At 49.7% G+C, this 70,148-nt stretch overlaps 1 protein-coding gene across 1 annotated transcript; it reads left to right on the forward strand.

The window, feature by feature from the left end:
- The first annotated feature begins 17,830 nt into the window (after window positions 1-17,830).
- On the forward strand, window positions 17,831-29,266 carry LOC108928302 (rho-related GTP-binding protein RhoE-like). The gene is made up of 5 exons (XM_018742191.2): window positions 17,831-18,696; window positions 19,305-19,392; window positions 25,908-26,017; window positions 26,528-26,662; window positions 27,563-29,266. The coding sequence occupies exons 1-5, from the start codon at window positions 18,490-18,492 to the stop codon at window positions 27,809-27,811; spliced, it is 789 nt and encodes a 262-aa protein (XP_018597707.2). The 5' UTR covers window positions 17,831-18,489; the 3' UTR covers window positions 27,812-29,266.
- The last annotated feature ends 40,882 nt before the right edge of the window (window positions 29,267-70,148 follow it).

The following is a 70,148-nucleotide window of genomic DNA, read 5'->3' on the forward strand; positions in this document are numbered from 1 at the left end:
TGAGCAAGGTACTTACCCTGAACAGTTAAAAACTGCCCAGCTTCATAAATGGGTAAAGCAGTGTAAGCAGCTTAGTGTACAGTGTAAGTCACTCGGGAGAAAAGTGTCAGCGGAACATACGTGTAAACGTGGCGGGTTTTTCCAACTTACCGTGGTGTAGAAAAAGGGGGGACTGGTCGCAGCGGGGTCGGGATGGGTTCTGGATGGGTTCTGGACACAATGTACAGTGTTCCTCCAGATCCCCGAAGCTCATTTACTCCCCCGCGTCGCTCCGTCTGTGGCCCGAGGCTGCAGAGCTCCGCCCACAGGGTGGCGACAAATGAGTAGAAACACTGTTTTTACACTAATTATTTAGCTCAGTGTTACTTTTGTGAAACAACGGGACTCGATAAAAATGCCTTTTCTATAATGATGAGAATCAGTCATTCCGAGTCCCTGCTGAGCGGACAGTTAGTAACATATTGGTTTGAGTCGCTGATTTAGACCTGAACATCGCAGGTTTGAATCCCACCCTTGGCTATAATACCCTTGAGCGAGGTACTTACCCTACAGTTGCTCCAGTAAATTACCCAGCTGTATAAATGGGTAAATAATTGTAAGTAGCTGAACACTGTAAGTCACTTTAGGGAAAACTGTCAGATAAATAACGTGAAATCACCCTCCTTACCCTAGTACACTTAGCACCCAAGAATGTACTGTAATGGCTGCAGTGGTTTAAGTGATATTCCCAACCTGCTCCTCCAAACAGATTAAATGGCTTACAGTTCTTCGAGAGAAACATTGAGAGGGATTCAGCAGTTGTGAGGAACAGAGGGAAGTCATTCCCCCACACTGGAGCCAGAACCAAAAACCTTCGAGCTGCTAATTTTAAACTTCTTGTGTGTGGGACCACCAAGTGATCAGAATTGGAGGAGAGCAGCAGTCGGGTTGGGGTCCAGCCAGTGACAGGTCCTGTCGGTATCGAGGAGCAGATCCATTTATGGCCCTGTAGGTCAGAACCAGAGAGAAATGCGGAGCGGAGACACGTGGGAATGTTTACAACGTTAAGCTACTGACAATGTTTTACCCATTTGAATAGAGGGGTAATTTTTTACTGTATCAGAGTAAGCAGCTTGATCAAGGGTAGGAGCAACAGGAGGTGGGCTTCAGATCAGGGCCACCGATCTATGACCCTCAGTGTAACACGTTATATAGTCTTGGCCGGGTTCTGACCCACCTGTTCACGATCCAGTCCCGATCTGCATATGCGAATGGGTCGAGGGTGGGAGGAAACCCACAGCGCCGGGGCGGAGAACCTCACTGGCACCGAGGGGCCCGACGGTGCGCTAATAGGTGCGGCAATTTCGCTCTGGGGGAATGCAGTGAAACTTGCGCCCCCCCGAAGAGCGGACTCGTTTCGCAGGCAGCGTGTGAGCCGTAAATAGCTGCTCCGGACGCCTGTGAGAATGAATTTCTTTTTGATCAATTGCGCAGTTTAAAATAGCTGCGTCTCGGCCCTAAACTGACAGGGCGAAGATGGGGTCCCCCCCCGACAAGCCGCTGCCCCCCCCGCATCCCATCTCAGTGATTACTGGGATTCACCGACGCGCTGCTGTGAAAAGACACATTTGTGCCCGTAGGGCTGTAAATTCCCGCAGATGTGCGGAACACATTTATTGTACCGCGTAGCAGGAAAGACAAGTGCTTCTTTTTTTACACGTTCCTTTGTTTGTTCGAACTTGTTTTCCTTTTCTGTTTCCGGCACCAATGATCCTTCTGGGCAGATAGACCGTTTTTCTGCCAACCAAGCAGAAGCTGATCACCTCTGGCTGCTTGCTGATCAGTTTTGCTCTGATGTAGTGGAACAGGCACCTGTTGCCCCTCAGAGCTGCTGAATCCCTCCTTACATTGAAGAAAGGTCTCAAACCCAACTTGTTCAGAGCCACTTCTCTCCTGATAGCTCCATAAATGTGTCCAGTACCATCCGCTAAGATTGTCTATGTATATGCTATTTGATTATCAGTCCTATAGAAGCCACTTGAGGGATGTGAACCAACAACATGGTGGTATCAAATGCACAGGCTGTGTCCGTAATCCTGTGTCTGTGTCTATAGCTTTTTGCTGTCCATGTTCTTTTGTTTGCTCTGAGCTGTTTGACACTTTACAGAGAAAAGTGTCTGTCAAATGTGTGAATGTAGTGAAATGTAGCATAATCCTTATTATTATTGTTGTTGTTATTATTATTATTATTAGCTATAACAGCAAAAGCAGTGCAATAATACAACGGAGCATCTTGTGTCAGACGTCCCATTATGACATATTTGTCCCAAATTGTCTCCTCGCGGTGATGACGGTGATGATGGTTTTCCTCGGCGACTGACACGTCTTTGTTGTCCCGCGTCTCTCTGCTCAGCGTCAGGCTGCGAAACGGGAGCCAAAAGGCGTCAAAACAAGCGAGGCCCTTTTCATGCCCCCCAACCCCCCCACAAAAGATGTGACGTGTCCCACTGCGGTATTTCACTCGGCCTGATTTTGCCCCCTCCCTCGTGATGGGACACTTGTGGTGGCACCGCGGCACCGTTCCCGGCCAGCGAAGACGTGGTGGGTCGGCACACGGTACGAATCACACAAATACCTACATGAATCTGTTACTATGGTAACCACCCCCCAATTGGCTCAGAAATGGCGTGCAAGTAACAAACACCCCCCTGATCAGAGACAATGAAAATAGCTTCCATACAAGGCTGTGCTGAGAAGTTTCAGGAAGAAGTGTATGGACAGCAGGTGGTGTGGTGGTTGGAGCTGTCAACTTACACCAGAAGGACTTGAGTTCAAGTCCCACCTCCTCTTGCTACACCATTGCTCGAGGTACTCGATACGGTTCGAAGTACCCTGACGTACCACTGGGCAAATGTAGTTCAGACTACAAACTTTGGAGAAAAGCTTCAGATAAATGAAGAAATGTCAATATATACCGTAAGTCATTAAACACCATGGTAACTGAGCGCGGGTTCGGCTCTAAAGAGATGCGTTCACAGCCGTAACGTGCCTGCGGTGCATTATCGGCTCCTCTGTGCGACGAGGGACCGTATGCGCAAACATTTCCACGCGCCCACCCCGGTCAGCCTCGGTTCCGCGAGTCCGGCCCCGTACGGACTTGGGTTCGAGATCCTGCGGCTGGAGCCTCCTCGCAAGTCTGGGTTTTGTCTGAAACCTGCTTTGCATATTCTGCGGCTGCAAGGAGCTGCAAGATGTGACCTCGTCGAACGTAAGCTGAACGTTCCTTCTCCACGCTTACCTTTGCGGCACACGCCAACACGCCAACGTGCGCGCGACACACTGTCGACGTGGAGTGCGTTCGCTGCGTTTCCAGAGCGCGTGCCTGTTAAGCGTGTGGAGTCGCGCGGGTCCAGCCGGAGCTTCAGAATCTGGAATTCTCAGGTCGTGTAAATCGCTGTCGGAAAAGCCATCGGAGCCGGAGAAACGGTCGTGTGTGATTTTCACGCTCCGCGTGGTTTATTATCCCTTCATCGGGGGGGACGTGAAGGCGCCGCTGGGGCCGAATTTCACGGCGTTCCTCCAGGAGCATCGCACCTCCCTGTCGTTCGTACGGTCCGCGTGATGAGCTGCCTCATTACCTCGCTGCGGCGCCGCAAACTTCTACTCGGTGTTTTCGGACGCGGCATTAAGTCGGCAGCGACATCCAAGGCCCCTGAAGGCAGCGGGTCCAGGTGGAACACGGCCGACGCTTTCCGCATCTCGCGGTGCCTTCCATCAACTATTGGCCGAATCGTGTGCTAATTGTCTGAAATTTATGGCTGGAAGATCAATGTAGAATGTGGAGAGATGGGGGGGTCAGCTGTTGATAGATAGATAGATAGATAGATATACTTATTAGACCTGTTTCCACCTGACACCCCACTGTCAGTCACCATCATGATCACCACGATTTTACCTCAGCAGTGTGTACGAATAACTCTCCCAAATAATTATGCAGCGATCAGCACTAATGTCCACATATACACTATTAATAGGGCAGACACTCCTCTCCAAAAGGATCTCCAAACCAGAGTACGAAAAAGTGCATCAACAACTGCTGAAGCGCTGTAGACTGTGCACTGTCTCGCACCACCATGTTGCTGGTTCACATCCCTCAAATACGGAAGAGATTCAAATAGCAAATAGATGGATAATCAAAGCAGGTGGTGTCGGAATCATTTGCGAAGCTGTTGGGAGATCGGGCAAAAAGAGAAAGAAAGGGGTTGGAGACCCATCTTACATGACAGCTGGTAGCGTAGTGGTTAGAGCTCCTGCCTTTTGTTCTAAAGGTCACAGGTTCAATTGCCATGTCTGGCTGTAGTACCTTTGAGCAAGGTACTTACCCTAAAAATTGCTCCAGTAAAATTACTCTGATATATAAATGGGTAAATAATAATAAGCTTGTGATAACTGTAACCTAAACATTGTAAGTAGCTTTGGAGAAAAGTGCCAGTTTAATGGATAATGTAGTGTGGGAGGGATTCAGCAGCTCTGAGGGATGGAGGGGGAGCTTGAATGGAGCAGACTGAAAAAATAGAGCACGTTCCATGCGCCGCAATGGTTGCCAACGCTGATCTGTCGGCACCCAGATGGAGACCAGAAGCCGGAAGCTGGAGGGCGACCGGATTTAACGGTACCGCTAGGAACTCAGGGTGCTGCGCTCCACTGCTTCCTCGCTCTCCCCGTCCAGGTGAGGAATGTCTCGATCGTTCCTCCAGGGCTCTTTAAAGACTTTTAAACTCCTCTCGCCACCTTCACTGAGACTCCAGCAAAAAAAAAAATCACATGTGACTTCACATAGAGAATGCGAATATTAGAATATTGGCGCATTAAAGGCGCACAGGTGCATTAGAGCCCTTTACCACGAGGCAGTCGGCTGTGCTCCGTTCCCCAGAGAGGCGTTTTAACACATCCTGTCATTTCCACAGCACCCCACGCAATTTACATATAATAATCCATACAGCAGATTCAGCACCGCTGACGTGACGGAAATCGTGCGAGGGACGATTTTAAAACGCTAAATTGCAAACATCCATCTGCACAATGGTGCCGAGAGACGGTCCAAAGGAGCCTTTTATCCTTCTCCGCGATAACGGTGTGAAAAGTGGTCGAGGTGCTTCGGCTGCGGTGGATCCACCGGGCTCTGAGCTCCTGTTGTCATTCCAAGTGCGTTCCTCCCCTCCGCAGTTTGTGTTCTGCCATTAGTAGATGGCGCTTTGCCTTAACTACGTTTCCGTATTCAGGGAGCAGAGCGTTAATAAATAAGTGATGTATCTGCATTCCAACATATCTCTGCGTACAGATCTCAGTCTGGAGTTTTCTGTTACGACTTCAACTGGTTTCTCTCACATTTGGGCCGCACGGTGGCACAGCGAGCAGCGCTGCTGTCTTCCAGCACCTGGGTGGTACAAGAGGACATGGGTTTGAGCCCCACTCACTTTGTGTGACGTTTGCATGTTCTCCCTGTGTCTGTGTGGGTTTCCCCTGGGTGCTCTGGTTTCCTACCACAGTCCAAAGACATGCTGTTCAGGTTCCCCCATAGTGTGTGAGTGACAGAGAGAGAGAGAGAGTGTGTGTGTTCCACTGATGTATGGATGAGTGACCCAGTGTAAGTAGTGTATCTAGCAGTGTAAGTCACCACGGTGAATAAGGTGTGTGGGCTCATAACATTGGAAGTCTGTTGGGCTCTTCATTGGAAGTCTGCTAAGTAAAAAAAATGTAATTTGATGTCATTATTATTATTATAAACTGTTAATTTACCTGTCACCTCAGGGTGAGTACCTTGATGCAGGGCACAACGACAGGACCAGAGGTTCGAAGTGGGCCGTTTGGCTCATAGATGGCAGGTCTAACCGTGACGCCCCCTGGTGGCCGGCTGTTTGCCTGCACTAACCGAGCGCGAGAGCAGAGGCCACCAGGCAGGTTCCTTTAAAAAGGCGCCGTGTTCCAAGTGTGGTATTTTCGCAGTTTATTTCAAATGCCCAGGGAAGTTTTTAACTTTTTAACCGGGCGCTGCAATGAGGAGACGAACCGCAAGGTTCTTGGGACAGAGGGAAATTAACTCAGTATTTTTGTATTTTATGCACTTTATTCTGGAACTCTCCGCACAGGACAAACAGTAATGGGTGGGGTGTGGAGACGAGCAAAGTGGGAGCAGTTCACACAGCACACACCGCACACACCGCGCGCTGCGGGCACTCACCCGCTGGGGGTGCGAGATCCTCTCCTGTTTGCAATAATAGCTAAACGGGGCTCTTTTCTAATGACCTTTTAATTAGTGTCTCAGCCAGCGAAGGAGAAGTAACGCAGGGATCGGTCGCAGCCCCTCCCTTCTTTGTTTGTCCGCCGATGCTGAGAGACGTGCTGCCGACGGCCGTGATGATCCCCCCCGTCGCGCGGACTGGCCGCGGGAGCGATGAAGGACCCCCTCGGACAGACCATCGGGCCTTTCGTTTGCACATGATCCGTCTCTCACTAAATCAGGCGCGCGGGTACGAACGCTGCACTTGGAGCTCTTGATGCCACGGTAACTGCTCACGAATATTACTCATTATCATCAGAGCCTTTCCACTGTGACACGTCCTTATGCTGTCGCTTAACTCGCTTCTTTTTCCTCTGTATCAGATTATACTGAACCGACAACATTTAATATTCACTGCAATGCACATGTTGTCCATCATACTTTCGAAGCTGTGCGTTGTGTCTTGCGGAACGGGAGTGGGATCACAACAGGACTCTGTGGGGTATCTTCCACTGCTCCAATTCTTGAGAGGGAGCGGATTAGCGCGCCGGCTGGAAGGGGCTGCCGGGATGCGGGTGTGCGGGGGTTTGCGGGCAGCCTGCGCAGTCTGGCACTGCGGCCGACAGCTAACCGGAGCCGCTACGGAGCGAAATGTCAAGCAGCTGCCGGGAGGCATGTCTGTCCCCTCTGGGGCATCCGGTAACCCCAGGCTCGGGGAGGGGGAGCCGGAGTGGCCTGCGGGCCGCACCTGTCCACCACACCACTCCACCCTCCCCCAGTCCTTGATACGCTCTGTGTGTGTGTGTGTGTGTGTGTGTGTGTGTGTGTGTGTTGCCACTGATCTCAGAACAGCTCCCCTTCTGGCAGACTGTCCTGCAGATCTCCTGTGGGCACCGCATCCGAACCCTCATACAGTGCTGCTCGAAAGTGCGTGAACCAAAATGGGATGGTCATTATTCTTATATAAAATGTTAAAATAAACTTATAGAATCTAAATCTTAAATCTCAAAATAAGTTTATAAATCCATCTATAAAAACACATTTATGTATAAAAATGATCTATCTATCTAGCTGGTACCTTCTCCTTATAGGGTTAAATAAATAAATCACATTTCCTTCTAAAACCCCCATGTATACAGATATTTTTACTGAACAAATGCGGTAAAGCGATTCCAACTTTTTTTTTTACAAACCCAAATTCTCAGATGCTCTGTTACCCTCTACTAACGCATTTCCATCAGTCTTTACGTCTTCCATCGCAAGCTGATACGAGGGTTCATACTGGCTCAGCTCTGCTGTGAAAAAAAATCTGTGTCGCTTGACCCCCGTGGCCCTGAGGAAACATTGATGTGCAGCAAGGGCTGTAATTCAGACAGATTACCGATAATCCACAAAAAAAAAAAAAAAAAAAAACAGCAATAATTTTGTTTTCAGTTGCTTGGTATTTTAAGAGGCCTTCATGCGCTTGCAGATCTCCAAGCGCCAATTCATTGTGTCTGTGGATGCGTTCCTTCCTGGGCCACATCTCTCCCATTGTCTTTGCCCGCAAAGCCTCTGGTTCTCCGGAGGCGCCGGTGTTGGACGCCCCCAAAGCCGACGTTTAAAACCGGGGCGGATCATTTTGAACTACCGAGTCGATCTCTCTTCATTGTACTTTCTTCGTGCCGCTTGTGACGGCTCCTTCCCGCGCGTGACTCACGTCCCACGGCCGCGTGAGGCGGACAGATCGGGGGCCAACGCGTTTGGACGCCACCCACGGCGCGAGCTGCGTTGTCGCGAGCGCTTTGCTCCCTCGGTGGCGGCAGATGAGCCGTGGTCGGCGTCTCCAGAAACGTGTTCCGACGGAGCTGCTGCCGTCAGATAGACCACCGTTACGATTCCCTATCTTCCCGGTACGTGTCGCCTTGCAGCACCGCACACATTAGTCGGTTCAGATATCCAATTAGACTGGTGGCCCATAGAGCCCTAATGGAGGGAAATTCATCAACAGCTGCCTTCCCCCTTGTTCATTTTATACGCACGTGTGTGTGTGTGTGTGTGTGTGTATTATTAATGACTTCACTTGGGTCCAGATAAGACCGCGGTCGCCAGAGGAACCCAACTCGCATCGTGCATCAGCTGGAACACATGCGTTGTTTCCAACGGCGATTTCCATGGCAAAGATCCGGCACCTTTTCGGTGGGCGCCGCGAAAGAATTCCTTTCCATTCTGAGGTGGTTGGGAAGTCATACAAATTGGAAATACATAAATAGGTAAAACATAAAAGGACCAGAACTCCTTGGAAACGCAAACAGAGGTCTGTAATGGGAGCCATGTGCAGTCGCTCCCGGGACCCTTAACGGCGCCGCCATCCAACGAAGGGCCACATTCCTCCCGATTTTGTCCCAAGGAGCCACGCTCGCACTATCGGGGGGGCCGCTGAGCCGCCTGCTGAGCTGACACTTCAGCTAACAAGGGCAGAAGACGGAGTGACCGCCAGTCCCTGCAGGGATTTTCCAAGGTTAAATAACGCCCCCGTGCCCTCGGCACGCCTCCTGCACGCCTTTGATGGATTCCTCCCCTCGTACCCCAATCTATCAGCTCTCCTTAGAACCATCTGGTTGTATCTGAAGGGCCACGTCGTTCCAGAGAGGGGGGGTTACAGTAAATGTGAGCGATCACCTCCCTGTGTGGTGGAAGAGGGCAGATAAATGCAATATTTTCAACTTATATAAATACAATCTTCTGAGAGTAAACTGAGCGCATGGCAACAGTCCTCAGATAACCTGTTTTAAAATCAAACCTATCACGCTGGCAAATTTATTGCTTGAAATTATATGGATGTTGACGAAAATGACCGTTTCGCTGAGTGACGGTAGCTACACCAATGGGGAGGCACGTGGGTTGCATCACTTTCTTTTGAAGCAGGGGATTCTGGGTATCGGGGCTGTACCAAAGGCCTTAAGAGGCCTCTTGGAGTCGGCACAGAGATGCACCCAGTCTCCGCTATGTTCCTCTACATCATTTTTGAGGCTACGGCGTGACGTCATGATTTACGGTGACTCACAATGAGAATTGTCCATGAGCAGTTTGCAGTGATTTGTGGAGTGACTGAAATGCTCTCCTTCCTAACCCACAGCGTTCAATCCCAGCTGTCTCTAGTTGCTCCTTATTCATTCTGATTAATAAGAAGCAGATGTTTGACCAACAGTATCCCACACACTCTCCTGCCATCAGACCAGAACAAGTGTGTGTGTGCAACAGGGGCTGGGAGACATACAGTATGTCACTCCACCAGTGCTCTATGGTACGTAACTCCTTTCAACACGGAAAGTAAGCGTTTCGTGTGGAGATGGTTCATCCTCAAATATGGAAAAACTAAGGAGGAGCTGATGGAGTCACCTGTCTTAGGAGCCAGCAGCAGTTTGATTTGTGACCTGATGATGCAGTAGGACTAGGGGCGGGATTGTAACGTGGCCAAGCCCATGTGAGCGTTCTTCATCCTTTGTGTTGGAGCCCATGGCTTCAACATGCTGAGGCTACAGCTTCGCAGGACTACATTGTAATAATGTCACACCTACTCATGCTTTGAGTGTACAGTCCTTTTCTTGGCTAAATGCTCCTCTTACATGTATTTATCAGACACTTTTTTCCCCAAAGTGACTTCCAATGAACTCTAGTGTTATCAGCCCACACACCTCATTCACTGTGGTGACTTACACTGCTAGATACACTACTTACACTGGGTCACTCATCCATACATCAGTGGAAACCACACACTCTGCCACTTGCACACTATGGGGGAACCTGAACAGCATGTGTTTGGAGTGTGGGAGGAAACCAGAGCACCTGGAGGAAACCCACACAGACATAGGGAGAACATGCAAACTCCACACAGACTGAGCAGGGATCAAACCCATGTCCTCTCACACCACCCAGGCACTCTGAGACAGCAGCGCTACTCACTGTGCCACCATGCCGCCCCTTTTGAACACACCTGACAAGTACTCTGCTTTGCAGAAGGATATCTAGGTCATACCTGTGAAGTGTGTTAGCCCCTATTCCAGAGTGTTCTTTCTGAGTACCCAGTACCTGCAGTACTCATTCTAATTACCGGTACGGGTGGTTTTGTCACAGAGCCGTCTATTCTTGCTGTTAATTACTGCTGATAATGAAATGTGCTCAAAACAGGGCAAAACAACAGCGGATGCGCCAGCAGGGTAAGAACTACTGCCATTGTTTACTGTTGTTCTTTATATTTTATTTGATTACTGTAAATATCCAAGGCAATTTAAAATTTTTCTTATTTCAATGTTTTTGTTTTTATCAATTGAAGAGAAATAACCAATTTCCTTGGTGAATCAGTATTAATGAATTCACTCTATGGCTTGGAGATACGGCAGCATTTAATATGTGCTTTTGCATTGTTGTTTTTTTTTTTAAATAAATGCATGGCTTATTTTCAAATTATTTCTCTGGATGCTCTGCTAGCTCTGTATCATTAATTTTCATAACTGGAGCAGCAAAAGGAATCTGCTTAATCAAAGCTGGAGATTCCCCCCAAGGCAGGGGCGCTAACCAGCCCGAACGGAGCACTGCTCTAATGTGGCTGGCCAGACACTCGGTCCACCCTGCGGACGCCATCGTTAACCTCGTTTTCTCTCTATTAACGGAAGGCCGCCTTCATATAGGATTATTCTCAAGGCTGCAACATGTAAATGCTGTTTGTTTGTGTTTACATCTCCCTGGGATGTTTACTGTTTTACTGTTGCACGCGTAAGAAGCCGAAGAATTATCTGCCTCCACACCCCCTGTCCGCCCCCGAAACTTACTATATTTCAACTGTTGCCTTAAACATGTAACAAAGTACTATGCCAGTGGCAAATTCCCAATGTGTGCGTTATCAAGCTTCGCAAATTCCTTTTTCTTACTTCATATATAAGAAATTGCTGTGTATCATGGAGAGCACCAAAATCCATTTGACGCACTGTCAGTCAGCTTAGGAGCACATTTAATGCCAGTGGAATGAGCTTTTTTCAAAATTTCAAACCGTTGCCCTGTTTAAAAAAAAATAAATAAATAAAATCACTGATTACTTCCAGCTGGAGAAATACATATACACACATTCTGGCTGGAGGTGCAGTGGGGGCACACAGATGAAGTGTCACAAACACTTTAGGTAATTTATGTTGCTGCCTGAATGTTTCCATTGAGCCATGATGTTTCGCATTTTTATTTAATCTCCCTCATTCGCTGTTTTTTACTCGCCGGCTCTGCTGCTTCACGGCGTGGCCTTTTGACGGGTGACGAGCAGCATGCGCTGCGTGGAAAAAGTCCGGCCCAGAGAGCCACGTACGGCCTCGTCTCCAGCAGTGACGCGGGAAAGGGTCCCGAGCCTGGCGCTGGTTCATCATCAGGAGAAAGTACATGAACTCAGCAGAACATTTATTCATTTATCAGACACTTTTCTCCAAGCTCGCTTGCACAGCCGAGTTTAAACACCAGGCTAATTACACTGATTTACCCATTTATACAGCTGAGTCATTTTTGCTGTTCCAATTCATCAGGGCAACTATTTTAATCAGGGTACTACAGCAGAAGCAGGGATTTGAACCCAGATCCCTTGCTGGGAAGGTGAAAGGTAGGAGGCTGAAATTTCATGATAAAATTTATACCGTGAAAGGATTTATGGTTTTGCTCCAAGCTCAGTGTCAGATGAGTCTGGGACTGTGTCTCAGAACCTGGTTCTCCAGGAGGCCACCCAGCCCGTCCAGAACCTCAAAAGGGTTTTTCTTCCAGTGGAGCCTCTGCCAAAGTCCCCCATGTGAGTCATGCTGCCAGGATGCCAAGATGTTTAGCTGAATTAAAAGCTAAGCTGCACAGCAGTGATTTATCTTTGGACGAGGGTTTGATATGGTTTTAAATGACGGCGTTTCTAGATACACCGTAGATCTCCTCATTTTACAGAAGCGTGTGGGATCTTTACAAGTGCGGGGAATTGACAGACAAGCTCCAAGTTTTCAAGGAAATCCTGGTAATTTATTGCTGTACTCTGAGAGCCTCCACTGGGCTGTAATGGGAATAGAGATGTGACCCAGCAGACTCAACCAGACTGTTCTTTTTTTTTTTTTCTTCATAAAACTGGACCGAGGTACTAAAATCAAGAAAGAAAGAGCATTCTGGAAACTCCTCTGCCCATCTCACAGCCCCCCCACACACACACACACACACACACACGCGCACATGCACACCATCACACTGCATCAAGATTCACCAAGCTCACATAAGAAGGACGACGACGTAAAGCCAGCTTGAAATATCGACATTTGCTACCGGGGGGAATGAATTATATTTGTGTGGCAAGTCTTCGTATTGTTAAGATTTTTTTCAAGTCGTTTTATATCCCACGAAGCAGAGCCCAGGCAGCTATTAATGCACCCGGCATCAGCTGTGTTTAAGATTCCCCTTTATGTCTCTCAGTGAGGGATAAAGGTTCTGTGTAATTACACCTCCTCCCTACCCCCCCACCCTGGACAGAAGCGCTTATTCTCATTCTGGGGTTACTGCTGGCCTGCAGTAAATATGACCTTCAGTGAATCACCTGCAATGGCACTGGTTCATTTCATGCAGATTATTATTATTATTATTATTATTATTATTACCCAGACTCTGGACCCCCTGTCACCTTGACCAGGGCAAGCGGTTAATGAAAATGGAACGATGGATAGATTTTTCTAGCACTCCAGTACTAAGCTGCATACTACTACCCCACAGGGTAATTTTTACTGGAACGATTCAAAGTAATTACCTTGGTCACAGGCACTGCGACAGGAGGTGGGATTCGAACCCTTTTGACAGTAGTCTGGTAAGCAGCAAAGCTCAAAAACTGTTGCCAAGGGTGTTACCCTAGTAAAGAAGTCTAGTTTGGCCTTCAGCCATAGTCTATTGAAGGCTGTTACTCCCGCTGGTCTCTGTTTACCTGACGGCGGTTACTGGGCGACACCCCGGGCGGCTCTACATCACGCTAATGCGTTCATAACCATGTGGCGTGTTCTGCCTAATTAGCCAATATGGTGCTCTGGCGTCTAACAAATTAAGTTTAAACTAAACAAAGGCATCGGCAGTCCGTCTCCCCGCCGCCATCGCCGTCGGCGGCAGATGGGCGGGAGGTCGGCGATGGATGGCATCGTTAGGACCACAGACCTAGAGACAGCAGAGCCCCGATGACCATGCCATCCATCTCACGCGTTTCTGCTTTTTGTTTACAGCCGGTGGGAGGGGGTTCCGGCCGAGTTGCTCGGCATCTGCATTAATAAAGGTCCTTATTTTTCCCTTCTTTCACTTCGGCAGATGGCTCTTTTATGTGGCGCATCCAGCTTCTCTCGAAAACAGCCTTCAGATTTCCCAGTAATTCCATCAGATGACCTACGCGAACCACATGGTGTTTCATCCAGCGGGTCTGGAGTGAAGGATGTCCCTGGCTACTGACCGCTGACCGCCGAGCATGGCCGGCGCAGTCGTTCCAACTTTCTGCCAAACTGCTCTTATTTTCTCGAGCAAAATGTCTCATTTGTTGTTGTTCTTCTGCGCCAGGGAACTGTGGGGCAGCTACTGCTTCGGCCCAAATCGTTGGAGAACGTCTGCGTGGATGTGGACGCGGACGGACCTCGCGGAGAGGGACGTGCACGTCCCGCAAACGCAAAGGAAATTGGTATCTGTCTGAAAGAATTTTCGTCGGCACTCGTCGGCATCTCGAGAATGAAACCAGACACTGGATTCTTGCTGAAATCGGGAAACTCCCAGCTGCTGTTGTTGGTGTTATTCAGCTGTGACGTTGGATGTATTTTACCGCACCGGTTTGCCAGATGACCTCGCTGTTTGGCTTCCATTACTGCATTTTCCCCCGGTTTATAGCTGTGCGCAACATTCCAAAGTAATACATTCACCATTTAACATTTACCTTGTTTGTAGAATTGGAGCAGCATGGTGGCACAGTGGGTAGCGCTGGTGCCTCTCAGGACCTGGGCTGTGCGTTCAGACATGGGTTTGCACCACACTTAGTCTGTGTGCAGTTTACAAGTTCTCCCTGTGTCTGTTTCCTCCAGGTGCTCTGGTTTCCACCCACACTCCACAGACATGCTCCTCAGGTGAACTGGTGACTCCCAATTGTGTGGAAAGTTGCTTTGTCTTGTTTACAGGTGAATATTGTAAGTAACTAAGTGTAGTGTATCTGGAATTGTAATAATAGTTATTATTAATATTATTATTATGGGTTATAATAGTGCAGTAATTGAGAAGTGTGTATGCTGGGAAGTGTGGCTTTTCCCTGACAAACTGTAGATGTGTGCATCTCACACTTAATGTAACACACATTCCACAACTATGAAACCTCCCACGTTTAAATATGGGAGTCGTGGCAACTAGATGTTTGTTTACTGTAACTAGGTATATCAGTTAGAGAGACACGGTAACCGGCATGGTAAACAGGTGCAGCTGTTGGTGTGGGGACCGTTGGTGTGGCAACATTGTACGTGTGGCATCACATCTGCGCGACTGGCATGTGTGAGTGGCCGCATATGATGTGTGTGTGGTTACATTACATCTCCCAATGGGTGGCCCACTAATGAAGATGGGGAGCGGGGGTGGGGGTGGGTGTCTTTCTAGCTTGTCAGAGCTGCGATGCCAGGAGAGCTGTGCTCAGCTGCTGATGCCGAGTACCCGCTGCGGTGTCCGTTCTGTCCAGCGTGCCCTGGAGCTCGACGGTCACGTGACCGAAAGCGCCCAGACCTGCTGATTCGGCTTAATTGGCCACATGTGGTTCGCGGCCCCCTGGGGTGTGGCAGAGCCTCAGATGTTCACGCGTCCTCCCCGTCTCTCTCTCCCCATCTCTCTTCCTGGCAGGACAGCATGTGTAGGCAGAACGAGGCCAAACGCTGGCGGACGCCCGGAATCACGACCGTTGCGTTCCATCGCCATGACAACACCACCAGGGGCGGCCTACAGCTGAGTCCCCCGCGTAGCCTCGCTTCTCGTCGTGTGGCCTCTGGACCGACGAGATGAGATGCTCATCACAGAATGCCCCACAACCAGGGCAATTACGCTGTAATAACACGTTATAACACATTAACTCGTGAAGCGTGAAAATACGAGGCCTCGCACACAAATGAGCTTTCGGAGCCTGTCTGCCTCGCGGTTTAATCCCCTTGACCGCGTGAAGTACTAAGCAGTTGTGACGGCTGTGCTTGCGACGCAACTGTGGGACGTGACCCCATCCCCTCCCAATCAGACTGTGATGAACGTTTTTATCGCTGGACACGGATACGCAGGAGACCCCAAACTGGATCCCTTCCGTATGGACATGGAATGGGGCATCAGGGACAGGGACTCGCCAAATCAGGGCATTTTCACTTTCATTATGGTACCTCACTATGTTACGGACAGCAGGTGGCATAGTGGTTAGAGCTGTCATCTTCCAGTTAAAGGAACTAGGTTTGAATCCCAATTCTTGAGCAAGTCACTTATCCTGAACTGATTCAGTAAAAATGTCCCTGTTGTATAAATGGGTAAACCGGTGTAAACAGCTTTGGAGGAAAAAAAGATGAATAAGTAAATGTATTTTTTCATTTGCGTCCGGAGAAAACAATGTGAAACGTGTACAAACCTCATGCTGTAAGACGCCTTGGAGAGAAGCGTCAGCTGAATGAATTAATAACTTCACAAAAGACTTTTCTGACGCCTTCCTGCCTTTGCTGTTTCACCGGGTTCAGTTAGATGTGTTTTACCATGAAATGTGTGACCTTTTCAAGGGGGTGCGGTGGCGCAGTGGGTTGGACCACAGTCCTGCTCTCCGGTGGGTCTGCGGTTTGAGTCCCGCTTGGGGTGCCTTGCGATGGACTGGCGTCCCGTCCTGGGTGTGTCCCCTCCCCCTCCGGCCTTACGCCCTGTGTTACCGGGTTGGCTCTGGTTCCCCGCGACCCCGTATGGGACAAGCGGTTCTGAAGGTGTGTGCGTGTGTGTGCGTGTGTGTGTGCGTGCGTGCGTGACCTTTTCAAATGCTCTTACCTCTGTATCATGTCATTTTACCCCCCCCCCCCCCCCCCCGCCATTTTTCAGTACACTTATCATGTAAAATAATTTTCCATTGTGCTGCAGTGGCTCTGTACTTCACTGCATCATTTCCATATTCATGACAGATATGGAATATGATCAAATAAGTGAACAAAATGGAGCTTTAAAGCCAAACACTGGAGCTTCTGTGAATGAGTGGGAAAGAGCGGTAAACGCTGGGCTACTGGTTCCGGACGCGTCTGAAGCAGAGCGTTTCTCGCTTGTTTCAACATGATGCTGCGCAGTGTGTAATTAGCAGCGGGACGGTGTCAGGGATCTCACACGACTCAGTTATTAGTGCTCCTCTCGCTGCACGTCCTTTCACAACACCAGGAGCACCTTGAAGAGCTCGGCGTGGAGCGGCCCCTGGCTAATCTGCACCCCTTCACCCCAAAACACAATCGTAGTCTGAAGGTTACGTTTTTTACACTCTGCTTCTTAATTGTGAACAAGCACTGCCCTCAGTTGAAGCCTCCTTTTTTTTTTTTACTCAGTTGTGTGTTGTAATATCTATGGCAACCTGTGACTGTGTTTTCTTTAATTAACAGAATTCTGGGTTATAATGAAAACCTGAAGACTGTATATGATTGGACATCCAAAATAAAGAGCCCTGTGAGTCCATCTGTCCAAACTTATGTTCTTTTAATACACATACATATTAAAATATACAGATAATACGCAGGAGAATAATGACTGCTCAGGTACTTGTGTGTATGCGTAGATGTGTCTACGGAGAAGCATTTCGGTTCTGTAAACCATCCTGAGTTTTGGGTCGGAAAACTCATTTCACTATTTAAATTATGCACCCAGTAGGCCAGCAATATTTAATGTTTCATGTGTATTTCCATAAGATTATGTACATTGTGCCTCTCCTTTAGATGTGGTTTCACATTGCCGGCCATACTGCAGAGCAAGTGTGAAGCGGTGAAGATTGGTTTCCAGGGATTGTTATTCCAAAACGACACGCAGCAGGTCCTCCTTTAGTAAAATGATGTCATCCGAAGCGTCTTGCACACAAATATGTTTAGCCGCTGAATGTTTTTATGCTCTGTTTGCTATGGGGAGCGCTCTACCACTGGCTCCGTGTCGGGCTTGGATGAAGTATTGATTTTCTTTGTTGCGCAGCTGGGACTTCGATAAAGCCTTTAAAAAGGTGCATTTTTATGCTTAGAAGAGTAGAGGGTCTCGCTGATAAAAAGCAGAACTAAAGCCATAATCATGTTATTGTTTATAATCGGACATGCGGGGAGAGCGGGGAGGCCCTGTGCTCTCTCATTGCACTATTTCATTTGAGGAAACAAGAGACATGCATGGGGGAGAAAGACATGACAGGAAGAGCAGGACTTGGATGCCACTGTGGGGAAGGGTACATTTCTCATTTGTCCCAGTCCAGACACCCCTCCCTCCAACCCACCCAAATAAAATGAAACAGAGACAAATTAAATAAAAGGCTGTACCCTCAAGCCCTCAAATCACACATTCTCCTTTTGTTGGGGAGCTACCTTGGAAACAATGGGAAGAGGGTTGGACTGCGTTTTGTCAAAGGCTTTGAAGGACTTCCATGCGCTTGTTTGCCTGTTTTTTACGCAAAGCAAGTAATGAAGCAAAAAAAGGGCGGGGGGGCGGAGGGTCCTCTGAGATACGCGGAGACGCCAAAGCCCGGTGCGCGTAAGACGCGACTGCGCTGTAACTCGCCGTACCTGCGGGCTCTCTGGGGGGTCCGACTTGAAACAAACTCTAAAATTAAAATTAAAATTAATAACGCACCGATTCCTGAGTACACGGGGGAGGGGGGGGCTGGGCTTTTAATTTTTTAATAACTCATTCATTATGAGTGCGCTTTCCCGTGAAATCCGACAGGGGGCTCTGTGTTTAAAGTTTACGAGCTAGACTCTAGAGGTTGCGTCCGTGGAATGGAGGGAGAGAGAGAGAGAGAGAGAGAGAGAAAAGAGGGCGGTGGGGGGACCGGTATATAAGCGCGCGAGCGCAGCACACACTCAGCGCGCGGAGCGCAGTCAGGACTGGGAGGTGCGGGCGCGCGCGGTTGGGTGCGAAGACGCGCTCCGCCGTGTCCCTGTGTCTCTGTGTCTCTGTCTGTGTATGTGTGCGCGTCCGTATCCGTATCCGCACCCGCGCGTGTGTGTATGTGTCTCTGTGTGTGTTCCTGCCGAGCGCCACCTCCTGCGACAGAGAACTCGATGAAGGAGCGGAGGGGTCCGCAGCAGCAGGCAGCAGCGCACGGCGGCATGGACGCGGGTCCGAGTGTCAAGTGTAAGATCGTGGTGGTGGGAGACAGCGAGTGCGGCAAGACCGCGCTGCTGCACGTCTTCGCCAAGGACTGCTTCCCCGAGGTACGACCGTCGCGCGCGGACACACACACACACACACAGCAAGCACTCGCCGTGTAACCGAGACTAATTGGAGCCGTGGACGCGCAGCGACTGTTACGCGCGGCCATCGGTGTGTGTGTGTGTGTGTGTGTGTGTGTGTGTGTGGTGTTGCTGGAAAGGCGTGCGTGCGCGCGCGAGTGTGTGTTCCGTATCGACTTGTCTTTTGTCTGTTTCCCGGCACACTTGTCTAGACAGAGTGAAACACACATTTTCCTTTGTCCGGTTACAAGCGCTTCGGATCTATCGTGTGAAGAATCACACACCCGCAGAAGGCAGTGTCTCCTGCTGCATTTATCTTTCTCTTTCGTACACAATCCAGTGTGTGTGTGCGAGAGAGAGATAGGAAGTGCCCCAATTGTAATCCTGTACTTTTTTTATAGAACGAGGCGCGCGCACTTTGCGATACATTGTAACTTTGCTGCGTCTTTTACGTGCCGACAATCAATGTTTGATCTGAACGTCGCCTCTTTATTTCTAAATACATTTTTCCACGTGCAGAACTAAGTGTCCACGAACAGCGTTTGATACGCTGGACTCATCCTTGTTTTCGTGTGTGTTTCTTGGAACAGAACTATGTGCCCACGGTCTTTGAGAATTACACGGCCAGTTTTGAAATCGACACACAGAGGATTGAGCTCAGTCTGTGGGACACTTCAGGTGAGTCCCTCCGTCCATCCATTCACCTGTGCTGCAGCGCGGCCCCGCCGTTCTGGACAGGAATCCACCGGTGTCCAACGTAGTGCTGGTGGCCCACGGGGGTTCCGGAAAGGCCCTAAAGACAAGTGCCTTTGGTGAAACGTGGGGCCGATGACATCGCTTTCCTACTCTCCTGATGATGCCGTGAGGTGGTGGTGGTGGTGATGATGACGACGACCCCGCACAGATGCTCAGCTTGGCTTTGTGTGTTTGCCGGCCCGAACAGGACTGGTGATGTTACCACCATATTAGGCAGAGATTCACGTCCAAGACGAAGACCAGACATGTTCTTGTTGGGACTCATCCCCAAGTTGGGGTCCCACCCAATCTGTATAGGGCAGCTCCAGTCCCTCTCAAATATGTACTGAAAGGGCGACGACAGTTGTTTTTATGTTCATGCTATTGTGTCCACACGGGCGACGGTGACGGAAGCGAGCGAACGAACGAACGCAGGGACACACGACGGGGGGGCCTTCAGCTGAAGGTGCTTTGAAAGCCATTTTCAGATGGTGTCCATGGGGCATTTCTCCTATTGGAAGATGATTGTTGTTTCCCTTGAATCTGTAATTTAATATCTAAATACAAATGATCCCCTTGAATTTTTTTGTTCTGAAAGTTTGTGTGTGTGGCTGTTTAAACAGTCCCAGTGGTTCAGTTATCTGGTTTCAAGCCCAGTTCCTTCATTGTTTTTCCTGGAAGTGATTAGTAATCTGTGACAAAGCACCCCTCACCCCCACCCCAAACTCCCTGACTCTGGGTCTCTCTCTCTGTGTGTGTGTGTGTGTGTGTGTGTGTGTGTGTGTGTGTGTGTGTGTGTGTGTGTGGTGCTGAGGGTTTCCTGACCGCAAGAGATGTGTGTTTGTGTGCGTGGCTGGCAGCTGATGGCCGCATGTCCAGGAATGAGGGTGGGGGGGCCTGTTGTGCAACTTGTGCTGGATGCCGTTGTCAGCAGAGCAGTGTCCGTCATCGTCCTGGGGCAGGATGCTGAGGTACTGCGAGACTTGGTTGGCTGGATGACCCAGAACATTCTTCACCCGGGGTGTGTGTGTGTGTGTGTGTGTGTGTGTGTGGTGGGGGTGGGGGGGGGTCTTTGGAAGACTCGCGTTTGTATGCAAAACAAATGATAAGAATGCAATATGACTGTGTGTGTGTGGTGGCCAAATTTCCACCTCAAACCCCTGAGGTATTCAAAGGAAGGAGGTTGTGCTGCAGCTGTTGGTTCTGTGCAGGTGAGGATGTTTCACAGCGAAGGATGTTGACAGGTCCGTGTTGCGCACACAGATCGGTGGGTCGTGATGAGGGGCCCACCTTAGAACCCCAGGGGGTGGGGGTCCAACGCTGCAGCCTTTTCATCATAAATCCACTTCGGAACCAGTCCAAGTTCTGACAGACTTTGTGCAAACTGCAACATGGAAATGTTTGTCGAGGAAGGTCAAACAGCAGCTGGTTTAGAGGTTACAGCTGTTGCCTTACGGTCAACAATTGACCTGGGTGTGAATCCCACCTCCTGCTGTTGTATCCTTGATCAAGGTATTTACATTTACATTTATTTAGCAGATGCTTTTCTCCAAAGTGACTGGCAATGAACTCTATGTAGTGTTGTCAGCCCACACACCTTATCCACCATGGTGACTTACAGTGCTAGATACACAGTACTGACACTGGGTCACTCATCCATACATCAGTGGAACACGCTACTGGGGAACCTGAACAGCATGTCTTTGGAGTGTGGGAGGAAACCAGAGCACCTGGAGGAAACCTACACAGACACAAGGAGAACATGCAAACTCCACACAGAGCGGGGATCAAACCCACATTCTCACACACCGCGCAGGTGCTGTGAGATGACAGCCCTACTCGCTGTGCCACCCACTTACCCTAAATTGGCACAGTAAAAATTGCTCAGATGTGTATAAAGGTATAAATCAGTGTCAGTAGCTAAGCTTACAAACCTCACATTGGAGAGTAACTGGAAGTAGCAGTGACTGGTGGTTTAGTAGTTAGAGCTGCTGCTATTGGATCCTGAGATAAGAGGTTCAAATCCCACTCCCTGCTGTAGTTTACTGGAGTAAGGTATTTACCCTACAAGTGCTGCAGTGAAAAGTTACCAGGCTGGGTAAATAATTGTAAGCAACTTTAATGGTGTGTGTCACTTTGGAGAAAAGTGTCAGATAAATATAAAATATTGAACACTTTCTATCCTGGTTTAGACTGCTGGGGTCCAGTAGCTGCTACCAAGTGAGATGGTTCCTACTTGGGGTCACAAGAGGGGAAGGTGGGCTGATGGTGGGTTTGTCAGGGTGTGAGGCTGATGAGTGTTTAGATGTAATGTACATGATTGACAGGTGGGTGTGGCCACCGATGTCCTAACAGTTCCTTCCCTCCAAAAAGTGTTTTCAAGACTCCAGTAACAAGTTTGGTCTGTCGTCTCTCCTGCTCAATGCAGGTGTGTTAATGAACAAATATTGAATGAGGTTCGTTCTTGTGCTCTTAAGGAGACCACAGCTGCCCCCCCCCCCCCCCCCCCCCCCCATAACATCTGCATAATCAACACTAATCCCCCGCAGGGCAACAGCTGCTGACCCCCCCCCCCCCCTTTTTGTAATCAACTGTACACCCCCTCCCCTTCCGTTTCTCCTAATCGATAATCCCCCCCCCCCCCCCGAACTTATTCCTGGGGAGGTGCTGGACCGAGGGGCTCCCCTTTGTACTCCTGTTATCTGTGAAGGAGTTAATGAGCTTGGGCAGTCGAGCGGAGCGTTGTGGGGGTGGTGGCAGGTGGAGCTGCACCTATGTTGCTGCCGCCCCCTGGAAACCGAGGGATGCCTTGGGCCTTGGGTGGGGGGGTGCATGTGTTCTGGACTCGTACAGGAGGAAATGGACCAGTGAGGGTTGCAGTTTGTGTGGGCGAATTGATGTTGTCATTCTCGTGTGTGTGTGTGTGTGTGTGTGTGGATTCTCCACGCCTGGTGTATAGAAACAGTCCGGCTGCACAGCTGAATGATGCCAGACCCCCACTCAGCCATACTGTGCATCGCAGACCCCTATTCCCCCGCTAAACACACTGGGTACTTCTCGTTGGCTGTCGTCAGCTTTTGTCGGTGGGGCCGCGTGTCTGTGCCGTGTGAATCGAACCCGCGCGGCTCGCATTTCTGGGAGGGAAGGTTGGAACGCTTTCCATACAAAGGGTCCATTGTGGCCTCTTTCCAAAAGCTCCACCGAAACTGGGATTAATGCACCTTTGAATAAAGTAATCCCTGTTCTGCTTCTTACTGGTGGAAATGAAATGGAAGTGTTCTTGGGTTCCTGGAACAAGAAGCTGTGTGTGTGTGTGTGTGTGTGTGTGTGTGTGTGTGTGTGTGTGTGTGTTGCATCCTCGCGGAGGGGTGTACCATATATCAGCTCTTTTGCGTTTAGCTGGAGCCATGGTTTATGGACAGGTCGTTTATCGGTGTCATGTTATTACTGCTGTATCGCCATGACGACTGTCATTCAGATGGAGTTGCGTTCCTCCTGCATTAATTGTGTGGCAGAAGAGGGAGAGGAGGATGCTGCGGGGAAGCAAATATACATTGTAAATTGTATTTGCACACACACACACACACACACACACACACACACACACACTGGCCTCACAATAGAGCGGGAATCCCCCCCCAGGTGGCATTGGTCATCCTACTGGAGCTGGACTGGGTTGAACCCCCAGCCCTCAGTGCTCATACTCCCACGGGCTGAGCTGGTGTCCATCGTACTGGAGAGCAGGGACCCCGCTGGCTAAGGACCGCTAGGTGTCCATGTCCAGCTCACCTCCTCCTGCACTCTTACCAGCTTTAAATGTGAATGTTGAACACACAACTCGGTTTCGGTCCTTCTGGAAGGGGAGGTGGTGGCTTATATGGGGGGGGTGAAGGCATTCTTTGTGGGACCCGGGTTCACACCCCGTTTCCCCCGACAGACCAAGGAACGTGCCTTTGCAAGTGATCCCTCCCTTTCATCTGGATTTGCCCCAAGGGATGTGTTTCCTGGGCTGGGGGAGCATCAGCGGGTGTTGGACAGAGGGAAATGCCTTTGGGGGGAGGAGGAGGAGGAGGAGGGGGGGGGAGCTCAGTTGACAGTAAACAGAACATTGTCTGAATGGATCTCCTCTCACACTGTGTGTGTGTGTGTGTGGGGAAATACTGCTGTGGTGGTGTTCACATGGGGTTAAAGTGGAACTGCTTTAACCACACAGAAACACACACACACACGCATGCGCGCACGCACACACACACTGGACACGTTCACGGCTGACTAATGACATTTAAGCAAACCTTGGAAACACTCCGTAGTAGAAAATCAATTTAGCGGTAGAAAGCGATAAGGCCGCTAAACCGCCGCAGAGCCGCAGCGCTGACGTGGACCCTGGGGGTGAGGCATGGGGGGGGGCTTCAGCACTCTGTTTGTTTTTACAAATGAAATGCTACTCAGCAGACCTGAAAATATTTCATCTTTGTTTACATCTGTTAACACCCCCCCTCCCCTCTGCCAAGGCTGGGGTGGCGTGTTCTCGGCTGCACGGCAGGCTGGGAAGGTTTCTGCTCGGTCTCTGCGGGGGAGGGGAGGGGTTGGCACACATTTTTATGTGTTGGGTGCTGGGGGGGGCTTGCATGTAAACGTTGTTTTGTTTTGAAGAGACATTGAGTCAATGCCGGCTCTTACTGACTGGAAAATTCCGGGCCCCACTCGTGTCCTTAGCGCTGAAGAGTGCCTGTCTGTGTCCCTTGTCCCGTGCCTGAGTGCGTCCGTCTGGCAGCCGCCCGTCCCCCTCTCCTCTTCTGACACAATCCAGTTTTCCGAAGTATGGTCGTCTCATCGTTTTACGCTGCTGGAATTTCCCGTGGACCCCCCGTGTTCTGTGGGTTTCCTCCGGGTGCTCTGGTTTCCTCCCACAATCCAAAGAGACACTTCAGGGGCACTGGTGACTCTAAACTGCCTATTCTGTATGTGTGCGTGAGAGTGATGGAGTGTGAGTGTATGGTGGCCCTGCATTGTCCAATCCCGACTCCACTCTCCCTCTTGCCCTGTACTTCCAGGGTAGACCTTGGACCACTTCAGCGGCACACGGTGCTGACGGATGGACAGATGGATAGATGGGTGGAAATCGGAGAAACGCGCTGTCTATCCTTTCAGTTTTCACTGTTTAAAAGACACCGTTTGGAGAACCCCTCTGACGTCCAGTAAGGACACGCGCTCGTATGTTTGTGGTCCCCCACCCCAGAAAGGATGGAGCTGCTGGAGCCAAACGGAGAATTCGGAGAGGATGAAACGGCCTGTCGAGGAGTAGAGTCGTCCAGACAGTTGAGACAAACCGGGCGGAGGGGGGGGGTGCGGATGTTGGGTGGGGGGGCCGGGGGGCTGCCTCACTTTCGGAGCAGCGCTGAGTTTGCAGAGAATCTCTCTCTCGAGGGTCACTTTATACTCGGAAAACAAAATTCCACGGATTCCTGCGTGCGGCTCAGCATTGTGTGCGGGAAGCTCGGATTTTCCGGCGACGCGAACGAGGCCTGCTCACCTTGATCCGACGTGACGCGCCGTCGTTTTAGGCCCGGGGACCGGTTTAGGTTTCCAGTCGTTGAACTTTAGCGCCATGTAACAATCCTGGATGGGCTTCGATCACTCAGCAAGCGGGATGTAATGTTTTATCTTTTGCCTCTTTACTCTGTTTCCATCTCAGCTTTTTGGTGGAGGTCTTTACCTCCCATCTGGTGTTCATTTTGGTCCTGGCGCGCACGCACGCACGCACACACACACACACACTGCATTCCAGGGTGGTTTTACCGCAAGGCAAAGCCCTTTGTGTTGCTCTTTCTCCAGATTTATGGTTGTAACAGAAACTTGCAGCGTCTGTGCCGGACGCCCCGTCCGCACACACCGTGCGAACTTGGTGGTGTGTCGGCAGCAATTAGAAGTAAACGTTGGAGGACGTGGAGAAAGGGTGCTGTCATCGGCACCCGGGATGATCCATCTTGCCTCCCCGAAGAGTGTGTGTGCGTGCGTGCGTGTGAGAGAGTGCAGTTGGCACTGCGACACTGATTGTTTTCCTTGAGAAAAAGAGCTCTTTGAATGAGCAGAATAATGGTAAACCTTCTCTGAGCTCCATTCTTTGAAAAACTGCCCCCCCCCCCCCACCCTCACCCTCCAGCTTTCTGGTCATGAATCGAACCCATGTCCTCTGTGGCAGAGGGGGCCCCGCAGCTCACATGCCTCAGCGGATTTGTGCTCATGCGGAAGTGGCTAGTTAATGGAGGGTCAGCAGCCAGACCCCCCACGCGGGGGAACTGTCTCTGGGTTCAAACGCGAGGAGGATGTCTGGGGTTGGACTCGTCCGCGTCGTCCCTCGGCTCTCCTTCCTGCTCCGGGTTCCACGCGCCGACACGGCAGTTTGGCGTCGCTACATGCGGAGCGTGAACCGATCGGTCTCTGCTCCGCTCTTGCAGGGTCGCCGTACTACGACAACGTGAGGCCGCTCTCGTACCCGGACTCCGACGCCGTCCTCATCTGCTTTGACATCAGCCGGCCGGAGACACTGGACAGCGTCCTGAAAAAGGTGGGTGTCCATGTGTTCGGCGTGCGTGCGTTAGCTCGTTTTTCCGGAAATCTGACACTTCTGAGGATGTCGTTTTACCCCCCCCCCCCCAATTTCAGCTGGAAGGAAGTGAATTGTGGGCTTTGTTTCGATGGCATTTTGGTCACTTGACCTGCACTGGAATGGCTTTTCTTTGTATTACTGGGTCAAGTGACTTGAGAAAAGCCGAGACTCATGGGAAGAAAAGCAGATCGTACTAAGTGGGAGCCGGGGTGGGGTGGAGCGGGGGAGCGCTTTCCTGCACAGACTCGGAAGCACGATGGTCCTGACCTCCCGACCAGCCTATAGCTCATTGTGCCCTTTGACCCCTGACCCCAAATGCTGAGACGAGTGTTGAACCTGCGAACGAGTCGAGGGGGCGTCACCCTGCAGCGGAAATTGGAGTTTAACTCGACGCATCGATCACAGTTAATGGGGCCGTCGGGGGGGTGGGGGGCACGTGCGTGGTGGTCACGGTTCTCTTTCTCACAGTGGAAGGGGGAGATCCAGGAGTTCTGCCCCAACACCAAGATGCTTCTGGTGGGCTGCAAGTCAGACCTGCGCACAGACCTCACCACGCTGGTGGAGCTCTCCAATCACAGGCAGACGCCAGTGTCATATGACCAGGTAAGTGCTGACCTTACCTCCCCCACCGCCCCCTCCCCCCAACCCTAATATTACCCTACCTGTGCGGTAGTGGAAAAACCTAAAGAAGCAGAACAACTCTTCATCAAACTCCACATTAGTTTTTTGGGGACTTGTTCATCTAGTGGCTTTAGTGTGATGGCCCATCCTGGTTTAGCCATCTTCTAAATCATCAATAGTGTCTTCTAGTACAGGTTCAGGCTTTAAGACGCGACATACGGCTTGGGCTACGGTGCACACCGGCCTTGATCTGTGTCCGAAACTGGTGGTTAAATGAGCTCCGGACCCATTAGTCTTCGTCCGTGTCATTCGTGGCATTTGAAGTGCTTGAGAAGGTCAGTGTGTATCTCCGGGAATTTGTGTGGTGTTACGATATTTAAATAACTCCCCATTTGCTGGCTGTCATCGATTCGTGGACTGATATTCCGAGATGCGCTCAGCTGGTTTTGGGAGCAGCTTCATCCGTCCGTCCATCCATCATCGGTAACCGCTTATCCGAGTCAGAGTCGAGTGGTCCGGAGCTCATCCTGACAGTAAATGAAAGTGCGGGGCGGGGTACGTCACAAGGCAGTCGCGTGCAAAAAGTAATTCAAGAGGTCTGATCCTCAGGCTGTGGGAGGAAACCAGAGCACCCCGGGGAAACCCACACAAACGCGGATAGAACGTGTAAGCTGCACGCAGACTGGCACCAGCGCTACCCTCTGCGCCATAGCACCGTGTCACCTTAGACCTTTACGGTAAACCACGGGTCAAGTTGTATACTCAGCGGGACGCTCGCCAATCTGCGCGGTCATCCGTTCACTCGCGTTACGGGTCCGACCAGCCGCTCCCGCTTCTGGTGTCTTCGGGGACGGACCGTCCTCACCGTCTCTTCTCTTCCAGGGCTCCAGCATGGCCAAGCAACTGGCCGCACCCTACATCGAGTGCTCGGCCCTGCAGTCGGAGAACAGCGTGCGGGACATCTTCCACGTGGCCACCCTGGCCTGCGTCAACAAGGGCAACAAGCACATGAAGCGCGGTAAAGCCGCGCGGGCCCCCAAGCGCATCTCCCACGTGGCCGGCCGCTCCGACCTGGCGGCCGTGTCGCCCGACCTGCGCAAGGACAAGGCCAAGAGCTGCACGGTCATGTGACGGCCGGTGAAGGCAGAGCGGGGTGTAAGGCCGACCGCCCCTCCCCTTCCTCGTGCACCCCACCCCGCCCCCGCCGACATGCGCACGCAAACGTGGTGGCAGGTGGCGTGGCGGCTCTTCCTGCACTTTAAATCGTCTTCTTCCTCCCGGAGTCGGCGGCCGGTCCTCGCGCGGCTGGAATATGCGGTGCCGTGGGGGGGGACTCCGGCGGACGCACGTCCGACGAGATGCATTTATCCAAGCTGCCCCGCCCCCACCCCCACCCCCACCCCAGGATGCAACACCCCAAGAAGAAGCTGCGTTGGCTCCTGTTGACTTGTCGACTCACCCTTTTCCCACCCCTGTAATTTGCATATCGGGGGTTGAGGGCAAAGAGGTCGTGGCCTCACCGGATCTCGAGACGAGCGAGGGAGGAGGCGTCGGCAACTTCCTTTTTACGATTTTCTTTCTTTTTGTATAAAAAAAAAAAGTGAAACAATGGCGCGAGACGATTCCGACAGACAGCTTGCTCCTCAGGGCCGAGAGGCCGCTCCTTCGCCCTCGGACGGCCCGAACAAAGAAACCCGTTTTCTCGCACGAGTCTTCGGGCCGCGACCGTGAGACGGAGGGGATCGTTGACGCGAAACGACGGCGAATCACTGTGGTTTAGATCAACTTTTCTGGGATTCATCCTGTTTTTTTTTTTTTTTTTTTTTTTTTTCCTTGTATGTCCCGTCCCCCCCCAGCTTTCGTTGACACCACCGATGGATGAAACCTTAACCGCGTCTCTTCCATTAGAGCTCCAATTGTGTTGAGCACCATCGTTCACCCGAGATCTCTTCTGCTCGCGTTCACACCTCCAAGGACATTGTGCCCTGATGGTTTCTAACCAAAGATGTTGAGTGTGTTGAAATCCCCGGAGCTGCCCTGTGTGTTTTTGTCATTTAAGTCAGCAAAGCCTTGACCGGTCCCCATAGTAACAGGGTATTGTATGATAAACGGTGGGAGTGTTTGCATGCGTCACCAGCGCCGGTGCTGCAGTGCGGCCGACGGGCTCCTCGCCGTGCCGTGACCGTAAAGCCCGCTCTCCGCTTTGTTTGTTCGCCGGGTGTCCTCGTCCTCGACTATGCAATACGTTCGTTTTTCAGATCCATCTTCATGATCAGCGCACACACTCGCGCGCGCACACACACACACACACTCAGTGGTTCTGGCTGAAGGTCACACTTAAGGTTTGTTTGACGGGGGGTTTCTGTTCTATGGAAACAGCTTTTTTTTTTTCTTTTTTCCCCTTTTCTTTTTAAAGCGTTTTGAGTCTCAAACGTGCTAGAAACCCTGCTGCACTTCTGTTTGTCTTCGCAAACATGGCGAAAGGCGTTCCGCACAACCGGAGACGTTTCCAAAGGGCCCAGCACTTCCCTCAAAGGCAGTATTATCAGTTAGCCTGCATACGCTTTCTCTATTTAAGTGTTTATTAAAAAAAAAAGACATAAGTTATGGAAATGTGTCAACTGTAGATCATCACCCCTTTTCTCTGAATGTCCATTTGTAAGTCTGTTCCATTGACGTTTTGCCAGTATTTATTGTAGTATATATTTTTCCCCGCCTTTGAAATAAAATGCAGAAGACATGTAGAGTATGTGTGTGATTAATTGTAATTGTATTAAAATTTCACATCGGTATGCAGAGGCCGTTTGCGCCATGAGGAGCAGGGGCTGTGACAGTATTTCGAGCAAAACATATCTTAAAAAACACATGCAGTACAAAACATGGTGTCATATCATGATCTTGCACTCCCCACGTCCTGCTGTAGTACCTTCAGTCGGGGTACTTGCCCTGAACCGAGAGAGTAAAAAGGACCAATCTGTCTAGATGGGTAAATCACTGGAAGCAGCTTAACATTGTAAGTCGCCTTAGAGGAAAGAGTTAGTTGCATGAATTAGTGTAATATTGTAAATCATTTTGGAGAAAAGTGTCAAATGGACAAATTAATTTAACTGTACGTACAGTGCATTCAGAAAGTATTCAGACCCCGTCACTTTTTTACGTTGCAGCCTCATGCTCAAATTTGCTCAAATTTTTTGCCCTCATCAAACTACATTCAATACTCCATAATGACAAAGCAAAAAGAGGACTTCAGAAATTTTTGCAAATTAAAAATGGAAATAACACACCGATAAGTATTCAGACCCTTTTCTGTGACACTCAAGAATTTTGCTCAGCTGGATCCCATTTCTATTACATCTTGGAGATATTTCAACACCTCCTTTGGAGTCCCACCTCTGGTAAATTGGAAAGGTGTGCGCACACACCCACACACCTACCTGTTCATATAAGGTCCCACAGGTACCCGTGTGTGTATGCGTGCGCACGCACTCTTCTGGGCAGTCACACGGAGCACTGTGTCTTTGACTCCGGGGGGAGTGACTATGACATGTATTTGGTTGTGTGCAACTGCTAATTGGTCAGATTGTTTTGTTTCATGTTTAAGTACAGATGGAGGAAGTGGGTCACGAAGTCAGAGGTTTGTCATCTGACTTGGGGAGAAGAGCCCTCAAAGAGTCTTTGACCTTCATGATTTGACCACTTGAAATGAGCAGTGATGCAGTGTTTTTTGGGGGGAGGGTGCAGTGGGTTTGGCTGGGTCCTGCCCTCCGGTGGGTCTGGGGTTTGAGTCCTCCTTGGGGTGCCTTGCAATGGACTGGTGTCCTGTCCTGGGTGTGTCCCCTCCCCCTCCAGCCTAGCGGCCCATGTTGCTGGATTAGGCTCTGGCTTGCCATGACCTTGCTTGTGTGTGTGTAAGACCAATAGAACTTGTTGGCATGTCTGATGTGCTCATGTGAGGTGTTTGCTCTGTATTGGGGGGGGTACAAGCTGTTGGGAAAACAGTTATTACATTGTTAGCATCTTAACTTTTTTGGCCTTTCCAATGGCAGCACCTAGAGCAGGATCCCCACGTGCAACTGGGCGAGGCCATTCCTCTGTTCCTTAACCGCTCCGGCAGCAAGCTTGCGGTTTGGCTTATTGCAAATGTACTTTGTGCTCTCGGTGCCAGCGGTTCCTCTGGAGTCCAAGTCCGTCTGTGTGCGCGACACCCGTTGGCGTGTTGTGTTCCCACAACTCCACAATCTGACGCAATTCCTTTTGGCGTTATCTTCAAATCCCTCTCTCCCCTATTCCGGGTCAGAGCGACGTAAGGGGCCTGTTCCAAAAACCCCTCCTGATTTAGTGATTGAACTCCTCAAAAAACTGAGGTTCATGCTGCGGAACTGGTGTCTCTACAGCCCGTTTTTGTGTTCCTGCTCCTAGGAAACAGCAGGTGCACCTGATGCATTGTGATTTAGGGCTAAATTCCAAACTGAGGTGTGATCTGCCTGATCAGAACTGATTTTCTTACGAGTTGCTGAAGTCTCATTTACTCAATTGATTTCACCATGTTGACTTAGAAGGTGAGCTCTGTACCCTGAGCTACGGACAGCGATTTACCTCTTTGTACAGGTTAAGGTAATTTTTACTGCATCGCTTCAGAGTAAGTGCCTCTAGGGGACCACAGTAGGAAGATGGATTCCAAACCCTTCCACTGCCAGCTCAAACCACTACATCACCATCTCGGTCTAATGTCAAGCCACCCGGGCAACGTGTTCCGGGGGATGTTGGATGCGCGTCCTCGCCGAAAGTGTGCCGATGCGTCTCCCTGCAGCGCCGCGTGAAATGGAAGCGCCTGTGAGTCTCACCTACAGCGTTTCCAGCAGTTCTTGTAAACTCGCACCGTCCTCTGGGTCCCGTTTCGTCTATAGCGTGGCTTTCAGTGGAGTGCGCTTTGGCACAACCGCACAACAAAGGTAGACCAGATTGGGGGGGTTCGTATGAACGCGGCGAGTGCTCTCTCACTACGAGCTCCTCAGCAGCCCTGAAATGCTCTCCACAGTTGCTCGCTTATTTATAGACCTATTTGCCAAATGCAGAGCCCTGTAAACACGTTCCCAGATGAATACCCTTTACCCTCAACCTGCGCTGCATGTAGCAATAGAGCACCAGTGTCATCTTTACTTGGGTTGTGTCCAATTAGTTTCCCATATAATTTAATAATGGAGCTGCGTTCCAGTCGCATCCCGGGGAAAGTGGTGTCTTACGGCATGTTTGTCTGGCCTTCCTTCCCAGGGTTCTGCACAACGTGATCCAGAAATGACCCGGTGTGGAATACTGGGCCGATCACCGCTTTGCTCTACAGGGATCATGTCTGTGCCGGCGTGACTGGATTAGCATCCAAAGCAACGCCCTGAGCAGGCAAACGTTACAGAGGGTTGTTTAACCAGAGGAAGTCAAATGCGTCATTACACTGGGGGGATGAGCCATGGAACACGGTGATTTCTCTCTCCCATAATCCAACAAGTCAAATGCTGTCCTACCGGCGGTCAAATCCATTTGAGCCTCGAGGTTCTTTTCTCAGAGCTGTGGGCCTCATTTCCAGACTCAAGTGCTTCCAGTGGAATCTCAGTCCAAGCCTGATGGACTTGAGGGTTGTACGGTCGTTCACCGCAATGTGCAGTTGAGTCGTGTCTGGGGCTCCATTGACACTTCATTGAGCGGACGCTTTTCTCCAAAGCGATGTACATCTCGGAACAATCGAGTGCATGACATCAGCAGAAGGGCCCAGCTCCTTAAAGGCTCAAACATGCCACCTTGTCCGTGGAAGAGGTGTCGACACGTGAAGGGTGTCGATACTGCGGTCTTCGCTCCGCTGTGGATTTAAATGAAACCCGCTGCATTTCTATCACCATCATGGTTCAATTTCCTTAAGAGCCTGTTTGCCAAAACCTAACCCTACTGGCTGCCTTGAGTCAGAGGCGGTCATCTCCATTGCTGCTTGTTCACCGTTGCATCATGGGTAACAGCTTTGTGTGGGTGGCAGTGCATTTTGTCACACATTACAATGGCCTGATGGTCGGTAGATGCCTTGTCTCTGGTGTTTCATTATGTTTCCTCATCTTTCAAAGACAGCTTGACATTTCCATAGAGCTGTGGAGGATCACGGACGCTCCGGATGACTGGCCACCCCGGAGATTTCCATCTGAAGCTTATTGTTGGAAATGAAATGGACGCCACGCTTGCACTTAATTGCTTTTCTATGCTACAGCAGACCCAGTGGGGTTTCCCTGCACCTCGGAGGTGTACGCAAGCGGTGGGCCAATGACGGGGGTTTCCATAGCAATGGGTATGGCGATAGCAGCACGGCAATATGTGAACACATCCCGATGTATGAAACGTCAACAGGAATTACTCTCGAGGGGCCATGCAGCTGGCCTGGTGGAAGTGATCTGCCATGGAAGGTGCCGGAAGGTTCTTCGCCGCGTCTCCCGAGTTCAAATGAAACGGCACTGGAAAAATTCAGAAGTGCTGTCTGTACAATATCTCTCCAGCTGTACCTCGATCGTCTGACCACGGTGCAGAATGAAGAGACGTGATTTACAGATCACTTTGTACTTTTGCTGGATTATCTGAATGGGGGGACAGCTGTTAGCGTAGAGGTTAGAATCACTGCCTTTGGATTTGAAGGTTGCAGTTCTAATCTCACATTCAGCTGTAGTACCCTTGTGCACAGTACCTTTACTGAATTGGTCCAGTAAAATTACTCCGGTGTATAAAAGAGTAAGTAGCTGTAGGCAATGAGCATCATAAGTGGCTTTGGGGAAAAATGTCATGTAAAAACTAATGTAGGTCTCACTTTGACACCATTTGATTTTGATAACACTTTATTTTAACTTAATTTTAAATCATGATGATATAGCTAACAGTCTTCACTGTATAAATGTTTACTACTTTCCATGTTGGTACCACGTCAATGGACAGGGGGGTCCTGAAGTTGGGTAGAAGGAAGGATGGATGTTTCTCTTCTATATTTAGTACCAGTTACTGAATGGATTTGGGCACAAAGTCTTTTTGCAGGATAAAATTACTAAATTTTGTTGATAGCGCTGACTTGGTTTCTCATCGGTCTACATGTATTAGTTGAAAGTAACACTGTAACCTTCCCACCCTCCTCATGACACAGGTTGGGGGTAAGAAGATCCTTGTATGGGAGCCAAAACCACGACTGGCTTTTTCCTTCGTTCCGAGGTGTCCCACCACCCCCTTCCGTCTTGTGTTAAAGCACATTGAAAACCAACTCTAACCGTAAATTATGTCCCCGTCCCCCCCGAACAGTCAGTCTTGCTCCCCGTTGCTGTTTTACACACCACACCAGCCGCACTCTGATGAAGGGCTTCTCATGCCTCTGACTTCAAACCAGTGTCCTGATGGTCTGCTGGTGTGGGGTAGAAGGTCAAAAGGAATAAAACAAAATCCAGATATTTTCTCTCTCCAATAAATTACTCCAAGGTCAGACATTACAGTTGAGTTGCTTTCTGCGTGATGGCAACCTCGCTGTGGAGTCATGACCCCCCCTCCCCCATGGCACAGTTATCGCCCACATGCTCAATCCGCCCTTTTATTCACTGTAAAACGGTTGCACGAGATGGGGGGGGGGGGGGGGGTCTAATTAGGAACGGGAGAGTTATTCTTCAGATGAGGCCCAATGTTGACAAACACGGAAGGTGGACGGGCAGCTTGTTGGCCTTCTACACCCACCCTCCCTACCTCTGGAGTTGCATCACGTCCTGCACCAGTCCTTCACGTTCTTTCAGTGCTGAGGTCTGAATGGATGGAGGAGGAGGAGGTTGGGGATCTGAAATAGAAACACCTTGAATATGAAGTCAGCTGGGATTACTGCCACGGGATGGAATGTGCTAAACATGTGCGAGGGACAAAGAAAAATGCGTCCGTCCTTACAGTCTTCCAGCAGTTTATGCTCTTTACCGTAGTAAAATGCTCAGTATTTCCTCTGCTTAATGCAGGAGAAAAAGCTTATTTGTACAAATCTTGTACGGACTTTACCTCCTCAATCTGACGTCCTCTTCGGCACTGTCTCCCGCCCCCCTTTCCCGAGCTCTTCTCCCCAGGACAAATGGCACGGCTTCATTGTTCCCAGAGCTCCTCTTACGCTGCGCAGGAAATCAGGCGCATCCCGCTCCCATCATGCACCGCAGCCGGGTGGACAGGTTTCCCGTTAATTCGGGGCATAGGATTGGAAATCCTGGGAAGAGGGAAGCTTCTGAAGGTGGGGTGAGGGTGGTGGGGGTTGGTAATGCTCAATGGTCCTTAGTTCAGTAGGACAACAAGGCACAGAATAAATCATAGACCACTAACTGTACTCAGCTGTACAATGTGAAGGTATTTACATTGATTCATACAGTAGTTCAATTTTTACTGTATGAGTTCAGTATAAGTACTATCACAGGATTTGGGATTCAAACATGCACCCTTCAGATGCAAGGCAGCCACTCTAACCGCTCTGCTACCCGCTTCATTTTAACTGCTCTGTGTGTTTAAGTTGAACTGGTAAAGGCAGTAAATTTACCGTACGTAATGCTGGCGTTGTTGGGCAAAAGCCCGGGCACAGCCTCGTGCACGGAGTTGTTTGTCGGTGATCTGACAATCGCTCGTTAGAGAACGGCATTGTGGGAAAGCAGATTAATGCACAATGCCTGGCTGACGACTCCCGATCAGAAAGTGAAACGAGTGCGACCGGAAAAGCGCTGCAGCTGCAGACGCTGCATGTGCTCGTAGCGGACTTTCTACGCCACACGAAGTGCAGAGAGCGATGGCACTGATTGAATTTGGAGAGTTTTACTGCAAATGGCAGAAAAGAAACTCAGATCTTCCGCTCATTGTTCACAGCTACACGTTGGTGCCTCCGTAAACAAATATGGACTTATTTCTGCTTTCGACTACTGTAATTTCTTTCATTTATTCATTTAGCCAACACTTTTTCCACAAAGCAACTTAGTGTTACCGTTACAATTTGTCACCCATTTCTACAGCTGGGTAATTCTATTGGAGCAATTTAAGGTAAGTACCTCACTCCAGGGTTCTATAGCTGGAGGCAACGCTCAAATCTGTGGCCTTTGGATCCAAAGGCAGTAGCGCTAACCACTACTCTACTGGCTGGCCTTAAAGATGAGCAGGTGGTGAAAAGGGAGGCATAGTGGTACAGCAAATAGCACTGCTGTCTCACAGTGCCTGGGTGGTGCGAGAGGACATGGGTTCAATCCCCACTCAGTCTGTGTGGAATTTACATGTTCTCCCTGTATCTGCGTGGGTTTCCTCTGAGTGCTCTGGTTTCCTCCCACAGTCCAAAGACATGCTGTTCAGGTTCCCCCATAGTGTGTGAGTGACAGAGAGAGAGAGAGAGTGTGTTCCACTGATGTATGGATGAGTGATGTAGTGTATCTAGGAGTGTAAGTCACTGTGGTGAATAAGGTGTGTGGGCTCATAACACTACGTAGAGTTCATTGGATGTTGCTTTGGAGAAAAGTGTCTGATAAATAAATGTAAAAGTATGCACCTGCAGTATTGTGCTAATTTCTGTACATCATTGACTAAGGTACTTATCCTAAATTGCTCCAGTAAAAATGACCCAGCTGTATAAATGGGTAAATAATTGAGTAGATTAACACTGTAAGTCACTTTGAAGGAGTGTCAGATAAATGTAAGAGGTGAATGCATCACTGTTGTGAGTCTGAGTGTTGCTGCTTTTACTGTAAATGATGACTTGACTTTTTCGAGTGAAAGCATAAATCGGAAGGCCGCTGTTCAAAGTGTGTGTGTGTGTGTGTGTGTGTGTGTGTGTGTCTAATTCATGGGATTACAGCCCTGTAAACCTCAGACAAGCAGGAAAGCGACAAAACCGCATCGCTATTTCTTTGGCCCTCTTGCTGAACTCATGAACGACGATTCAGTTTCACACAGAACTCAGTGCAAGTCCCTTGAACACATGAACAGTTTTCCAATTACGGGCGACTTCCTATTTATTTTGCTCTTGCGGCTCTGAATAAGCAGGATGTTAAAAGCTGTGGTTTTGGCTCTCGGCTTTAAGCAAATATGTTTTATTACTTATACAGCGGGAAAAGTGGGAACGCTGGTGCAATCTTTCTCGGTCGTGTCCGCAGCTCAATTCGGCCACCCTTCACTTTTTCCCCAACGCTTTTGCGCAGACGGTCCTGCCGGCCGATGTGAGAATGGCAAATTTGTGCGGTGTGGAATCAAAGTACATTGCATGTTATTTACATTTATTTATCAGACACTTTTCTCCAAAGCAACTTCCAATGAACTCCATGTAGTGTTACCAGCTCACATACCTTATTCACCACGGTGACTTACACTGCTAGATACACTACTTACACTGGGTCACTCATCCATACATCAGTGGAAATCACACACTCTGTCACTTGCACACTATGGGGGAACCTGAACAGCATGTCTTTGGAGTGTGGGAGGAAACCAGAGCACCCACAGATTTACACAGCTAGATACACTACTTACTCTGGGTCACTCATCCATACATCAGTGGAACACACTCTCTCTCTGTTACTCGCACACTATGGGTGAACCTGAACAGCATGTGTTTAGACTGTGGGAGGAAACCGGAGCACCCGGAGGAAACCCACACAGACATGGGGGAGAACATACAAACTCCACACAGCCTGAGTGGGGATCAAACCTATGTTCTCTCTCACCAACCAGGGGCTGTGAGATAGCAGCGCTACTTGCTGTGCCACCGTATTGCCCACCGTGCTATGCCTGGATGTTCACTTCTGAGACATGGAACAAGAGTACAGATGCATTGGATGTGTGAGGTTTGTGTTTATGGACTGCATGTTGGCAAAGGGTATGGACTCTGGAAGGACTGCGTGTTGACTGACGAGGAATGACCTTTGTGAGTGTGGACATGTCCTAGAGAAAGAAACCTGTGATTCAGCACTAACCTGCTGTGAGGGATCGGCGTTCTTATGCGGAACTGCGGGCGAAGGGAAGGTGGTGCTGAAAGAAGAGAGGAATAGATGTCGGGGGGATGTTGGCACGGCGACGCAGGGGAAAGGATCCGTTTTCTCAATCTGCTCCTAGGATCCGAGAGAAGGAAACGGGCGGCTCTTCGTGGGCTGGGTTTCGCGGAGAACGAAAAGGTCGCAAATTGCTCTCAGGTTGCACTTCAGGACACACAGCATTTTCCTTTGCAGTCGGACCACCTTGGAATGCCCCCCCTCCCCCCCGAATCCAGCAGATGTACCGTGTAGTCGTTATGTGGAGAAACCCGAATTCCCGGTCTGTGCACTTTAACCGATCCGTCAGGACTTGGCCCGAACCTCGGCCGGAAAACCCGGTTTCCTTATTGCACACGTGTGCGGTATCTCCGGAGGGGACGACGGCTTGTTGAGGAATGGATTTCCGCCACCGCGCCGTGAGCCAGCTCCCGATGGGCCTGCTGACCAATCAGAAGGGCGCTAATCACTCCCAGTGACAACATAATTGGAGAACATGAAGAGCGTGAAGCGATTCCTCTGCGGCGTGACAGCCTGAGAATGATTCCTTCGCTGGGAAATATCTGAGAGCTCAGCAGTCGAACCTCGAGCAATCAGTCTGGGTTATTTTCTCTATAGCAGGAAATGCTTCACCTTTGTCTGTTATATTTTCCACCACAGCTCCAGCGCCTGAGATGATCTGCTTGTTGCTCCTACGTACATCTCTCACCCCCATGGGTGCCAGACGAAACACGTTTCGATATTTCAGCATGGATTTAATTTTCTTCTAGTTCCTCATAGGATCCACGTTAAAATTTGTCCTTCCTCTAAGGATTAAGTGTGAGCAGGAACACCCACGCCAATTTCTTCAAGGAGAAAAAATCCGCTGTATTTATTCTTCATGGTCATACGTTATTGCGTTGATGTTTATTCACTGAACTGATGCCTTCATACAGATGAATATGTTATTTCATCCATTCCGGGTCTCACAGCAGAAACGGGGATTCAAACCCAGGTCTTGCAATTGGGACGTGACAGTTCTAATCACTACGCCACCTGGTGCCTCAACACTTTCATTGTACAGTATGCGTGGAGACAGTTTGATACTCTCTTCATTTGATAAAGAGGATATGGTATTACAGTGTAGTATTACTGTAGTAATAGGATGCGGTATTAGCCGAGCCAAACACCCACAGTGGTCTCGCTCTTTGCTAAATCACTGCATTTAATTGGATTGATTACAATTTTTCCAGTACAGAGATTTGGGATAATAGGCGCTCTATTCAATAAAGGAGCCGCAGTCAATAACAAAGTGTAACGGCACAACCCATGAGGGTTCATTTCCTCCCGTGACCGATCAATAGCACTAGTTTGGGCATTAACATGCTCCCCAATTTGTCGATGATACCGAGGACTGTGCGTCTCGCTGCACCCTCTCCGGCGAAAATGAAAAGCAATTAGTGCACATAAATGGAAATGAAGTGCTGTGTTTTTGGTGCCAACCCCAATTAGGGAGTCATGAGATTCATTTTTTTTTTTTTTTGCTGAGTAGATAATGGGAAACAGGCTAAAGGCGTCTTAAATTTAGCATTTCGCCTGGATTCTCTCTTATTTCCGGTGTGTGTTTTAATAAGGAGCAGTGCTTTTAATTCGGTTCTTCTTCTGGAATTAACCTTCTCGATATCTGCTCGTCTCACCTCGATTAAATCTGCCCTTTCTGAAAAGCAAGACTATCATTTCCTAGGTTTGTTATTTCTAGATAGTATTTGCCCATGAGGAAAGAACACACCCAGGATGTCCAACAGCGTGGTTGAATGATGCTTCTCAAAGGGAATGAACGTTCACTGCTGCCGATCGGTGATTCTGCACATTGACGGGCGTCACTTCTCGTGTCTGATCAGCAGTACCTTACTGGCGTTCGTTCAGCTCTCCAAAAGTTGGGGCGTCTCTCCCACTGACAGCCTCTCCTGCGACAACTGTGAAAGGAAGGTGAGGGTTTAATCCATCTTACATGACTGTGCCGGGATATTAAGGCCAGTGCTGCACCTAAGAGCGGTACAGGATGAGGTAGGAGTACCGCGCTGGACGTGTCATCTTCTGACAGATGTTTTCCACCCAAAGACACATCGACTCCTGACGGCGGATGAAGCCGTGACATCGATCCGAGCAGAAACTATGGGTGTCTTGGTCCAGCGAGACTGGTGGGAGGTTTACAACCTGGGCAGCATGAGCATATTTTCTTAAGCAGAAAGGAAGTTTTGCAAAACCAGGCAGTGTGACCCAGAATCTCCAGTCGCTTTGTTTAGTCTGGTCATTCAATACATTTTGCATTCATTTATTTAGCAGACGCTTTTCTCCGAAATGCCTTCGAACAAACTCTAGGTAGTTATCAGCCCATGCGCCTTATTCACCGTAGTGACTTACTCTGCTAGATACACTACTTACAATGGGTCACACAGGGTCACAACAAACGGGTCAGATTTGGCAGAAGATTTACTCCCAAGCGATGTACAACTCAGAGTAAACAGAAATGCACCTCGCCAACAGAGAAGTCCGCACGGGGAGGGAGCCAGAGCCATGAACTGTTTCTGCATTTGAATTCCCTGAAGAGATACAGTAAAAATAGCCCAAGTGTATAAATGCATGAATAAGTAAACATGTACACATGTTGCAGATATTAATCCTGATATATGGAAAAATAAGATGTTTTTTGTTTGGGGGGTGCGGTGGCACAGTGGGTTTGGCTGGAGCCTGTCCTGTGGTGGGTCTGGGGTTCGAAGCCTGCTTGGGGTGCCTTGCAACAGATGTGTGTCCCATCCTGGCTGTGTCCCCTCCCTCTCTGGGTTAGGCTCTGGTTTGCCATGACCCTGTTTGGGACATGTGGTTGTAGAGAGAGGTGTGTGTGTGTGTGTGTGTGTGTGTGTGTGTGTGTGTGTGTGTATACATATATTCATTTATCAGACACTTTTCTCCAAAGCGACGTACATCTCATAGAAAATACAACGTGTTCATTACATGAGCAGAAAGAGACACTTAGATGCAGACGTGTGATTCTTAAGTGCACTTAGTTTGTTTCTTTCCGCCATACGAACCGACGTTCATCACGAGCAGCTGCATAGAATGTTCTCCAAATATCCATGATCCCTGATCACCTTCCTAGCAGTTTTCTGAGATATATGTAAACTTTTACGTTACATCACAGGACTAACTTTGTAAAGAAGTTTTCGATGAAATAAAATTTTAGTCGCATTCTTCTCTCTTTTACTCTGTTTTTTTTCCCCCCCCGCTCTCCCGCATGTCTGAGTGTGTGTAAGCTGAGCTGCTCTCAAGGTTATGCAGTCAAAGCATGAATACTTCAGGAAGTTGAAGGGTCACGGGCAGATCCAGGTGAGGAAAGCAGGCGCTCCCTTAAGCACACAGGATATTACCGGCGCCTTTTTCCCCTCTTTCCTTTGAAAGGCAGGACGCAGCCTGTGAATGGAGCCCATGCAGACCGTCCCACGGCGCTTGTGTTTGCTCACCGCTGAGTCGTGGTGGATTGGATCATTGCCCCTACGCTTAGTCCAAGTCGCCGCTGCCCTCCCATCTTTTATCTAACCGTTGCCATTCGATACCACGATGAGCTGAGGTCATTCGAGTTCATTCCCCTGGCGCGCGTTTGCCCTTAGAACAGGCGGCCGGCGACGTTCTCTTTTTGGGTCACCTTAGGTCATTCACATGCACCCTATTTGCCGTCAGTCTTTTGCACGAGAACCCGTACGTGACATCCTGCACCACATCGTCCCCCGCCTGGACTCTTAGGCCGAGGTTGCAGGGTCGAATCCCAGTAGAGGCCTTCGTTCCTGCACCCAATGTTACATGTGACTGAACTGCTTTAGAAAAAATGACTTGCTGCTTGAACAGGTTAAATGTCACAATTGTGAGCTTTGAATTAGTGGAGCATTGAAGGGTACTTCAGCTGGCGGTGGGATTCGAACCTGTAATCTTTGGGTTCAAAGGAAGCAGTGGCCCCATAGTAATGATCTTATAGTACGATATAGATCATATAGGTATATCATTCTAAGATGCTTACAATGATTCATTCATTTATACTGCAGTGGACTCTTCACTGGCGTAATTCATGGTAAGTAAATTGGTTGGGGTCCAGCAGGGCCTCAAACCCATGCCCACTCGTTGCAAGGCACCAGCTCTAACCGCTACCTTCTGACTCCTGCCTTGTCACATTGCTCTTTGGCTGGTGGCACAAAAATGATGCAGACACAAGGCCGCGGTCCAGCCTCTGTGTGCGTGGGCCTTATTTAAATGTTCCGGAATTGCGAGCGGACGTTGCCGTCTCTGGACCTCGGAGTCCACTGGCCTCTCTTATTTTGTCTTCTGCCATGGAAACGTTTCCATTTTATTCTACACTGATAGTATATGAATTACACTTATCTCCAAAGCAACTTACAACATGAAGCTACTTACAGTTTATTTCCATGTTTTTTTTACCTGCATCATTTCAGGCTAAATACCTTGACCAAGCAGCTCTAACCGCTACGCCATCTGCTGCACCTACCAGCTTTTCAGTCGAATCCCAGTAGAGGCAACGTTCATGTTCATGTTCACGTGTCATACGTAGCAGCTTTTCAGTCCAACTCGGTCTCATTTAACTCTTTAAGTGTAACTATTTCTGTGTGAACCGCCCTCCATGAGTCGTTGAGATCCTTCACATTTGGCTCTCTTTGGCACCTTTCAGATGGAGAATGATGGGTATCTGGGACAAGTGCCTTTCTTTATTGTTCACCAATGCAGATCAAGCCTCAGCAATGCTCTGATGAGTAGAATATGACAATGTTTCCTGGATTCCAGCTCCATGCTGACCATGTATCGTTGGCACAGCAGCTCCAGCCTGCGACTGGACCCCATTTATAAAGGGTAAATTCAGGCATCGCCGGAGAAATCCTACATGAAACGAATGGACACATCTAGGAAGCGGAGTTGATAATAAATCACTGCTCTCCTGAGTGACAATCTCCATCTGCGATGTTGCTCTGAAGCTTCCTGCATCGCCTGCCCCTCCCCACATCGTCCACCCCGCAAGGAAAATTGATGGTGCGAGGACCAAACCAGCCCATTGGAGCAAAGCTCGGCACGTGTTCAATCGCCTGCGATGTCACTACGATGCAAATAGTCCAGAGCGGCATCCGGGTCCTCGCGATACGGCACGTTGGAAAGGTTGAGCTGTCAGCCGCGCTGATGCGACGACCAAGCAACGGTGATAAACTGTCAGGCGACACAAGGCGCCCCGCGATGATGCGGTGGAGCGCTCAGTTCTGTGGATAACATCTATGCTTTGCACAGGCTGCAATCTGAAACACTTGTGCTGGTGAACGGAAGGGGTGGCAGTCTGAGTTTGGGGGCATCTCTGAATCGATAGCTGGCTTCCATTTCCGATGTGATAAACCTATTAGGGCGGGTGCACGAATCGGCCCGAACGGTCCACCTCCAAACCGCTCCGGAAAGTAATTAAGCAGACAAATTGGCTTTATTTCTCCGGGGAGGGAGATGGCAGAGCCGAACAAAACTCAGCCTCCTCCCCCCCCCACCCCGCCCTGTCCCACCACCACACCTCTTGACAATAGGTCTAATTTGCACACACAGTGAAGAAGATCGCAATCCATATTGACATGCTCTTCAAACATTCACATGAGCTGTTACTCTGTTGGAAAACAATATGTTAAATGCTAATAGAAGGTTAAGCTTTTGTGTCGTGGAAATTGGCGCTTTTGGGGGAGGGAAACTTAATTTCCTGCACTGTCGTCCCGCTGCGCAAGGACAGCGAACGTGGCTTTTTATAATTTCTGCTGTTTTTTGGCAGGGCGTCGCTGTAATTTCCTCCCTTATCAGCCGAATCGCTGAGAATGTGTCCGGATTTTTACCTTAAAATGACTCCGTGAAGGGGGGTGACCTATGAAAATTGCACCTAATTGCTTGCAGGACTCAGTGAATTCTGGTGTGTGTGTGTGTGTGTGTGTGTGTGCGGGGTGAGGGGGCAATGTAAAAATGCTGGCTCGCCCGCTTCTTTGGTGGCGACGTCACGCTCAGAAACCCGAAATCAAAGCCCACCCGCGGGGACTTACAGCTCCCACTTTGTTTCCGCTCTGACTCCTGACGCTTTGACTCTTTCTCTCGTAAACTACTTTTAAATTGCAGGATGTTGCATCACAAGCAGGTGTTTTGTTGCGCTCAGAATAGCTTTACGCTGCTGTGTGGTAAATGAACTGCCGTCGTACCTTTGGATTATCTCATAACTTCCAGGCAGCTTCCTTGTCTTGTGATCTCAAGCACGGTGAAGAAATCGCTCCAATCCGGCTCGCAAATCCTGTTCCATTGTTCAGCTGGAGGATAGGAGTATGTGTGTGTGTGTGTGTGTGTGAGACACAACCCATTGTGCTCATTCAGCTCTTGTTGATGTCCCTCCATGCCAACCGTGCCCCCGTCGCCCACCCCACAATGCTGTTTGTAGCACCACCTGGCAACTGACCAACCACAAGGTGCCACTTTAATGGGCCATTTTACCCCCCCCCACACACACACACACACAGGGTGACCACCCAATTGTGTAGAGAAAATGGGGGCGGGAAGCGGGAGCATCCCGTCGCTCAGCGATGCTGTGACTCCCCCACCGCCGCTCCGAGAGCCTCTCGCCTATCGAACAGCACAAAGCTGCTGCTAATTGCCTAGTCAGCGAAGGGCCCCCCGGGACGTGTGTGACGGGTTCTTTCCATATTTCCTGACTCCGTTAATTGCCGCTACAGCCTCGTCATATGAGATTCAGCTTTTCGAAAGAGACCTCGTGTTAAATACATACACACACACACACACACCCCCATAATTGCAGTATTTCCATAATATTTATTGTATTCAAAATGTATCACTTTTTGCTTACTGTTTATGGCTTTAGCCCGCAGTTTCTCCAAAGCGATGTACCCTGTCAAGCTGCTTACAGTGATTTAGCCATATAATAAACATCTGGGCAGTTTTTACTGGATTAATTTGTGGTAATTCCTTGCTTAACGGTATTACAGCAGGAAGTGGGATTTGAACCTGCGACCTCTAACCATTAGTTCTGTTACGTTAAAGTCTACAGGAGTATCTTCCGTGTCAAATTCCTTGTTCACGCAAACCTACTTGCCCGACGAAGTCTTATGTCTCTGATCTAAATGCTCCTGGTTCGAGGGATGCTGTGCTCAGAAGCCCAGGATTAGAGGCCCAGCAGAACTTCTTGTTATCACGACTCTTTCGCTTTCAAGATTTGTTGAAGGTCCTGCTTTCAGACTCCCCACCACTCTCCCTCCGAGGATCTGCGGCACGTCCATGGCGTTGAGCGGCCGTGCCGTACGCCGTCAGCTCCCGAACGCTTTGCGGGCCGTGCCTCTGGGAGCGGTTCCGTTCGGCCCGAGGACACGTAGGCGGCCAGGGTGGGTGCGGTTTCCTCTGTGAGCCAAGGATCCCCCTCCACCCTCCTCGAGTCTCAGTCCAGCCATCTGCCTGTCTCTCACCCCCATCGATGAGGTCATCCTCTCAACCCGCCTCCACCTCTGGATGACGGAAATTGCCGGAAGTGGAGCGGAGGCACTTTGCTACCTTTACTGCACTAAACAGAGTCTCAGAGGGTGGTGCGACAGCGTTACTTTAAATTGCATCAATAATGCTGTACTTGTCTGTTGTTTTTGCCTTGGGTCCTGTCCATACAGAATCATTTTGAGTGTATAAATAGGTAAAAGCTGTGAGCTTTAAACGATGCAGGTTGCACAGAAAACCTACAATAATAGCTAACATGGTAAAAAAAAAAGAAGTAACAAAGCAAGTGACATGAGGATCCTCCCTGGACATCAATAGTGCATGTGGCGCGCAGCGGATTCGCTCTCAAATGAGGATGAATGAGCGCCACGGAGGCCTCGACCTGCACTAATGGTTTCGGCAGCACTTCGGAAAGTGTAAAAACATTTACCGCGCTCGGCAGCGTCATTAAAGGGAGGGGGGCCGTGTCTGGGGCTGCCTATCGGAGCTGCCCCACCCATCCTCCCACATGTGGACGCTCTGTCTAATGGCTGGGTCAAAGCGGCACACGGCCGCCGCGTCGCCCGCTCCTTCCCAGCCCCCATTTATGAGCCAATTTTGAGTAATGCTTGTCTGCCTGCCACTAATTTCCCTCCGTCCGTCCAGGTGGCCTGGGCTTTGAAACTATTTGGGCTAATTTGCTGAAATTGCCCTTCGAAACGACCCTCTAGGGGTGATGGGAAGGAAGGGAGAGACGGAGCTGCGGAGCTTCTTTGCATTTCTTACCCACTCTACATATTTGAAACATTTATTTCTTATGTTAAATTCTTGTTCGCATGTGTATCCTGCAGCTCCCCGGTCACTGGATGTGATCTTAGTCTGGATCGTTGTTCTGGTTCTCGCGCGGCGCTCCACACCCAATGAAAATGTCCCTACAGCCCCATTTCCAGAAGTTGCTCTGCCTTTGAGGGCAACTGGATAATTAAAATATTTAATAAAATGCACGCTGCCTTGATTTGATTACGTATATAACCTTAGTACGTCGCAGATCATCGGGCATCTCGTTCCGAGAGTCCCGCACCGTCAGGAAGCGAAATGCATCAAGGAAATTGACAGCTGCCCACTTCCGATTTGCCAACTCATCTGTTCCCGGCACATTAAACTGATTTGGTGCATCGAAAGGAGTCCATCATTATCAATACCAGAGTAAAATTAAATGAAATTACATTTGACCGAGCAGACCACGGAGAAATTAAATTGGGGAGCGAGTTTACCAGCGTCCTGCGGTCGTCCCACAAGGTGTTCATTCCCATAAACACGCCGAACCAGGCTAAGCATGGTGTACCGCATGTGTACCTCATTACCCGTACACATGGGATTTATCATCCAGGACTTCAGAATGAAATTGGACTGGAGTGGCTGTGACCTGTTCGCTCCAGAACCGAGATCCAGTGTAGCAATCTTGATGTATAGCGGCCTTCGAGGCACACTGTTCCCCCTGGATCCTGTGGCCGGAGAGATGGTGTCACACGTGTCCACGCTGCAGAGGGTGGGATTCGAAAGGACTGGGGGTTCAATCTAATTTACCGGGTGTATTCTTGACATGTTATGAGGAATAAATCTTCCTCTAAGAGATGCGCTTCTACGGCCAGCGCTGCGCACTGGAACTCTGCACGCTGAAACGTTTGAGCTCGTGCAGAAACGAGCATTTGTTTGGTTTTTTGCCTCTGTGTAGAGCAGCACCGGGAACGAGGGGTAACGAGCCTGACCAGGGGGCTGTAGACAGAGGCGCACCTGGACAGTTCTCTTCTATTACGCGGTGTAAGAGCGACAGAACTCGACCGCACCCCCGACCGTATCTTGTTCTCTGCAAGAGGTTTTTTTGGAACCGCTCCTCAGCCAAACTCCCCTGGCTGGGCAGCGCAAACGCCCGACCTGCCCTCCGCGGCGCTGGCTGGCCCCTGCTGCCTCCCATCCTGCCCCACCATATGCTCTGTCCCCAGGCAGCCGGCGACTCCGTCCCTCCGCTGGCCATCTGGGCCGCACCGGTTCCCGGCCCGAGGGGTAAACGTCCCGGTGCCCGCGTTGGCACCCTGCCCCCGGCTGGGCGGCAGCGGTAAGACCGTGCCACCCGCTCCCGCCCCACCTGCGCCTCCTCCGTGGCCCTTTGCCTGCTGCCAGGACATACTCAAGTTTGCTCTTCGTTTCCACAAGAGACACAGCCCTGTTCCAGCTGCGGGAAACAGATGGAGAAGGTGCTGCATGGAGAATTGGCCACGCGTAGACTCTACCCCATTGCACCGGTGGCCATCGCTTGGCGGGTTTCAGATTCTCAGACCAGCATTTACGTTTATGGGCTTTATTGTCATTTCATCAGGCGCAAACAAAACACGGGTTTGCGTGTAACGTAATTCACCGCAGTAAACATACTCCACACATACAGTATGAATGCAGACATGTATTACAAAGACATAGTACAAATGTGGATATGGTCATAAATATGCATAAGGAGAAGAAATACCAGCCGCTGATCTTTAAGGCAGAGGTAAATAATATCAGTCAGCAATCAATAACAACCCAGAGTATGTAAATGTATGTAAATCACTTTTGCAACACGGGTTGCGGGCCTCTCTCACATGTATGGAAATGACCTCAGTGTCCACGCACGCAGTCCGTATACCTGTACCCTGCTTCGTATTGGCCTTCACTAGGCGTAAGTATGTGCTCTAAGCTCCCTTTCCAGTCCATTCATATTTACATGTATTCATTTATCTGGCGCTTTTCTCCAAAGCGACTTTCAGCGTTATTTACGCTTATTTACCCATTTATACAGCTGGGTAATTTTTTAATTGACCAATTTTTTTGGGGTCTGGACTTTGCCCAGGGGTGCGACAGCAGGATGTGGGATTTGAACCCTGGCGGCAGTTCCTCTGCGCGTGCGGGTCCGAACACTCAGGTGCCCTCATTGTTCGCCGGTAAACACTGCAGTTACAAGTGTGACGCTCGCCCCATCTTCCACTGCTTCCATATATCCTATTTCTCACCTACCCCCCCAACCCCCTGCTGTGCCCCGCCCAGTCAGTAGACTCTATCTTATTGACATTTATTTGGATGACAAACAGATCCCCCCCCTGCCGGACTGGCTCTGAGCTCTATTGGATGGGTGCAAAGCCACTTTCATGGAGATTAGACTGGGGGACATTATGCATGGGCTGGGCAGGGGGGTGTAATTGATACCGAGGTTCTGGACGTCTCTTTTCCTCATGCGGGTTCACGGGAGGGGGCACATGGGTAATTTAGCCTGTGCTGAGATCCCTGCCAATCGCAACCAATTTCCTCTTTGTAAATAGTAATTTCCTGTAATGGACGGTTTGGTCATATAGACACGGGCAAACAGAGTGTGTGTGTGTGTGTGTGTGTGTGTGTGTGTGTGTGTGTGAGATCCTTTTAAAGCCTGATGCCTGGACCTTCTCACAATTCCTGCTTCAGGAATGCCATTGTCTGTTTTTCGGGCTGCTATAAAACTCTGATTCAACTGCGCAGCAGAAGCGAAATGTTCATTTTCAAATGACATTAGAGATTTGGTTGCAAATGGGTAACTTCTGCTCGTTGCTGCATATTATGATAATGAAGGAGGGAGCAATTTAATATAAGCTGCCGCTTTTTTAAAAGAAAAAATGCATATGTGTCTCGAAATGACGAATGTGTAAGCAGGACAAAATTCATTTATTTCAAATCACAGGCACGAAGCTTGAAAGAAAATGATCCGGCGATTCTCTAAAGGGCAGGGAAAGCATATTAAAATTATTTAAAAAAAAAAACAAAACTGTAATATCTCATATTTCAATATCTTTCCGCATCTTATGCCTCGTTGGAATATTTCCTTGCGGATCAAAAGCGGGCCGCGGAGAGAGGAGTGTGCTTTCTGGGCGGCGGGGTTTCGCCGCACTCCATTTGGTTCTGGTGTTTTCCGGCGGCCAACGGAGAGCTCGGCGACAACAAAAGCCATCACTTTATCGGCCTCTGTGGCTGTCGGGGGAGGGGGGAGGGGGGCTGGAGATGGCCGGCTGTGGCTCTCGGCGGATGAGTTCCCATTTCATGCCTCTCGTCGAGGAGCTCCGGCAGAGCTTTGAGGCCCGGCCCCCAGGGGATGGCGGAGAAAAGAGCCGCACGGCACAAGGGCTCTGCCAGTCCGTCATTCCGCTGTCAATTAGCCTCATTAGCATACTGAGGTGTCAGGTACTTTCCCATCGCCCCCGGGCAAAACCGAATCGTCCGTCCCCTGCCTTCAGGATGCGCTCCGTGTATTCCGCGTGGCCTCTGCCGCACGTCGTTCAGACCGACCGTGGCTTCTGAAGAATAAAATGATTTCCGCAGATTTAATGTCCGCCTCCCAGGGGAAAGAAAGTGTGGAATTGCCCAGCCCTGGATTTACCCTGGTGTCGGGAGGTACTTCAAGGCGAATCACTTAGAGAAGCTGCAGCTACCGATCGAGGGATGGCATTTTTTTCCTTTGGTGAAAAGGTTTTGCAATTAATTGCTTTTCTGAAGTGTGGCGCCGGAGAGGGAATAAGGCGTTTGGAGCGGATGATGGTTGCAACGGCACATTAGCCGCGGCGCCGGGACCTGGGCTTCGGGTCACACGCCATGTCCGAGAGAATGCTTCTCGTGAGGCTCTTGATGGTTCTTCAGAGAGAAATGAGGCGGGATGAGTGACCGCGCACGGCGGGGAGCCCTGGCCCGATTGGAATCGACCACGGTAAGTCTGAAACGATGTCCCCGCGATCATTGCTCGACCCTCTGAAGCCTTTTCGCCCCCGGCCCCTGCTGTCCTACCATCTCCCTCCCAGCCGCTGTCTTCCATTGCGCTGTAATCAGAGGTTATTTTATAATTATCTATGAACATCTCTGTGAACGTTATATATGCACAGAACACAAATTTATACCTCAGTGACTCGAATTGGACCAAAGAACAAATTTATATTGGAGACTGAAGGCTGTAAAGGGAACAAAAGTGCGTAATTTACCCTCTTTACTGTGTAGCCTGGAGACAGTTGGTGGTCATAGAAAATGTCACCTGCAAATCTGCAAAGATAGCTTTCTAACAAAAGTTTCGCAAGGATTTTTATTAATTTTTTTCAAAATTGCAATTTTTTTTATTATTTTGGTCGTAAAATTTCAGTGACCGAAATTCTCCTATTTGTAAAACCGGGCCTGCAGAGATGTCGCTGTGGGAAACGAGTCTTTGTTTTGCAGAGATCATCCCAGCCCGGCAGGACAGGGACTCCTTTTCTATCTATCAATCAGTTTACAATCCATTACCGCTCGAAACACATCCTTTTTTCCAGCGTATACCGTGTTGCATCATGCAGGAATGTGGATCCCCACCAGCACCACGCATGCGCCCTTCCAACATCGCAAGATACAGGGTGAAGTTGGACCTGGGTGACTGCGGTGCTCCATGATCGCAGTACGTGGAGGAAAAGGACAGGGGGACGTGCAGAAAGGCGATGCCGTCATATAGGCAGGACGCCAAAGCCTCGCCACGTTCCCCTGGACCCGCCCGAGCTTCTCCACAGATAATTGCAGAGGAGCCCATTAAACGGCAGTTTCCCGCAGCTCCGACAGATGCCACTTTATTAGGATTTATCTTCATTAAGAGACGGGGTGGCAAATTGAGCTGGTTTGTTCACTAGGGAATGTGTCGGGTGGGGTTCTACAGATGGTTCGCTCCCGTAACGTTTGCTTCGTTTAGTCTTTCGGTCCATGTGGCCCTGCTGTCCCCTCAGTGCTGCACCGAGTGCATAAGGGTTTGCTTTACTGCTCCTCCCTATTCTTTGTTTATCTGGAGCGGTGACAGTGGCACTGAGGATTAAGAACGGCTCTTTCGCCAGTTTTAAGAGGCGTTTCCAAGAAAGCGCTTTTGCCCAGGAATTTGCTCAAGGTGTCGTTGTCCTCCCACCCACAGCTGTGTTGCTGCCCCCGGCCCAGTAACTCCTGGGAAGGGAGCGGGAGAAGTGAGCCAGACCACTTCCATGGATCTCAAAACGGGCCAGTCCGCATTCTCCTGCTGTCCCCAACAGCTCAGGTCTCCGAGAAAAGAAATCCCAGGGCTTTGGGAAGAAGAAATGCTCTCTGTTGGGTCCCGTGAGCCGGACTACGGATAGGAACCTTTCCAGCAAGGTCAGTCTGAGGCTCTCTGGCTGCACTGTGTGTCTCTCCCAATCTGGACCTGATCTAATTGCCCCGGTTTACATTTGAATCCAAATCATTCCGTAGAAAATGCTTCAAATTTTTCCCTTCCAACTCAGTAACATTGATGGTTTCCCACAAGGAAACCGAAGGAGGGATAATTGCTCATCTCTGCAAGAGCAAAGTTACATTTATCTGACACTTTTCTCCGAAGGGATTTGCAATTATTTAGTCATTTATACAGTTTGGTAATTTTACTGGAACAATTTTTAGGGTAAGTACGTTGCTCAAGGGTTCTACAGCAGGAGGTGGGACTCAAACCTGCGAGCTTTGGGACCAAAGGCCGGACCGCTAACTACTACACTACCAACTCTCCCTGGGAAGCTGGACTTACGAGGTTATTCTACTTCGGACATGTTATCATACAACAGTATTCTCTCAAAAATTGTGATGGTCACCTTGTGATGGAATGGCATCCCATCCAGGCTGTACCCTCCTTAGTCTTGCATATGTGCTTCTGGGATAGATTGTGGACCATCGCCACCCTGACTTGGACAAGTGGTTAATAATAGTGCATGTGTGTGTAATGGTGGTAACGGCTGGAAAAGCAACCAGATGGATGGACTGAAACACAGAGACAATGGACACACCCTTTCAATTCTGAGGGCTCCAGTGGAGAACAGAACATTCTGGAAACACCCTGTACATGTGATCAGTTGGGGTCGACTGACTCAATGACACTTAACTGCAAGAACATGAACTTACACATGTAGATCTCCAGATACAGATGGATTTGATGGAATGAGATGGGCTTTGGTGATTTTGTCATCTGAACCTCTCTGTACTGCTGCGGTATTAGAAACCACCCCCTCCAGGGCCGGAATTAAATATGATTACTTTGAGTTTAAATGCCCTGCAGCCTTACGAAAGCAGGGGTGTCAGAAGCCTGGGTGACGTGGAGAAGAATGAGCAGGACGGCGCTGTCCGATCCTGCTCGAAGGTGGGAAGAAGAAGCCGCAGAACGGCACCGGTTTACTGTAATCCCACCCATTTATCAGATCTCCAGCTTGATCGCGGCACATCTTAGATCAGAGGAGGGAAGCAAAGGGGCCTTTCAGTGCCAAGAGAAAATACCTCAAAATCCCTCTGGGTACAAAACAACTGCGTGTTTGAATCTCCACTGCAACACGGAGAACTTGGTACATTAGACTGTGCTGATCTGAGATCAGATAGGGCTTCAAATGCCAGGGGGGGTATTGCTGTTGTAACCCAAACAAATGGTGTTGGCGTGACAGTCAGCAGCTGTACGAAGATGGAAATGTGGAAATAATTCCATTAAATGGAGTTTTGTGTCTATAAAACCACTGCAGTCAACTGCACATGCATCCCTGACCCTTTTCCTACGTTGGCGAGTGGCCCTGTGGAGACGCGAAGAAATACTAATGGGAACAAATGCATTTCTGGGACAATCTCTCGAAGATGCCCCCCCCGTATCTGTACGTCTGCAAAAGCTCCCTATATAATTTGAAGCGCAAACAAATCAGAGAGTACATTAAACTCCGTCCGCAGGCATGAAATTCCATTACGGAGACATTGTCGTTGAATTAAAGCGATGCCGCGGTCTATAGCTCGGGGGGGTGTTCGTGAAAAAGGCAACAAAAGCGTCAGCGAAAAGAGCTGCGCTGGGCGTGTTTGTCGGAGAGTCGCTGGTTGCGAATCCGCCCGCGCCCCAAGGCCTGCTCCCGGGTCACATGACTCACGCTCCACCAGATGTTTGACGTGGAACCTGGCGGCGGCCGGTAGTCCGTAGGTAGAGGACGGTGTAGACCCGACCGGCCCGGGGACCAACTGTCGCCTCTCATCACATCCAACCGCCAGTCAGTTTGTTCCACCCCAGTTGTCCCAGGAACTTGGACAAGGGATAAGGGAAAAGTTACTCGTACCCTGGATAGTGCTCCTATTTCCAGAAGAAAGGGGAAAGCAGTTGTTCCGAGTGCAGCCCAGCCTCGGCACCTGGACTTCGAGGCAACGTAGCTGACCTCATTGCTACTTAATGGTCGGCGTTTGCGTCAAGACCTCTTTCTGAGACCATTCATATCCGTGTAGGATAATGGGTAAAAGGAATAGGTTTTGTAACATTCATATTTCAGTGTGACGTCCCATTTAAATCCTTCCTCCTTTAACTGCAAATCTTTTCTTCCCATTTCAGGAGACACCTTTGTCTCCGGTAATAATCGACAGACAACGACAACGTTCCGGAAAACAATTAGCGGAGCTTCGGCGGCCTGAGCTCATGTGATGTTTCCTCAGCGAAGAGGTGAGCACACCTGGGGTGGGGTGGGGGGCTCTTTTATTCGAGGAGAGATTGATCACCGCAAAGGTCGTTCTCCGCAGAGCAGCCTCAAGGCAGAAACTCCTCACACACAAAAGCAGGAGTGGCTTGTTTGCGCTGCCAAAGACATGGAAGTTATGAGATGATCGACGACGTCCTTTTTCTTCTTTGTTTGTTTAAGGCTGTGAGAACCTCTCGCAGCCTTAATGGAGAGAACATCAAAAAAAACGGCTACGCGCCACAGACCCAGACTTGCCGTCTTTTCGTTTTCCGTCGAAGCAGCCCTTTGTAGAGCCTTCGAGTCGCCCACTGAAGTCATACAAACAGCTCCTGCACCTTGAAGTGGTACAGAGGGAAGACAACAAGCGCTACAGTATTAGGGTTCATGGGGACCAGTATGTCTACATTTACATATTTAACTCACACTTTTTCCTAAGGTGATGTGAAGCTTCTTGCAAAAAATGCGCCCTTTTATATCCAATGCATTTTACCCTCTCAGTTTAGGTTAAGCGCCTTTGGGTGCTGCGGCAGGATGTGGGATTCAAACCAGGGTCCTTTAAGTCCAATGGCAGGAGCTCTAACAACTACGCCACCTGCAGACCCATCATAAAACCACATGCAACTGTTTGTCCATTTCAGGTTAGTTAGGACAGTTAAGGACAGACTGGGTGGCGCTGAGGTTAGAGCCGTTATCTTGTAATCTTAAGGCTGCTGCTGCAAATCCTTTCTCCTCTAGTGCCCTTGAGCAAAGTACTTACCCTGAACGGATACAGTAAAAATTACTCAGCTTTATGTTGGAATTGATCTTTTTCACACAATTACGGGTTCTTTGCAGTTTCAATCATGAGGTACAAATAGCTTAAAAAACTGTTTATTGCAGTTCTGCACAGGATTCCTCGATATTACCCCATCAGACGGCCATGCCTGCAGGCCTCGCGCTGCCCCTCGTACACCCCCACTCTCGTCTTTCTTATTGCTCCCGTAAAACAGAGCGCCGAAGCCCTCCTGAACAGAGGAGCTCGATAATTCAGAAATTTCTGCAGCAGACAAAGAAAAGGGAAGGCACACGGGTAAGGTAGAATGGAGTAAAAATGAGTAAACACAAAAGACATAAATGAATACGATGTAGTGAATAATTTAATAAAGAGTAGATCATAATGAAATAATCGGCAGTGATAATATAATTGTGAAAACTGTAAGTACAGTATGTACACTCCGGAATGTATAAATGGGAAATTTCACTGTGAATGAGTTCGCGGACAGTCCCAGCATTTGTATGTTGAACAAAGGTGTCACATAAATAAATTATAATACATCATAGCGAGTGACATTCAGACCACCGCTCTCCACTAATCAAATTCTGTCACATGTTGGCGAAGGCCACATGGGGGTCCGGAAGCAACGTGTTTTGATTTCTTTTTAACCTAATTTCATGTGGAAGTGTAAATAATTAATGGCTTGAGCTGCTTGTGAAAAACAGATGACCGTAAGTGGCGCTGGGGATGCCCAAGCTCCGGGCTTTGAACCCTGCCGAATCTACCGGGTTCGTGGCCCATCGCTGGCAGGGTGAGCTCGGGGACAAGGATGTGTGACTGGACCCAACAGCTGCCCAGCCCAGCCCTCGAACCCCTGCAATCGTCCCTCGCCCATTGCGTACGTAAGTGTGTTTGGGTTGTTCGCGGGGATCGATCTAGGCAAAGTGTCCTCGTTCTTCTGCAAATCTGACACACGATACCGTGTAGAGTGTTAAATGTGTCATTGGAGGAGCATGAGAGGAGGGGGCCTTGGCCAGTGAAGATGTGATTGTAACGAGGATGAAAATGGGCCCTTGGCTCCATCGTTGAAGAGGGCCGGTGCTCATTGCACTGCTTTTTTCTGTATTCGTATTGCAACAGCTGTGCCGAACAGATGTACAGTTGCGCTACAGTTTTGGGTTTAGCAACTTTTCTCCTCGAGTTTAATTGAGAACAGAAAACCACAGTGATGTGAAGTCATCCTCCTTCACAGCAAAGGCTTGCTGGGCCGTGGCGCCAGGTCTCCTGCCATACCCTTGAAGGCCGTGCTCTCGCCACCACGCACCAGGCCTTCTCCAGGCCTCGGGCACAGCTGACACGGCATCGCTGGGATCGCTGTCGTCACGCTTTCAGAATTTCAGGAAAACTGTCAGAAATGTTCTTCCAGGATCTGTTTCTGCTGGGCTTTAGCTTTTTGAGAAGGCCGGCTGTCTATAAATGTCAGCCGCGTCTCTGAAATGTTTGCAAGTCAAGCTGATTGGGACAACATTGCTGGGGAATGAAATCAAGAATGTCCTTTTTGTTTTTGCGGCAAATATTAAGCACTCCGCGGGGTTTCAAAGAGGAAATGACTTTCAGGCCTTTTGTAAATGTTACGTAACTTTGCTGGAATGACGTTCTTAATTGAGAAGGCTACTTCGACTCATGTCGTGCTGCTGTATATTATTAGTTCATGTTGCCCCAGAACGGCACGATCCAGATGGTGCTTGTGGCGCCGTGACGTCGCCGTTCCCGATCTGCTCCGAGTCCCTCTTCTTCCGGTTCTCCCGTGAATCCGAAACTCTGCCGGCACGATGTGTAATTAAAACAAATGGTGATGATGTCACATCCTGTTTCAAGAGGAAGATGGAGAAACTCTGCACTTGCTAAAGAACGGAAAGCTGCTCAAGAGCGGTACAGTCGGACAGGGACTTTTTACCGGGATCTCCGCTGCCTTCGGAAGCGCTTCTTACCCCTGCTGCGTCCTCAGAAAATGTCCTCAGATGACATGCAATGAGATAAAAGGTCCTCTGTGGTGGACGCCCTGGCCTTCGCGGTGAGAGGAAGTGCGAAACTGCCGATTCCTTCCTCCCTCTGGGACCGTGTCCTCGCGAACGCACAGGAAGTGACCCGTGCCTGCCGGTCGGCTCTTCCGGACACTCCTTCAGAAGCGGATACTACCTTCCCCCAGAGTTTCCTCCTTGCAGCTTTTTTAAACCCGAGCCAGAGATTCCCGTCCCCGAGCCGTGTAAGTGTAAAATGTGAGCCGATTGATCTTTACACCGAGGCGTCCCTTAAGTGAGCCGGTGCAGGTTCGGTTATTTATTAGGTCGATTCAGCTCAGCACACACGCTTTCTGCCGAGCTTCTTCGTCCAGCTGATTGCCTTGATAGCGACGCTCCCATGGGAAAGCAGAGATCTTCTGAAGCTCTTTAAATTTAGATGCCCTCTTTCCCTTGTCTCCATTCGTCCTAAGTTTGACCCAGAAACCTCTGCCTGGTGGTTGGTAGGGAAGGAGTGAGGGAGTGAGACAGGAGGCAAGTCCTTCTCTTCTTGCAGCAGGACTCTCTCTAGGGATTCTCAGGGCTGGGCTGCTCCTGGTCCCGACCTTGTCAAATTGACATTGAAGTTAAGCTCCAGTGCCCAGCCCAAGGTATGAGATAAGAATGTGCCTTCCTGAGGACACCAAGCCCAGAGTGGTGGAGAGGTCCACCCAGGAAGACACTTAGCCAAGGGTAATGGTATGCTCATCCCTGGAGGGTGCAAAGCTTAGAGTGATCGTCTTGTCCTCCCAGAAGGGTATCAAATCCACAGTGGTGGAGGGGTCCATCTCAGAGGGTACTGATCCACGGGTAATGGTCTGGTCTTTCCAGAAGGGTACCAAGCTCAGGGTGGTGGTGAAGTGCTCTGCTGATTCTACCACCGCTTCAGCAGATAGGTTCTGGCAAGTTGCACATGGCTGTCACCACAGGGACCTCAGTGCCTTGTTTTGTCACATCCCATGTCAAGCCAAGCAGCTGTCATCCTATTGGCTGGTGCCAGGTGCCTTTGGCTATTCAGCACGTAAACACCATCCCTGTAAAACCATGTACGTTCCAAGTGCCTGCAGTCTCTCAGAGAGAGAGAGGCTTGTGACGGCGGCGCCAGTTGAGATCGGTTCGATAACGGTACTATTTTCACTCCAATCCTGTTTCCTCGTCCTTAGATAAGATGCTCCCCCATGGGGAAAATGACTTGCAAGGATTAAGACGCTTCGCTCGGCACTGGAGGTAATGCACTAAACTGCATACATTTCGACTCATTAGAAGCAAAAATACAGCTCTTCACCCGAGGCGATGCTGCTCACTGTTATTTATTTATTTGTCAGAGAGCACGACAAGCGCAGTTTGCTGAAATAAAAGTCAAGTTTGTAAGTTAACGTGAGGACTTATTCTCTGACCTGCTTGCGTTGCCAACCTTTTATCATGTACCCGTACAAGCAGGAAGGTGTCTCTTCTGGGTTTTTCCCTGGATAAACCAGAAAAAATCCGACTGGACCAAATTTTTGGATGGACAGCAAAGTACAGTATTTCCTGAAACCCTCTCAAAGTCCATTTCTCTGCAGAATCCCTCCGGTCAGCATGTGAATGTATTTTTTTTTTTTTTTTTTTTTTTTTTACTTCACAACCTAAAGTTTAAAGTCCTTCGGTTCTTATGAAGCTTGAATGCATTGCATGCTCCATGGGGGTTGCGGGTGTCTTCCAAACAAATGATCGGCATCTGATGTTGAGGGAAGCAGATTCTGAAGTGCTTGAGGAAGACACAGCTTGAATTTCAGATGCAGAGGTAAACTAGTGTTTTTTTTTCCAATTTACTGCTTCCTGCGAGATCTGCTGAGGATGTATTTTTCACACATAGAAAAACAGAGCGGTAATCCCGAGGGAGTTAAATCAGCTCTGATTGGAGTTCTTCTGAACAGGCAAGGGTTAAGTGAGCTCCTTCAGAGATGATTTATTTGACCAGTGCTCTCATGCAAAAGTAGAAAATGCAGTAAACATGAGTACAAAGCACAACCAAGATATAAAGAGAGCCTTCTCTTATTTGTCTTTTTTTTGCCATTTATATGTCATCGTTACAGTTTTATCCCAGGGCCTGAACATCAGCCCACTGAGAACCAGTGACATCATACAGACCTTATCGTGTAACAGGGGCTGTTTTCCCACCTGGACTGCAATGATTAAGGCCTCTGTAGGGTGCAAGTGTTTTGGAAACATTTCTGGGTTCGGCACATTGATTATTCATTTTTATTTCTCTTGAGGGTGTGAAGTTACCAACTGGGATCTGTGGAATCAAACTGACGCGTATATCGCGTGAACTTCCTTTTTCTGCGGGTCAGTGAGCTCCACGGGACCAATCGAGAAGGATGGAAGAGCTTTATGAAGGCGACGCGCTGACCTTTGTCTCTGGATCTGATCCCGACCCCATTAGTGGCTCTGGGTCTTGCTGTGCCAGCTGAAAGTATGAACTTAACAGGTTTTATTTTGATAAATCTCACACTTAGTCGGATTAGAATAGAATCCTTAGGAGTGAAGAGCACTTTTTGGAGACCAGGAGCTCGAGTGAAGGTGGAGCTTGGCTTCTTCTCGTGTGACGGCAATTTAGCACCACGGTAACTCCCACGCCATTCTGGAGTCAGAGTGAAAATGTATCCTCTCCTTTATTACACCTTACTTGCGCATGATCGGACCCACCCAGTGCGCTTCAGGATCACATTTGAGGAATTCCATTTGAACCCGTGTAAGCACTCATTATTTCCCACCTTATTAATTTACTGCTGTCCCACTCAGATGCCTTCAAATGTCCCCAGTGTTTTCGCTGGAAATATTCAGCAGCACATCTCTTCCTGTGCAATGCAGCAATTATTGTACACGACACTTTCTAAATGTAGTTTCAGTACAGTTCCTGTTTTTATTCATAACCGGTTATTATTGCTGCAGCTTCTCTGTGCTGTTGAGCGTTTTCCCTGCCAGCTCCTGCCTTTGATCGGGGTTCAGGAGTGACACTAATTCCCATTATCCGTCCCTTTTCGTTTCGGGGACGCTAAGGCGAGGGAAGGCGTGCGGGTGAGCTGTGCTGTGGCTTCCGAGCCACCAATAAATGCGGTACCATCACAGAGGCATTACACACACACACACACACACACACACACACACACACACACACACACACACACACACACACACACACTTTCAGAACCGCTTGTCCCATACAGGGTCACGGGGAACCAGAGCCTACCCGGCAACACAGGGCGTAAGGCTGGAGGGGGAGGGGACACACCCAGGACGGGACGCCAGTCCGTCGCAAGGCACCCCAAGCGGGACTCGAACCCCAGACCCACCGGAGAGCAGGACCCGGTCCAACCCACTGCACCACCACACCCCCCTGGAAGCATTACATTTACATTTATTAATTTAGCAGACGCTTTCTCCAAAACAGTGTACAAATCAGAGTAAACAGAAGTGCATCAATAACAGATGGAGAGAGACAGACTCAGAGTGTAGTGGATTAGTCCAATACCACCATTTTTGCCAGCATATATTACTCGAGTAACTACATATAGAATTGGTAGGGAGTACAATTTTTTGTAATACATAATGTAGTGGAAGTTTATGGAGCGCATAGGAGACCATGAGAGAAGAGGGTCTGACGCACTTTGAGACCCTTCAATTTTGAAAGGGATTCAACAGCTCTGAGTAAGAGATGGAGCTCATTCCACCATATTAGAGATAGAATTGAACACGTTTGAGCTTCTGAGGTTGGAGGGTTGGGACCCCAGGCAGCCATAGGTGGGGGAGTGTAGCAGTCTGGTTGAGGCAATCAGGTGATCAAGTCCTGGAGGAGCAGATCCATCGATGATTTTGTAGACCATAACCAGAGTGTTGACCGTGACACGGGCTGCTATGGGAACCCAGTGGAGACAGACAAGAAAGGAAGATACGTGGGAATTGGGAGCTTGTGCCTCTGGAATAGACAACTCATTTGCTTCTGTTTAACCAGAAGGCCCGTTTTGAACTTTGTGTCAGGAATCAGTGCAAGTAGGGACTCGCTATGTCTTTATAGGTCTTTTCTCATCTCTGCTGGGGGGCAGCAGGTAGAAAAGTGGGTGGAGCTTCTTCCTGTGGACTCAAAAAACACTCCTTTAATTGCACCCTCCTGCTGCAGTATCAAGGCACTTTATTGAACCGAGACAGTAAAAATTACCCAGCTGTAAAAATGGGTAAATGTGTGTATGTAGCTTAAAGCTGAGTGATAGTGAAACACACAGAAACACATGAGCTGAATGAATAAATGTAAATGTCTCCATCGGACCTCTGTGCACATCCTTTAATTGCACTTTTCAGCAGTCCAAGCAGCAAGTCAAGGGTTCGATATGTTGAGATGTTGATGGAGGAATGTGCCGTGGTCCATTGCTGATGGTGTACAGCAGTATTACTGGGGGTACGTGGTTCTTTCTCACACACACTCCCACCAGCCCCTGTGTCCACACTCTGCCGTGTCACAATGTCACCGAGTCATCTTCATCCTCTCCCAGGAAACCTGCCTGTTTTACTCCCGTCTCCATGGAAACCACGGCCTCTCCTGATCACGCAATGTGACAGGCGAAATTATGGGGGAGCAACGCAGAAGACGCGTTTGGTCACTGGGGTGGAATTCTGCTGCCTTCGAGTTAAAAAATCATCTTTTCTTCCGCAAATCACACTTGTGACATTTCTGGGTCTTCCACCTTGGAAAAACGGTCAGATTCCCCAGCCTCAGGAAAAAAGTGAGTCTCCACAGCAAAACGACCCAAAATCTCCATCGCTGCAGCGCAGTCGTTTTATTCCGTTTTTTTTCATTCTGTTTTTATTTATCCCCAGCATGTCATATCCACGCTTGTCACGTTAGTTAGTGTCGAGTTGCATTTGGGTTCGTTTGTGGCGCTTCAGCATGAACACACATTATGCAAGTTTCGGCCGAGTCGCCTTATATAAAGAGAGTTTGTTGAGGTGACACTTTTGTGGTAAACGGAATTCTGGGAAATTAAGTTGCTTTCATCCCGAATCACATTTTGATGATCACTTTCACTCTGTAAGTCTCGAGCGCTTCTCTGTTGCCCCTTGTTTGTTTCGGAGGGAATATTAAACTCGAAGACGATGTTCCTCCTCCTGTTTTCCACATCATCTTGAAACACAGAACATCTTCAGAGGGTTCAGCGAAAGCCCTAAATAGCATCCAAATCCACTTATCGTCCCCGTGCCTTTGGTTGCGAACAAGAATGCTGTTTCAAAAAGCACTGTTAACCAAGGTACCGTTTTATAGCAGCTTTTCCGCGCAACCGCGGTGTTGCACGGAGGAACCAAAAGTAAAATTGAAAGCTTATATTCCAGCCTGTAAAAATGAATAATGGCTTTTCATGTGAATGTACAGCGGAGCATAAACAGAGGTGTTCTGCACAAGCTCCTCGTTTCCTTTCCGTTTATTTTTTTCCCTCCTTTTTCTCCTCGGTTTTTTCCCCTCCGGTTTTTTCCCTCCGTTTTCAGCAGCACCAGCGTCTGCTTCTTCTCCACGCCCTACCCATCTAGCAGTTCCACCATGAGGTGGTTTGCACAGGGACTGTTTGAAAGGGGATTAAAGTGGGATTTATCCCCCAGGGTTGTGGCTTTGGATGTAAACATGATGGGCACTGCTGGTGTGACTCCGACTGTGGGTCCATCCCCTTCGCAGGAACCAAACTCACCCCCACCTAGAAAGATGGAGAGGAAAGGAATAAATCTGCCCTCCCCCCTTTCAATTTTCCATAGTTGGTGTGGAGGTCATGGCTTTCCCCAAGGGCAACATCCCAGAAACCACCTTGTCTCGTCCTGCCCCCCTTCCCTTGGCGTAGCTGCTGTCTCAGCGATGACGTGATCTCATGCCCTGGCTCAGTGGCGCGTGTTTACCATGTTTTATTTTGGCGTGCGGAGATGTTCAGTAACTTCCTGATGTTGTGAGTGAGGGAATGATTTGTAAGGGTTGTTTTGTAAATGATTAACTTGGAGAAATAAATAAGACCCCCCCCCCCCCCCCAAGACCACACTGAGGTTCTTCTTCTATTCAGCACATTGACTTCCCACTGCTGGATGTCCTTCTTCTTTTCAGTCATTTAACAAAAGAAGTTCCCACTGTTTCGCTATTTACACCAATTTACCCGTTTATGCAGTTGAACTATTTTTTCTACTCTTTCAATTCATGACATGTACTTTGGTCAACAGTACAAGAGGAGGAATAGGGACTGGAGCCTGGGTCCTTAGAGAACAAGGTAGCAGATCTAACCACTACGCCACCCACTGTACTGTTGCTGTGGTTCATCCAGAGCACCATACTGTCTATCAAGCTAGGCTGTCCTGTTTACCATAGGGTTACGGCACGTGTCGAGTCTGTTTGTATTGACAGACTCTTTGTTTTACCTTCTCTACTTTCATGCCATTAACCTTCAAGCTACTTTGGTTAAAACCTCCTCTAGATAAATTAGTGTTAATGAGATAACATCCCTGAGAGGGAAGCTCACTGCTCCACCTCTAGAGAGTGTGTTCTGGTCCAAAGGGAAAGACCTGCTGCATACGATACCCTTCATCAACTCAAGGTGTGATTAGACTGTAGGGCTAAAGGGTTACCAGGAGAGTTGAGGTGCTGGTTGGGCAGCGCTGAGGAACATGAGGTTTGACCCTTTACATTCCTACAATTCCTATGGTCTATCGGATGATGGATGTGTGATGGTGACCGTGCTTGGGAAACTCAACATGCCCAAACACGAGTGCATGTAAATGACCCCTTTCCCCTCAGGGCGTTGACCTCGTTGCCTTGACCTGATGGAATTCCACGAGCCAAAGCAGCCAAAGACCGAAGACAAGGAATGCGTTTGAACCCGCACCAGACCTGCTGTGTCTAAACAGGATCTGCCCGGCCTTGGCGGCGCTGGCAGGGGGCTACAACCCCCACATGTTCTGTCTTTCCTTACCCATGCCTGTGGAAGTGTAAATGTGTAAATTCCAGCCATTCCAGAGTTAGCACTGTTGAGGCGAAGAGATGAGCTGCGGTCAGGTCCAAAGGGGTGCCACAGAGATGGCGGTCACCCTGTTCGCGACCGTGTTCCAGTACAGCGAGGAGGTGAACGGTGTTCACACCCAAGTAGGTTCCATCGTCACACAGAACAATCTCTCTTCCTGTTGAGGTGCCGATTTTCTGGAGCATAACGTAAACACTATGAACAAGGAGGTGTTTCAGAGACATCTCAACCTTGATGCCTGAAAGCTTCCCCGGGTGCGAGAGTTGAGGATGTGGTGTGAATTATGCCCCTAATATTCTCTGTGAGCCCAACACACTGATACGTGTGGTCTTGGATTTTACGGTCTTTATTTGTACAGGTCTGACCTCCCCTAAGACAAGGACGGAGTCAGCAGGTGAGGCGGACGTCACTGAGGTGACAGTGATGTGGTTCAGGTGTCACTTCACAGGAGTGTCAAACTTGCAGGTGAGAAGGGTGAAACATCTCGATGGTTTGTCTGCAAGGGCTACAGGACCTTGAGAAGTCTGGATTGTTCCTACTTTACTCAGTGTCTCTTGTTCTGTGATGACATTTATATTCACAGTCTTGTGTCTGATGCTTTCTCCAAAATGACTGACAGTGTTAAACTACGTTCAGTTTCTGATCCATTTACACAGCTGGGTAATTTTTACTATATCAATTTAGGGTAAGTACCTTGATTGACGGTACTACAGCTGGAAGTGGAATTCGATCCTGGAACCTTCGATTGCAAGGACTGCTCTTTCATTGAGATGGTGAGAGGAGCCCGAATGCGTCTGGATGATCCAGTGATCGAGAGGTGAAACGCTTGTGATGTTTTGCAGAGACACATTTTACCTGCTTCCAGGCCCCACATTTTGATCTTGTGATGTCTGAGTCCAAAGACAGCAGCTCTAACCACGTTACCACCTGCTGGCCTCCTGTATGCACATGACAGCTGCAGCAGCTGAGAGTGTAATGGTTACAGCTGCTGCATTTGGCCCCAAAGGTTGCAGGTTTGAATCCCAGCTCCAGCTGTAGTACCCTTGAGCAAGGTACTTACCCTAAATTGCTCCAGTAAAACTGCCCAGCTGTATAAATGGGTGAATAATTGTAAGTACCTTAACACTGTAAGTTGCTGTGGATAAACGCATCAGATAAATGTAAATTACATGGCTGTGTCATGCGTAATTGTAAAGTGTACCATGTTTTACATAAAAAGATAAATGAAACAATACAAAAACACACAAAAAGAGGTTTCTCAGCAGCCACATGCTGTCCTTTTACAGTCCACTGAAAAAGTGTTTCCGCACCCAACCCACGTCTCCTCATCAGGTGCGGCCGATGATGCAGGAGGTGGGCGGGGCCGTGCTGCTGCGTGCCACAGCGGCTCTGTAGGACGTGAGGTTACTTGTGGACCAGAAACGTGTTCCTGCTGGCCCTTTAAGACATTGATTCCTTACTCGCATGGTGCCGCTGCGTACAGGACACCTGGCAGTGGTGAGCAGGGATGACTATTGTGTGAACACACTGATGCGGAAGTCCACGTGGGGGGGCCAGGCGGGTAGGGGAAGCCATCGCTTGGAAGTCGGTCGCTTCGCCCAAATCCCGGTCACGGTGCTATTTCTGCCCTGGCGAAACGCGAGAGCCTCCCTCGCCAGCTGGAGCGCGGCCCGAAGCGAGGGGCCCCGGCGGCCCTCCTGCTCGCCGTGCGCTTTGCTGAGTGACGGCCGCAGACGTCCAGCCTTTCGAGGGCCGTTCGAATGAGGACACAAACACGCAGAGGCATTTTCATTCACTCCCTCGCTCTTCCGTACACACGTCCTGTGAACTCCTGCCAACTACAGTGAGTCTCCCACACCGCTGCGATTGGCTGTAGAGCACCCCCCCGTGAGTACCGCGGTACTGGGCCATCAGCCTATCGTAGGACTCATGTTAATGAGGAGAGCCCACCCGGCGAGTGAGAAAATCAGTGTCGAGACGCTAAGTCATTGTCCTAGACGGGAGAGTGACGGCTAAGGAGCGGTCACCCCTCCCCTCCACCCCATGGCACCATAACGAGGGAACAGGATTAATGCTCTTCCGTCTGTCGTGGCACAAGGAGCGCTGGACGTCAAAATTCCGTTTGATGGGAAATGCTTTGCATTATGCAGCGATGTGGCTGTTTTGAGGGTCTGGTGAAAACCAACAAGTCCTGCTGAGAGACAGGAGGGAAAACAGAGAGACAGACAAAGAGAGCAAAGAATAAGCTGGAACATCCAGAGCAGAGACCAACAATGAGTTATTTTCCAGATGACTTCTGAGCGTCATTGTTTAGTCATATGTCATTATTGCTGAAATAAATAAATGAGCTCAGATGAGCCAGGTCATTCAGAACATTTGATCTGTTCAAAACGTGCTGACGGAGCCACGGGTTTTATACCCTTACGTAGTATTTACCTTCATTTGTTCATTCATTCATTCGGATGCATTTCTGCAAATCAACGTACTATGGTAAGCTACTGTAGTTTACCTTAGCCATTTATACAGGGACAGTTGGTAGCATAGTGGTTAGAGCTCGTGCCTCGGGACCCAAAGGATGCAGGTTTCATTCTCAGCTCCAGCTGTAGCACCCTTGAGCAGGGGACTTACTCTAAAAATGTAAAATTACCCAGCTGTATAAATGGGCATATAGATTAAAAGTGTAAATCATTGTGAAGAAAAGTGTCAGGTAAATGTTATATAACTGGATCATTTTTACTGTGTCAATTCAGGGTGACTACCTTGATCGAGGGCACTACGGCACGAGCGGGGATTCGAACCTAGAACCTATGCCTGCATTAAATGTCAGTGGCAGTTCCGCTCCACACATACGGTCGTTGAGCACAATGAAACACGGTAGAAATGTGAACGTAACCCCTTTTGTCTCTGCCCACATTGACTCTCTGGGAAAGAAGTGGTGATTCCAGCTCCTCAAAGTGTGGACCAAATCCAACCCACCCGGTCAAGAGGAACCTGTGCCGTGGGAAACCCCGTGTGTGAGGTCCTACACCGGAAACAGCCACCAACCTGCCTCCAGGAGTCGGGTCTTCGGTGCGGAAAGTGCGCTGATGGTGATAGTGCGGTACTGTAGAATCAAACCTCCTACATCACATGGAGGAGAGGAGCCCTGAGGGACACGGGGGGTGTTTTGGCGTCTTTAAGATAAAACAGCTCCGTTTAAGGAGAGACGGTGATCGAGGGCCAGATTAGGGCGACCGATTCCAGCTCCATCACCGAAGCCTTTCCGTCCCGCCGCCTGGAGGGGAGACCAAAGACGACGCCAGGGCCGAGAGACGCAAACAGATACGCTGTCAACTGAACCCGTTTTCTACGGTCCGATACGCGATATGGACCAGAGCGCCACGCTTTAGAATATTCTCCCAGTGTTATTTTTATCGCCTCATATTTATTGCAGCTGTTGCCACCACCTCGCGCCCCTCCTTGGCGAGACGTTTTCATTCAAAGGACTTTATTGCCCGTAACTGGTGACATTTAGAGCAGCGAGAGCCCGGCGAGTCTGGTACATGCAGAGTGAAAATGGATTTTACTAAGAGGCAAATTGAAAATATGCTGCAGGAGATGTAAAAATAAAACATGTATTTTTAACAGCAGTTACTAATTAATGTCCACGGATGGGCCGTTACGTTGGAATATCTTCCGAAATGATTCCTCCAAATTCCTAGTGCACGAAGCGCAATGGTGGCGCCGGTATGTGGACCCGACGTTCGCGCTGCTCCAGCGCCGATCCCTGAAAGCAGTCCATCCTCCGGAGAAGCCGGGGACGGAAACCCAAATGAGCATCTGCTCTCTGAAGGGGGAAAAAAGCTTTGAGAGGCAGATGATGCGACGTGTTCTCGGCCCCGCGGCCGCCGGCCCAGCACCCCCACCCACTTTGCCTTTTGAAACGCTGCGGCTCGGACGGGCAATCGGTGAGCAGACACAAAGCGGGGAAACGTGAATTAAACCGGTCGATGTTGCGCTCGCCGGGTGCCTCCGGGAGGAGGAAACTCGGCACTGTGTCATATTCATATTTAAAGTGCGGTGGGCTCTCCTGGGGGGGGTTACAGCTTGTCCTGGTGGCAACTGGTGTCTGTCAGGTAGAGACAGGCCTGTCCATCCGAACCTCATATGTGTATTGTTCTCAGAGTCTAGCTGTCACACACACACACTGGGGTCTTTGTGCGTTGGCTCAGGTGAATGGCATTTCAAAGGGCCGAGACCCACAATGGTTCCACAACCGCTGGTGGGGATGTTGCTTGTCTCTGCTGCCGTTGCGGGGACGACGTATCTGTCCAGTAAATTGCGCTCATTTTCATGCCGAGCGACCCAGAGGCGGAGATTTTCCGCAGCTACGAACTCCCCAGGGAACCGGCGCGCTCCGAATTAGCGGTCGGTGTCATCCAGCCGGATGTGTGTTTGCACCGGGACCCTAAGCCGCTCCCTGCGGGGGGGGGTTCCAATCTGCTCTTCTGCTCTGTGTGCTGGGAACTGTCTCAGTTCTCCACATCTGTCCCATCACTGCATTGCCCCCCCCCCCCCCCCACACACACACACACACACACACACACACACACACAAAATAAACTAAACAACACATGCCCATGGGCACCCGCATGCAAATTCCCCTAATATGTTTATTAATGAGGATGTGCTTGGTGTTATGTGCATCTGTGAGTGTGGCATAGGAGGCCGTGTGTGTGTGTGTGTGTGTGTGTGAGACAGGGACAGGTGTAACTGGGGCCAACCTGTCTTACCCCCTGCAGAGGAACACTGCCCACTGTGAATTACCAGGTAAATAACATCCGCTGGCGGAAAGGCAGGCCCCCCCCCCACATAGAAATGCTGCACCGAAGGTGTGTTTGCAATGGGTCCTGAGCCAGATCGCCGCCCTCCGCCCTGCTCACGGGCTCATCGTACCGCGCCATGTGGAGCGAATGCAACGGGGCTCCCAGATTAAGTGGCAGAGCTGCCGTGAGCAACATCCCCTCGGCAAGCAGACTGGAGCACCGCGGTAAGAGTGAATTCACTGAGATAAGATAAAAATAGAACATCCATCAAGGAAGCCGGGCCAACACTTGGGCTCTAATGAGAGGCTCCTCGTCTGAAGAACAGGCTTCTTCCCGGAGCAGATTCTGGGACTGAGTGTCGGGCCCTGGATACAAAGGAACCCCGAAGCAGGTAAAATGTGTCACTGCAAAACATCACCGTGTTTCACCTCCTCTCGCCATCTTAATGAAAAAGCAGTCCTCGGAATCCGAGGTCCCAGGATGGAATCCCACTCCCTGCTGTAGTACCGTCGATCAAGGTACTTACCCTAAATTGATGGAGTAAAACTTACCCAGCTGTATAAATGGGTAAATCAGTGTAAGCAGCTTTGGAGAAAAGGACCAGAAAAATGTAAAGTGGAGACGTCTCCGTTACAGCACTTGAGCTCTTAGTTCCCTGTTAGACCTCCTTCACGTCCCCCCCCCCGCCGAGTACCTTCACTCAAGCTTTTTGTCAAACGGCTGTTTTCCGGAATTCCCAAAAGTCTCTCTTTTTTACTGCACGTCACCAAGGTGGCACACGAGCCGTCAGCGTGAAGGACACGGAGTCGCTGCGCCGTGTTTGTTTCGGCAAGTGTCTGCGAGGCCATCGGCAGCGTTGCGTGTGCCGCCGCCCCACATTTGGGTTCGGGGGGGGGAGGGGGGTGCTGGTGGTGGAAGAGGGAGCGGGCGAGAGGGAGAACGAGGAAGGGAGCGAGAAACGTGCCGGAGAGGTGGAGTAAGCGGCGAGAGGCAAGGTGGACGATGGGGTCGAACCCACGGTACGAAGGGAAGAAGAGACCCCTTCTGGCTGAAGAAATCCTCAGCCTTCCACCCTCTGTCCTCCTCTTTCTGTAGGTGGATTATTGCCGATCGGTGTCCAATCTGCTTTATAAATAATTATCCCCCTAATTATGCTAATGACCTGCGTGGGTCGAACTGATTTCGTGTTTCCGTCTGTTCGGCGCTCTGCTCCACTGCTGTCTTCCCATGATCCCCGCAGTCCAAGTGAGCTCCAGGATGCGCTGGCAGCCCGTCCTTCGGCGTCTTTCTCTGGGCTGCTTTCGTCTCTCTCAGAGCACCCATTTCGCATCCTCCCCGCTATGGGATGCGGGACAAGAGCGGCGGCGCTCACCGCTTGCCGCGGCACACCGCGCTTCTATACCATGACACCTTCTCTGGGCTCGCGGCCGCTTGGGATTGCTCACGATCTCGAGGTGTGTCACCGTGCAGGATGTGTGGCAGGGTAGGAAGCCGGGAAGCTGCACCCCCACAGAGGGTCCTGCCACCGGACTCGGGTCCTGGGGGCACCGCCCACCCCGGGGCACCTGCGGAGTACGGCAGGCAGGTGCTGTAGATGTGGAGAGGTGAGAAAATCAAGAGCAAGGCAAGTCATGGCTGGGGGCGTTATGGGTGGGGTTATGGGGGGGGTGCCAGTAGTGGCACAGAGCAGGATTTTCTTGGGTTTCCGGAACTTCCTGTGAAGTTTTATGAGAGGTGGTGTGGGAGAACGGCGT

The sequence above is a fragment of the Scleropages formosus genome, chromosome 12 (assembly GCF_900964775.1).
Source record: "Scleropages formosus chromosome 12, fSclFor1.1, whole genome shotgun sequence".
Lineage (NCBI taxonomy): Eukaryota > Metazoa > Chordata > Actinopteri > Osteoglossiformes > Osteoglossidae > Scleropages > Scleropages formosus.

Coding starts and splice junctions, on each gene's coding strand:
- LOC108928302 (XM_018742191.2), top strand. CDS start 18,490: ATGTGTCTCTGTGTGTGTTCCTGCCGAGCGCCACCTCCTGCGACAGAG. Junction 19,393..25,907: donor CAGTCTGTGGGACACTTCAG/GTGAGTCCCTCC, acceptor CCGCTCTTGCAG/GGTCGCCGTACTACGACAAC. Junction 26,663..27,562: donor CGCCAGTGTCATATGACCAG/GTAAGTGCTGAC, acceptor CTTCTCTTCCAG/GGCTCCAGCATGGCCAAGCA.